Source organism: Pelodiscus sinensis, chromosome 18 (genome assembly GCF_052426305.1).
Source record: "Pelodiscus sinensis isolate ZL-2025 chromosome 18, ASM5242630v1, whole genome shotgun sequence".
NCBI lineage: Eukaryota > Metazoa > Chordata > Testudines > Trionychidae > Pelodiscus > Pelodiscus sinensis.
Window position 1 is genome coordinate 3,633,800 of NC_143069.1, and position 68,432 is coordinate 3,702,231.

General features: G+C 65.8%; 2 protein-coding genes across 4 annotated transcripts; both read right to left on the reverse strand.

Annotated features, from left to right (window-relative positions):
* Positions 1 to 692: 692 nt before the first annotated feature.
* GPR4 (G protein-coupled receptor 4) lies at positions 693 to 3,965 on the reverse strand. The gene has a single exon (XM_075915245.2). The coding sequence runs from the start codon at positions 3,963 to 3,965 to the stop codon at positions 2,868 to 2,870; it is 1,098 nt and encodes a 365-aa protein (XP_075771360.1). The 3' UTR covers positions 693 to 2,867.
* Positions 3,966 to 25,907: 21,942 nt separating this feature from the next.
* On the reverse strand, positions 25,908 to 60,055 carry EML2 (EMAP like 2). 3 transcript variants are annotated; one of them, XM_075915106.2, is made up of 22 exons: positions 59,928 to 60,055; positions 53,090 to 53,272; positions 52,347 to 52,479; positions 50,534 to 50,647; positions 46,109 to 46,137; positions 45,734 to 45,863; positions 44,482 to 44,631; positions 44,128 to 44,197; positions 43,747 to 43,857; positions 42,487 to 42,582; positions 42,277 to 42,411; positions 35,865 to 35,964; positions 33,264 to 33,418; positions 31,529 to 31,654; positions 29,657 to 29,788; positions 29,479 to 29,546; positions 29,008 to 29,096; positions 28,427 to 28,524; positions 27,993 to 28,080; positions 27,787 to 27,882; positions 27,194 to 27,324; positions 25,908 to 26,560 (listed from the first exon to the last, which is right to left on the reverse strand). In XM_075915106.2, exons 1-22 carry the CDS (start codon positions 59,992 to 59,994, stop codon positions 26,435 to 26,437), a joined length of 2,427 nt encoding a protein of 808 aa, XP_075771221.2. In that variant the 5' UTR covers positions 59,995 to 60,055; the 3' UTR covers positions 25,908 to 26,434. The 3 variants fall into 3 exon arrangements, with proteins under 3 accessions (XP_075771221.2, XP_089626044.1, XP_075771222.2); XM_089769918.1 differs by lacking the exon at positions 50,534 to 50,647 and having other exon boundaries at positions 59,928 to 60,054; XM_075915107.2 differs by lacking the exons at positions 50,534 to 50,647; positions 52,347 to 52,479; positions 53,090 to 53,272; positions 59,928 to 60,055 and adding an exon at positions 47,636 to 47,765.
* Between the last annotated feature and the right edge of the window lie 8,377 nt (positions 60,056 to 68,432).

A 68,432-nucleotide genomic window follows, 5' to 3' on the forward strand; every position in this document is an offset into this window, starting at 1 on the left:
GGGGCCTCGCTGGTTGGGCGCCTCCTGCTGGCATCTGGAGAGCAGCGTGGGGCCCAGCGTAGCCAGGCCAGGGTTCCCGGTTTTCCTCCCATTGCCAGGCTGCCTCCGAAATCAGGAGAGTCGGACACCGTTTCAAGGGGGGGGCTCTTTATTCTCCCTGCGGGGACTGGGCCCCCCAACCTTACGCGGCTTCTCCCCCAAGCTGGGCCAAGCTGATGCCAGCGCATTCCCCTGCTGGGCCCTGCCCGGCGCCAGCGCGAGGTTCCCACGTCCACTGCCAACGTGGGCTTGGCGCTGGCTGGGGCGATGGGGAGACGCCAGCGCAAGGCGCCAAGTAGCTGCATTCTCCAGTGCGGCTAGAGCAGCGGGGTGGGGGGCAGGTAGAAACCTGCCCTTGGCTTTGTCTCAGATTGCCCTCCGGCCATGGGGGTCCCAGGAGCACCAACCCCAAACATGGGCACTGCCCAGCCTCTGAGACACACAGCCTGGCTCTGGAGAGCTCCCCAGTGGATGGACACGGGAGAGACTTGCTCCGCATGTTGGGCAGAGCCAGGCATGGGACCCAGGTGTCCTGGCTCCCCAGCGCAGCGAGGAGCCCGGTTTAGGTAGGTTGGAGACGTGCCTGAGTCTGCCCAGGGGGATTCTGTGCCCAGTGAATGCCAAGGTCCACAGGCTGACCTTCCGCTGTGCCGTTTTGGTGGCAGCGGTGGGATCCCTGGGACAGCCTGGGGGATCGTAATGACCCACCTTAGCACCCAGCCAGCTAAACCCGGAAGGGATTCGGCGACGCTTGGGGCTGGCGCCCTTCGCGTTGGTTTCTTTATGACGGAGGAAGAGTCGGAAAGAGTTCAATTAAAACACGGCTTTGTTCACCCCTCCCCCCACTGTCTGCGTCTGGCAGGGCCACATTAGCAGCTTGATTGCTCCCTTTGGGGGCAGGGGCTATTGGATCCAGGGCACGTCTGGGCCCTGACCCCAACATGGAGGGCCCCGCTCCTTCAGTGGGGCCCTGCCAGCCTCCCCCTTTCCCCCCGGAAATAAATACCATTCTTTAACTGTCAGGCCAAGGGTACTGCCTGGCACGGGACAGCCCCATCGGCGGGGATGGGTGCCCGCTGGTCCCCACGCTGTAGCCTGCAGCCTCGTCTTGCTATTGGTCCCATGTGGCCACCGTCCATCACCTAGTCTGCATGCCCGCTCTGGACAAGGCCCACCCCCCACCTAGGCACGCCTTCAGCCGGCTGCAGTAGTAGGCTCTTTTCCCCCGTGGACCAGGGGGCTCATCTCCTTCCCCCAGCCGCTGTGGCTGAAGACAGCAGAGGTCACCCGAGGTCCTGTTGGGCAGGTCCATGGTGGCGCCACCGGCTCTGGCAGGCTTGGCCCTGGCGGGCAGTCCACGAGGCGCTGGCTCCGGGTGGCACCCTGGGCAGTTTCCCTGGCCCGTGGGTTTGGGAGCTCGGCCTGGCCACGGCGACGCTGTGCCGGGGGCGTTGGGCCACAGGGAGCCCCAGCCCCGACCTCCAGAGCAGGGGGAGGGGAATCGGGCCAGGGTGGGACACTAGGAACATCCGGAGTAGAGCCGGGCACTGCCCAGATGCTGTGCCTGGTATTGAGCCATGCTAGAGCAGTCTGGGCAGGGGTGGGGCTGGCATAGGGGGACAGCACCTCTGTGCGCCTCCCTGGCCCTCCACAGCCGATCACATCCTCCATCCCCGAACACACCCCCTGTCCCTAGTCACACCCTCGAGCCCTCCCCAGTTACACCCCTGTCCCCAGTCGCACTCTCCAGCCCATCCCAGTCACACCCTGTGTCCCCAGTCGCACCTTCCACCTCAGTCACACCCTCTGTCCCCAATCACACCCTCCAGCGCTCCCCAGTCACACCCTCTGTCCCCAATCACACCCTCCAGCCCTCCCCAGTCACACCCTGTGTCCCCAGTTGCACCTTCCACCTCAGTCACACCCTCTGTCCCCAATCACACCCTCCAGCACTCCCCAGTCACACCCCTGTCCCCAGTCACACCCTCTGTCCCCAATCACACCTTCCAGCGCTCCCCAGTCACACCCTCTGTCCCCAGTCACACCCTCCAGCCCTCCCCAGTCACACCCTGTGTCCCCAGTCGCACCTTCCACCTCAGTCACACCCTCTGTCCCCAATCACACCCTCCAGCACTCCCCAGTCACACCCCTGTCCCCAGTCACACCCTCTGTCCCCAATCACACCCTCCAGCGCTCCCCAGTCACACCCTCTGTCCCCAATCACACCCTCCAGCCCTCCCCAGTCACACCCTGTGTCCCCAGTCGCACCTTCCACCTCAGTCACACCCTCTGTCCCCAATCACACCCTCCAGCACTCCCCAGTCACACCCCTGTCCCCAGTCACACCCTCTGTCCCCAATCACACCTTCCAGCGCTCCCCAGTCACACCCTCTGTCCCCAGTCACACCCTCCAGCCCTCCCCAGTCACACCCTCTGTCCCCAGTCACACCTCTTCATCCCTTCTCAGCCTGTTACCCTCCTTCATCTATCCAGTGGCTCTGTCCAACCATCCTTCACAGCCCCGCTCAATCCAGGCCCAGAGCCCCCGTCCCTCCCTCCATGCCCACACACCCCCCTGCCTCTATCAGTCTGTCTGCTCCCACCCAGACATCCGCCCCCGCCCATCCCTCCGTCGCTCCGCCTGGGATCCAGCCGCATTACGGCCATTCCCCCTCCTCCCGTGTCTGCGGGACCCAGGGGTCCGTCCGTCCTGGCCCAGCCCCCTGCCCCGCGGCCCCTAGGGCCTCTCTGGGCACGCCCCCGCAACGCCCGGCCCACTGGCCGTCCTTCAGCCGACGGGCGCCGTATTTACACCTCGGGGTGGCGGCTCACTGGTTGCAAGTCAAGATCTTCATCTGCAGCCCCTCGTCGGGCGGGCCCGGGGGCAGCGGGGGCCGGGGGGCCCCAGGGAGCCGGCTGAAGCTGCTCTTCTTGGAGGAGAGGGGGGTGTCCAGGCTGAGCGAGGCGCTGGCCATCTCCTGGGGCTTGGCGCTGGCGAGGAAGCGCCGCAGGCTGGCCAGGGCCTTGGCCACGTCGCCGCGGGCCCCCTCGTTGACGAAGCAGTACAGGATGGGGTCGGCCACGCAGTTGAGGCTGGTGAAGGCCAGCGAGGTGTGGTAGGCCGCGAAGACCCTCTCCTCGAAGCTGCAGTCGCAGGGCCGGCGGAGGTAGGCGGCGCTGCGGGACAGCAGGATGAGGTGGTAGGGGGCGAAGCAGACGAGGAGGATGGCAATGAGGCTCAGGGCCAGGCGCTTGATCTTGGCCTTCTCCTGCCGCTCGGTGGAGACGTTGCCGCGCACGGCCCGCAGGATGCCCTGGTAGCAGAAGAGCATGAGCGTCCAGGGGACGAGGAAACCGAGGAAGACGCGGGAGAGGTTCAGCCAGGCCACCCAGCTCTCCATGGGGTACTTCTCGAAGCAGAAGGTGTGGTTGTAGCGGTCGTGGAAGAGCTCGTCGTGGAAGAGCGGCGCCGAGTTGACCCCGATCTCGATGGCCCAGACCACGGCGCTCACCGCCACGGCCGTCTTGACCCGGCGGACCTGGGCGAAGCGCAGCGGGTAGGCCACGGCCAGGTAGCGGTCCACGGAGATGCAGCACAGGAAGGCAATGCTGATGTAGATGTTGGTGTAGAAGACGAAGCCGAAGAGCTTGCAGGACTCCTGCCCGTGGACCCAGTTGTCGTGGTGCAGGAAGTAGTCGACCCACATGGGCAGCGTGGCGATGTACAGCAGGTCGGCCACCGAGAGGTTGAGCAGGTAGATACCCAGCTCGTTGTGCTGCCGGACCTGCAGGTAGGCGGCCCACAGGGCCAGGCCGTTGGTGGGCAGCCCCAGGGCGATGACCGTGATGTAGAGCGTGGGGGGGAAGAGGTGGTCGATCTTGGAATCCACGTGGCAGCTGAGTAGGGTGGCGTTGCACAGCCGCATCGCCACGGGGCCCCGGGCGGGCCGCTCACCGCGAGGGCTGTCGGCGGGAGCACAGAGCCGAGTGGGACGTCTCGCGGGGCTCCCCGGGGCAGGGTGTCCATAGCCCCCGGCTGGGCCCTGGCGTGGGGCCCCCTCAGCCCAGCCCCATCCGGCCTCCGCGGAGAAGCAGCTCCCGGGCTCGGCTGGGATGACAGTGGGGGGCAGGGAGCCTGGGACGCAGCCCCTGGGGAAGGAGAAGAGCGCGTTAGGAGCACTCGCCTCACAAGGCCCCTCACCCAACCCCCCTGCCCAGTCCCCACCGGCCCCCCCACCTCTTCCCCTTGCAGCACCCCAGCCAGCTTCCCGGGCTCCCCACAGCCCCCCATCACTCCCTGCCTCATAGCAGCGGCCCACCTCCCCCCTCATGTGGCCCTCCAGCCCCTCACCCCTGCCAGTGACCCCCCCGCTAACCCCAGATCCTCACCAGCTGTGGGAGATAGGGGCAGGCTGTCTGGTGCCCCATGCCCCAGGGTCCCGGCCCTACCAGCCTCCTTGTGCATGGGGGAGCACACCCTGTCCCTGCTCTGGAAAATGCTCCACCCTTTAATAACAGACCGGCGCAGAGCCCAGCGCTTCAGAGACCCTACAATAACAGACCGGCGCAGAGCCCAGTGCTTCAGAGACCCTACAATAACAGACCGGTGCAGAGCCCAGCGCTTCAGAGACCCTACAATAACAGACCGGTGCAGAGCCCAGCGCTTCAGAGACCCTACAATAACAGACCGGTGCAGAGCCCAGCGCTTCAGAGACCCTACAATAACAGACCTGCACAGAGCCCAGCGCTTCAGAGACCCTACAATAACAGACCGGCACAGAGCCCAGCGCTTCAGAGACCCTACAATAACAGACTGGCGCAGAGCCCAGCGCTCACGAGAGACCCTACAATAACAAAGGACAGAGGAGGGCTACTGGCAGACAGCTTTCCAGGACTCAGAGGGGGGAGTCCAGGACACCAGACCCTGGGTTCTCCACCCCCACCCAGAAGGACTGTGCTGTAAGTTCCCGATGACGGGGTCCGCCCTGCGCTGTGTTCCTGACCCCTGAGCCCTCCTGTGGTGCCTTGTGGGGGTCAGTGCTGACTGCAGAGTGGGGTGCAGGCCCGGGGGGGGGGGGGTTGCGGCTTCCCCGGCTGTCCCAGCTTGCCCTGAGAAGAGCCGCGGCCCCAGAGCCCTCCTCGAGCCTGTCCCAGACGGCGACTCCTGAGAGCCGCGACCACGACAGACTGGCAGGGAGCCCGCAGGTCCCGGGAGACCCCAGGGACAGAGCCGTGCCCCGGCCTCAGGGTCGCTCCCCGCTCGGCGGCGCGAGGCCTCCCGGGTTTATTTACACAGCCAGGCCGTGGCAGGAATGCCGGGGGCGCTGCGTCCCGCCTGGCCGGGGGCCCATTCGCACAGCCCCGGGCAGGCTGGGAGCGAGCACGGCAGGGCGGTCCCATGGGTCGGCGTGACCCAGTTCGCAGGCGGGGAGGCCGTCCTGCCGCCAGCCCTAGGGCCTCTGGGAGCGGGACCTGCTGGCCGGTAGCCCTGGCTCGGTGCCCGGGCGCCCATGGGACAGGCTGCCGCATGGCACTGGCAGGTCTGGGCCCATCCCTGGCCTGCTGCCGTGGGGCCCAAGGTGGGGGTCAGTCAGGGGGCATCCTGGGAGCCATGGAGGGGAAACTGAGGCACGGAGGGGAAAGCTGGGACAGCTCTGGGAGTGCTGGGGCCGAGCCCAGTGCAGACGCCTGCCCCCGCCGGCCGTGGCATCCGTCCTTCGTGGCCTGGTAGTTGATCACCTGGCTGGGGTTGGGGGGGGGCCTCAGCCAGATCCCCGTAAGCCAGCCTCCCTCCATTCCCCAGATGGCCTCCCTCCAGCCCCCCTAAATCCCCAGCCTGTCCCCCCCACCAGCCAGTCCCTCTGTCCCACAGCTGGGCCCCCTGTGCCCCTGCCAGCCCCATTGCCCATATCCTGGGCCCCCGCCCCCACTGCCCATCAGGCAACCTCTCCCCACTCCCCAGCTGGGCCCCCTCTGCCCCTGCCAGCCCCACTGTCCACTAGCCAGTCCTCCTGCCCCACTGCTGGGCCACTTCTGCCCCTGAAAATCTCCACCTCCCTCCAGCCAGGCCCCCTGCCCCACCAGACCCCCCTGCCATTCTGAGCCCCCTTCCTGCCAGATCCCCACTGGCCCCTCTCACTCAGCATCCCCCAGCCATTCCCCCCAACCTCCTCCACCAGCCAGCGTCCTCCCCCCCAGCTCTCCCCTCCGAGGTGGGGTGCCAGTCAGGCACAGCTCGTGCTGCTGGAGGAAACCAGGAGCTACAGGTCACAGGCACAAGAATGATCCAGGTGCAGTGTGGGGCTGCCCTCCGGATGGCTCCCCTCCCCGGGCAGCCCCTCCACTGGAACTACATTGCACTCTGGGTGGGGGGCACCGTGCCAGGCAGTGGCACCAGTGGGAAGCCAGGAGCCACGTCCTCACCGTGCATCCAAGAGATGGGACAGTGCCCGGGCAGAGTCAAGGCTGAGGTGGAGGCCAAAGGATCAGAGATGAGGGAGGTCAGGGTGGGGGCAAAGGGGCAGAGTTAAGGGTGGGATGGAGAGGGGAGAAGGGGTAGTTAAGATTGCCTGGGAAAGGTGCCGAGGGGCAGAATTAAAGGTGGGGCCAGGGTGGCGAAGAGGCACCGTTAAGGTTGGTTGGGGCAGTGTTAAGGCTGCCAAGAGTCCCGCAGGAAGGCTCCAAAGCCCTGCCCCAGATCTGCTCAGAATCAAGGCAAGAGAAGCAGATTATGGAGAGAAAGTGAATCCCACCCCCCCATATGGGGTGGGACCAGGGGCAACAGCTGGGGGCTGAGCTGGGGGGGAATGGCTGGCAGCCAGGCCAGGAGAGGCAACGGGTGGGGCAGGAAGGTGGTGGGTGATGGGGGGCCGGAGCTGGCTGGAAGCACAAGGGCTGGGAGGCATTGGCCATGGGTTCAAGAGCACGGGCCAGCCAGAGGCCGGGCATGAGGGCAGAGGGCTGGCAGGGGGTGATGGCTACGGGCCAGGAGGCCGGACTGGCTGAAGGCCAAGCAGCATGGGAGGAGCCGCGGCGCCTGCTGGGCCAGCAGCAACGACAGGTGAGCGAGACCTTTCCAGGCCGTTAATCCCTTAATCCCCTCGGCCCGTCCAGCCGGCCCCGGAACTCCCCTGCCGGGCGCCAAAGGGCAAAGGCAGCGGAGCCGGGTGACCGAGCGAGTCGAGAGGCCAGAGTCCAGTGCAGCCCTGAAGGACCCGGCCACAGCACCAGCATGGGGCCCGATCCCACCACTGCCCTGGGCCCGATCCCGCCACTGCCCCGGGCCCGATCCCCCAGAGCCTTGCGCCCCTGCAGGCACTGGCTACGGGCGGCTCCTGGGGTGGATAACAGCCCACTACTGCTGGCGGCGCCTCCGTGCCTGGTTTTATCCCCGCCAGGGGTTGGCGCAGTACTGGCATGGCATGGCTCCTCTGGTGGGGCTGAGGGCAAAGTGCTCGGATTGGGGGGCATCTGTGCTGGGGAGAGACAGGAAAAAGCCAATGGGGCTGGCTTGGCTGATTCTCTCCCCATAGCAGAATAGCCAGGGCAGGTGCAGTCCCTGCCCCCCTCCCCCATCCCAGTCTTCCCCTCCCCCCACTTCCCTGGGCGACGGATGATTTATTTGCATCACACTTCATGCCAGGTGAGACGGCGCCCTCTCTACACGGCTGCGCCTTTGATCCTGGTTAATGGCTGTGGGGCTGGGCAGCGAGGCCTTTGCTTGCCAGCCCCCGGTTCAGGGCCCTGTGGGAGGGAGCGTAGGCTGGTATCTTGACCAGGCTGTGTCCATGGGGATCTCAGAGCACCCACAGGTAGGCAGGGGGCAGCACCCTTCACCCCTCCCCCCATCACAGATGGGCAAACTGAGGCAGGGACTGGCCGGAAGGGACCTGGAGAAACCAAGTGGGGGAACAGAGTTGGGCTGGACTCCAGGAGGCGCGGGTCCCAAATTCCTGCTGTGTGAACCAAGTGGCGGGGGGGTTGAAAGTGAGGGGCTAGCGCAGGCGGCCTGGGAGCCAGGACTCCTGGGTTCTAGTCCCATCTCGGGGAGGGGGAGGGGAATTGGGGCCCAGCCAAGCTGCCGGGCAGATTCCACAAAACCACTGAAGTTACTGAAACAAAAGAACGTGCGTCAGCCCCGTCACCGGCTGCAGCAGCTCGTCCCCTGACTCCATTAGTAACAAGGTTCCTGGAGTGGCCAGACCCCCACCAAAGAGGTGCAGCCCCCCAGCAAGGGATGGGGCAGCTCCCTGTGGGAGACCCCTGCCCCTGCTGGGCTCAGCCTGGGGCCCGGGCGTGTAGGGAAATCAGGTGCTTTGCATGGGACTGGGCTGCCACCGGCAGGAATGGCACATTTGTATCCACAGCCCGTGTGCCAACAGGCTCTGGGGATGGGCAGCGGAGCTCCAGCTGCAGGCTGCCAGAGAGGTGAGGGGGTCTGGGCACAGGGGCACTGAAGAAGGTATCCCACAATGCACCTGGCCCACCGCCACGCAAGGGGACGAGGGAATAGCCCACAATGCACCTGGCCCACCACCACGCGAGTGGACGAGGGAATAGCCCACAATGCACCTGGCCCACCGCCACGCGAGGGGACGAGGGAATAGCCCACAATGCACCTGGCCCACCACCACGCGAGGGGACGAGGGAATAGCCCACAATGCACCTGGCCCAGTGCCACGCGAGGGGACGAGGGAATAGCCCACAATGCACCTGGCCCACCCCCACACGAGGGGACGAGGGAATAGCCCACAATGCACCTGGCCCACCGTCACGCGAGGGGACGAGGGAATAGCCCACAATGCACCTGGCCCACCACCACGCGAGGGGACGAGGGAATAGCCCACAATGCACCTGGCCCAGTGCCACGCGAGGGGACGAGGGAATAGCCCACAATGCACCTGGCCCACCACCACGCAAGGGGACGAGGGAATAGCCCACAATGCACCTGGCCCACCCCCACGCGAGGGGACGAGGGAATAGCCCACAATGCACCTGGCCCCACGCAAGGGGACGAGGGAATAGCCCACAATGCACCTGGCCCGCCCCAGGCACTCAGCTCCTAGGCCGTGGATGGACCACAGCCAAACTGGGCGGAGTCACAGGCCACCGGGGCCCATAGGAACAAAGGGGGATCCCGAGGGGTTTAGGCCTGGCCAATGGGGTGGGAGGCCGCAGGTTGGGGGGCACAGGGTTGGGGGTTTCTGGACAATCTGGCAGAGTGGGAGGGGGCACAGAGCTGGGGGTTCTGGCTGCCCCCCTATCCATGGGGGGAGGGGAATCCAGCTGCTGCTGACAGAATTCCAGTCCCCCCCCAGCGTTTTTAGACACTTTGGCTAAGTCTCCACAGCTTCCTTCTTCCGCAAAAGCCTATGCAAATGAAGTGCAGATTAGCATATTGCCACACGTCATTTGCATAATTAATTAGGAGCCATTCTTGCACAAAAAGGTGCCATCTCCACAGTACCTTTTTGCACAAAATCCTCTTGCGCAAAAACGGCTCCTAATTAATTATGCAAATGAAGCGCGGCAATATGCTAATCCTCACTTCATTTGCATAGGCTTTTGCTGAAGAGGGAAGCTGTGGAGACGTAGCCTTTCAGACTTTCCAGGAATCGGGCCACATTTCGGTTTCTCCCCAGCCAGACCCCCTCCCCCAGCTCCCCTGACCCCCGCCCCACCCTGACCCTCTTGCCAATGGTAGGAGGGAGGTGGCTGAGCCCTGGGGGACACTGGGGGGGGGGGTGTGGCTGGCTCTGTCCCCTCTGTCCAGGGCTGGTGGCCCTGGGCTGGCTTAGCCAGGAAGCTGCCAAAGGGCAGAGGCCGCTGGGTTCCCAGGCTGACCCCCACAACAGGAGTGGGTGGGGGCAAAGGGGAAGCCCCCAGGAATTTTGCCCCAGAGATAGTTGGATGGATTCCAACCTCCCAGCCCAGGGGAAAGGGACTTAAACTTTATGGGACGTGGTTAGGAGCCTTCGGGATGGAACCCAGGAGTCCTGGCTCCCTGCCCGCCCTGCTCTGACCACTAGGCCCCGCTCCCCTCCCCGAACCCCGTGGAGCGAGTTGCGCTGGCGGACGAGGCTGGAGCACGGTTGTATTAATGATGCTGTGGCTGAGCCTCGTTACTGTGTAACCAGCTGGCAAGCGGCGCCGGGCCTGGGGAAGGGGGGTTGGGGCCTGCCGGACACCTGGGGCCCGGCCCTCGTCACCATGGGCCCCATCTCCCCCACGGGATCCAGGCAGCGGTGGGCCTGCTCCCCCCAGAGAGAGCGGGGGGACGCTGGGGGCACCACCAGAGCAGGGGGTTCATGTCCCCAGCCCCCCTCACCCCCGCAGGTCTCAGCACCCTGAGAGTGGGGCCCGGACGGAGCCATCGCCCCCCGCCCCCCCTTCCGTGCTCAGGGAGCCGCTGTCTGCCCATTACCAGCCACAATGACGTTAGCCCAGCCCGGGCCCCGCTGCCCACCTGCCGCCCAGGCCGCCGGGCCTTGAGGGAGAGACGCTCCCTGCCCAGGACGTGCCCCCTGCCCCCCCTGCAGTGCCCCTGCCCAGCTCCCTCCCCACCCCACAGCCACCCCCCTGCCCAGCCCCCTCCCGCCACCTGCACCCCCTGCCCAGCTCCCACCCCACCCCACAGCCACCCCCTGCCCAGCCCCCTCCCGCCACCTGCACCCTCTGACCAGCTCCCACCCCACCCCACAGCCACCCCCCTGCCCAGCCCCCTGCCCCCCCTGCAGTGCCCCTGCCCAGCCCCCACCCCACCCCACAGCCACCCCCCTGCCCAGCCCCCTCCCGCCACCTGCACCCCCTGCCCAGCCCCCACCCCACCCCACAGCCACCCCCCTGCCCAGCCCCCTCCCGCCACCTGCACCCTCTGACCAGCTCCCACCCCACCCCACAGCCACCCCCCTGCCCAGCCCCCTCCCGCCACCTGCACCCCCTGCCCAGCTCCCACCCCACCCCACAGCCACCCCCCTGCCCAGCCCCCTGCCCCCCCTGCAGTGCCCCTGCCCAGCCCCCACCCCACCCCACAGCCACCCCCCTGCCCAGCCCCCTCCCGCCACCTGCACCCCCTGCCCAGCTCCCACCCCACCCCACAGCCACCCCCCTGCCCAGCTCCCTCCTGCCACCTGCACCCCCTGCCCAGCTCCCACCCCACCCCACAGCCACCCCCCTGCCCAGCCCCCTCCCGCCACCTGCACCCCCTGCCCAGCTCCCACCCCAACCCCCAGCTACCCCCCTGCCCAGCCCCCTCCTGCCACCTGCACCCCCTGCCCAACCCCCTCCCGCCACCTGCACCCCCTGCCCAGCTCCCACCCCACCCCACAGCCACCCCACTGCCCAGCCCCCTCCCGCCACCTGCACCCCCTGCCCAGCTCCCACCCCACCCCACAGCCACCCCCCTGCCCAGCCCCCTCCTGCCACCTGCACCCCCTGCCCAGCTCTCACCCCAACCCCCAGCCACCCACGGCCCAGCCCCCTCCTGCCACCTGCACCCTCTGCCCAGCTCCCACCCCACCCCACAGCCAACCCCCTGCCCAGCCCCCTCCTGCCACCTGCACTCCCTGCCCAGCTCCCACCCCACCCCACAGCCACCCCCCTGCCCAGCCCCCTTCTGCCACCTGCACCCCCTGCCCAGCTCCCACCCCACCCCACAGCCACCTCACTGCCCAGCCCCCTCCCGCCACCTGCACCCCCTGCCCAGCTCCCACCCCACCCCCAGCCACCCACTGCCCAGCCCCTCCACACCCACCACATAGCCACCCCTGCCCAGCCCCCTCCTCCATCCCTTACCCAGTCCCTGCCCCGATCCCGCTTCTCATCCCCCAACCAACACTCCCCGCTCCTCGCCACTAGCCAGCCAGACCCCCTCCCCCGGGCATGCCAGGGCTGCAGCGTGTCCCCTGGGGGCTCTTGCCTGACCTTGGGAAGGGAGGGCAAAGCCAGAGCTCTGTGGGGAGGGGGGAGGCAGAACATCACCCCGCGACAGGCACAAACGTGGCCTCCATTAGCTTCCGAGCCCCCCCGGGGATGAGGATTGGGGCCCCCACAGCCCCTCACGCCAGAAAGCACAAGCAGCCCCAGGCAAGGAGGGGTTAACACAGCCCCCCCAGCTGGTGCACTCCCGGCAGCCTGTGCTTGCAGCCCAATTCAATTACCCCGGAGTGGGGCTATTTATAACCCGGAGCCTTGCGCTCGCCCGTCTGCGGGGCCGGATGTGCCGGGGGCGCAGCCCAGCTGGGCCCTGGCGGCCACGCAGTGGCACTGGGACAGAGGCATGCCTTGGCGTACGGGCAGGGAGCCCCCGGCTATGCCAGCCCTGGCCTCTCCCAGCAGGGGGCGCTGTGGGGAGCAGGGCAGAAGCTGGCTGTGGGGGGAGCCCCCAGCTACTCCAGCCCTGGCCTCTCCCAGCAGGGGGCGCTGTGGGGAGCAGGGCAGAAGCTGGCTGTGGGGGGAGCCCTTGGCTACACCAGCCCTGGCCTCTCCCAGCAGGGGGCGCTGTGGGGAGCAGGGCAGGAGCTGGCTGTGGGGGGAGCCCCTGGCTACACCAGCCCTGGCCTCTCCCAGCAGGGGGCGCTGTGGGGAGCAGGGCAGAAGCTGGCTGTGGGGGGAGCCCTTGGCTACACCAGCCCTGGCCTCTCCCAGCAGGGGGCGCTGTGGGGAGCAGGGCAGGGGCACTGGCTATGGGGAGAGCTCCCGGCTACGCCAGCCCTGTCCTCTTCCAGCAGGGGGCGCTGTGGGGGGCAGGGCAGGGCAGTGGCTATGGGGGAGCCCCTGGCTACACCAGACCTGGCCTCTCCCAGCAGGGGGCGCTGTGGGGAGTAGGGCAGGAGCTGGCTGTGGGGGGAGCCCCTGGCTACACCAGCCCTGGCCTCTCCCAGCAGGGGGCGCTGTGGGGGGCAGGGCAGGGCACTGGCTGTGGGGGAAGCCCCCGGCTACGCCAGGCCCTGCATGAAGCCATTATGAGGGACTCGGGGAATCACTTTCCAGAAGCCGGGAGGCAAGACACGAAGGAGGATGGGGCACAGATCAGCCCCAGCTTCACCCCTCCCCAGGGGTGCCCCTCAGTCCCAACCCGCAGCCCCCTGCCATGCAGCCCTACCCACCTGCTGCCCACACAATGGGGCCTCCTGCTGCGGGCGCATGGGGCTGCCCTGGAATAACCATGTGGAGGGTAGGGGTGAGTCTGGCCCCGACGGGCGCCCCATGGCTGCAGCCTCTGCTCCCGGCCCTGCCCCAGCTCTGCCAGCAGGGAGCGACGATGGGCATTGGGGATGCTCTAGGAATGGTTCTAGTGGCCGGTACACAGCTACCCCACAATGCCCCGGGGCCCATGCTGCTACCCATGAGTATCCCATAATGCCTTGGGGCAGGGCTATTGTCTCTCCCCACAGCTACCCCACAATGCCCTGGGGCCCATGCTGCTACCCATGAGTATCCCATAATGCCTTGGGGCAGGGCTATTGTCTCTCCCCACAGCTACCCCACAATGCCCCGGGGCCCATGCTGCTACCCATGAGTATCCCATAATGCCTTGGGGCAGGGCTATTGTCTCTCCCCACAGCTACCCCACAATGCCCTGGGGCCCATGCTGCTGCCCATAAGTATCCCATAATGCCTTGGGGCAGGGCTATTGTCTCTCCCCACAGCTACCCCACAATGCCCCGGGGCCCATGCTGCTACCCATGAGTATCCCATAATGCCTTGGGGCAGGGCTATTGTCTCTCCCCACAGCTACCCCACAATGCCCCGGGGCCCATGGCTATCTCACAAGCAGGGCCGTCCTTAGGTGGGGAGCAGGGTCCAGGACCAGCTTCACCCCGATCCCACTCCCCCCCCTGCTCCGCCCTCTCCCTCTTTCCCTTCCCCCGAGTTACACGAGCCGGGGGATTATCGAGGGGGCCTGGCATGGGGCAGGAGCAGGGGTCAGGCCCCGCCGCCCTCACTGCAGCGACAGGAGTGACGCGACCCCGCTGGGAGATGGGGGGCCCTCCCGTCCTTTGGATGGTGGGGGCAGCTGTCAAAGAGCGAGGCCTGAGGTGGCCACCCCAAACCATCCTACCTACAATGCCCTGGGGCCTGTGCAAAATCTAGCTTCCCCGGGGCAGGGGCAGGGGCAGGGGCAGGTGGGGCGGGGTCCCGCCAGGCGGGGGAGCCGTGGGGCTGGCAGCAAGGCCCCTTGGCGGATGCCAGGGCTCCGAACTCTGGCCGCTCAGAGGCAGCTGGCACCGCAGGGGTTAATTCCCCCCCGGGGGCTGAGCTATTGGGAACAAGTCAGGAAATTGTCCATGCCCCCCCAATGGGGATGAAGGGCTGAGACCAGCCAGGCCTGCCACAAACTGTGCCCCGTTGTCATCCCAGCCTTTGGGTGGCCCACCCCAGTTCTGATGGGTACAGGAGCGAGGTGGCGGGGGTGGGGGGGGTGGGGGAGGGGACAGGTGCTGCTTCAGGAGAGCCACCGGGTGAGATGGGGGACTGGGGGTCAAAGCCCAGGGACCAGGGTCAGGGCCTCAGGTGGGACACAGCTTAGCCGAGGGTTCCCACCTGGGTCCTGTTCCCAGCCGTGTCAGCTGTCCGGCTCAGCCCTGCCCCCGCAGCTCGGTGCCTCAGTTTCCCTCAGAGACCTCAATGCTCCTTCCTGGTTGGAAGGCGCTGGGCCAGCGGTGGGAAGAGCGAGGTCTGGTGGCAGGATCCCTGTGGGCTGCAAAGCAGCTTGGGAAATCGGGCAGGGCCCCAGGACAAGGGGCCGTGTCCAGCCCCCCGTGCCCGTCTCCTATCCATGAGGCTGGATGCCTAAGGGCCCAGCTGCTCCCATCACCCACACGGGGCCCCTCTCTGGGCAGCGTCCGGCAGGACAGGGACTTGGGCAGGGCTGGGCCCCCGTTCGCTGGCAGCACAGACGGCCCAGAGCTCACGACTCCAGCCCGGGCACCCCCCCCCCCCCCAGCTGGAGTCTTCTCCTGGCCTGGCGCACAGACCGGAGCCCGACATTCCTGCCTGCCCCCAGCGCCTGCCCTGCTCCCTCACCTACCGCTGCATCCCCAGGCGAAGGCGGCATGGCTTTGATTCCCCCCCCTTGCTGGTCCAGCCCCACCTGCCGCCTGCGCCCAGCTCTGGGGTGGGCTCCCAAAATACACTTTTCCTTTCCCGTGTCCAAGGTCACCCGGTGGGGGTCTCCTGCTGGGAGCCCCAGCCCAGGTCTCCGTGCCCCACTTTGCGCGGTGACCCAGCGTCGGGAGCTGCCCATGGCTCCCAGGTTCCTGCCCCACGGCCCCTGGTCTGCCCTGCAGAGCTGAGTGGAGCTACAAGCCGCATCCCCCCTGTCCACACCCATCCCCCTCACCCCACCCGCCGGGGGCCAGGCCGGTGCCGGAGGAGCCCAGCTGCTCCGAGCGCCAGGAGGGCCACTCCCCCCGATGCGGGGCTAGCTCCGGAGGGCAGCGAGTGCCAAGAATGCCCTGCAGGGAGCACTCCTGGCCCCACGCCGCAGGGCTTCGGAAGCGCGACTCCGGTGCCAGGCTCCCAGCCAAGCCTGGCACACGGGCCGGGATCCAGTGCACTGGAAGTTCCCTGCCTGGGGCTTGATGAAACAACTGACCTTTTGCTACAGCCCCCGTGCCCACCGGCATCCTCGCCAGCCCTGCCAGTGCCCCCCAACCCGCGGCACCACGCCGGCCCTGCCCTGCCAGTGCCCCCCAACCCGCGGCACCACGCCGGCCCTGCCCTGCCAGTGCCCCTCACGCCCCACCCGTGGCTCCATGCCGGCCCTGCCCTGCCAGTGCCCCCCAACCCGCGGCACCACGCCGGCCCTGCCCTGCCAGTGCCCCTCACGCCCCACCCACGGCACCACGCCAGCTCTCCATCCTGGGTTCCCCTCCCCTCACATCTCTGCTGGTGCTCCTCACTCCCAGCCCCTAAGCAGGGGTACTTGCTGGCCTTGCCCAAACAGATGCGCAAACCCAAGACTCCCCCTGCCCCAGGAATGCCCCCCCCCCCCAGCCCCGAAGCGGTGCAACCCCGAGGTACCTTCCAGCCCAGCCCCCACCCCAGCCCTGATTTAACCCTTCGGCTCCCAATCCCAGCCCGGGGGGAGCAGCCCAGACATCAGCAGCACTTGGCCAGCAGGGGGTGATGAGCCCAACTCCCCCCCCCCCCCAACCTTTGGCTTGCCAGGTCCTGGGAGGGGTTGATGTGGCCAGGACTGAGCCATGGGGCGACCCCCAGAGCCTGGAGGAGGACGCAGCCGGGCCCCACTGACTCCCTTCCCCAAGTGGGGAGCCCTGGCCCTGGGCGGGGGGAGAGATGGACTGATGGGAGGTGGGGCAGGAGAGAGAAGGAAGCATAGGAGCATCATATGGGGTAGGGGTACCCTGGGGGAGGAGGATCTCCTGGTGGGGGGAGGACATGGAGTGGGAAGAGAGCAAGGGGCAGCCTGGGGCACGTTCTCCTCCCAGGACAATTACCCAACTCTGCCCCCCCCGGCTCTGCCCCCCGCTGGGCACCAGCTGTCCCTGCATGCTCCAGGGCGCTCATCTCCCCTGGACCCCCAAGCCCAATGTCTTGGCACCCCTTCTACTCCCGCCCCTGCCCAGGAACCCCAGCCGCCCTTGTGCCCCACACCTGGGCACCTACAGCCCCCTGCTACAGCCCCACACCTGGGGACCTACAGCCCTACACCTAGGTACCCCCACCCTGAGCCCACACCTGGGCACCTACAGCCCCCTGCTACAGCCCCACACCTGGGCACCTACAGCTCCCTGCCACAGCCCCACACCTGGGGACCTACAGCCCTACACCTAGGTACCCCCACCCTGAGCCCACACCTGGGCACCTACAGCCCCCTGCCACAGCCCCACACCTGGGGACCTACAGCCCTACACCTAGGTACCCCCACCCTGAGCCCACACCTGGGCACCTACAGCCCCCTGCCACAGCCCCACACCTGGGGACCTACAGCCCTACACCTAGGTACCCCCATCCTGAGCCCACACCTGGGCACCTACAGCCCCCTGCTACAGCCCCACACCTGGGGACCTACAGCCCTACACCTAGGTACCCCCACACTGAGCCCCACACCTGGGCACCTACAGCCCCCTGCCACAGCCCCACGCCTGGGGACCTACGGCCCTACACCTAGGTACCCCCACCCTGAGCCCCACACCTGGGCACCTACAGCCCCCTGCCACAGCCCCACGCCTGGGGACCTACAGCCTTACACCTAGGTACCCCCACCCTGAGCCCCACACCTACAGCCCCCAGCCACAGCCCCACACCTGGGGACCTACAGCCCTACACCTAGGTACCCCCACCCTGAGCCCCACACCTGGGCACCTACAGCCCCCTGCCACAGCCCCACACCTGGGGACCTACAGCCCTACACCTAGGTACCCCCACCCTGAGCCCCACACCGGGGCACCCCAGCCCCATGCACCACCAGCACCCCTATGCCAGTGGCCCGGGCCTGTGCCCCCCACCCTGGCACCCCCAGCCCCAGAGCGGGTCTCACCGTGCAGGGCTCCGGGACAGGGGTCACCGGGGGGCGAGGTGCAGCGCGCAGGGTCCGGAGCTTCTCGCTGGGGCGTCCCCGCCGGGTGCCATGAGGTCCCGGGTCCCGGCCCAGCCGCTCGCCCTGCGCGGGTCGCTCCCGGGGCAGCGTCCAGAGGCACCGACTCAGCGCGACTGACACACCCGGGGAGGGAGCCGCAGACACAGCCCGGCCCCGCCGGCGGGTTAACCCCTCCCCTGCCGGACCCCCTCCTCTCCCGCCGGCGGGTTAACCCCTCCCCTGCCGGACCCCCCCCCTCCCGCCGGCGGGTTAACCCCTCCCCTGCCGGACCCCCCCCTCTCCCGCCGGCGGGTTAACCCCTCCCCTGCCGGACCCCCCCCCCCCACCCCGCCGGCGGGTTAACCCCTCCCCTGCCGGACCCCCCCCTCTCCCGCCGGCGGGTTAACCCCTCCCCTGCCGGACCCCCCCCCCCACCCCGCCGGCGGGTTACCCCTCCCCTGCCGGACCCCCCCCCACCCCGCCGGCGGGTTAACCCCTCCCCTGCCGGACCCCCCCCCACCCCGCCGGCGGGTTAACCCCTCCCCTGCCGGACCCCCCCCCCCACCCCGCCGGCGGGTTAACCCCTCCCCTGCCGGACCCCCCCCTCACCCCGCCGGCGGGTTAACCCCTCCCCTGCCGGACCCCCCCCCCACCCCGCCGGCGGGTTAACCCCTCCCCTGCCGGACCCCCCCCACCCCGCCGGCGGGTTAACCCCTCCCCTGCCGGACCCCCCCCCACCCCGCCGGCGGGTTACCCCCTCCCCTGCCGGACCCCCCCCCACCCCGCCGGCGGGTTAACCCCTCCCCTGCCGGACCCCCCCCCTCACCCCGCCGGCGGGTTACCCCCTCCCCTGCCGGACCCCCCCATACCCCGCCGGCTGGTTACCCCCTCCCCTGCCGGACCCCCCCCCCCCCACCCCGCCGGCGGGTTAACCCCTCCCCTGCCGGACCCCCCCCCTCCCGCCGGCGGGTTAACCCCTCCCCTGCCGGACCCCCCTCTCCCGCCGGCGGGTTAACCCCTCCCCTGCCGGACCCCCCCCCCCTCTCCCGCCGGCGGGTTACCCCTCCCCTGCCGGACCCCCCCCTCACTCCGCCGGCGGGTTAACCCCTCCCCTGCCGGACCCCCCCCCTCTCCCGCCGGCGGGTTATCCCTCCCCTGCCGGACCCCCCCTCTCCCGCCGGCGGGTTATCCCTCCCCTGCCGGACCCCCCCCTCACCCCGCCGGCGGGTTACCCCTCCCCTGCCGGACCCCCCCTCTCCCGCCGGCGGGTTAACCCCTCCCCTGCCGGACCCCCCTCTCCCGCCGGCGGGTTATCCCTCCCCTGCCGGACCCCCCCCTCACCCCGCCGGCGGGTTAACTCCTCCCCTGCCGGACCCCCCCCTCACCCCGCCGGCGGGTTAACCCCTCCCCTGCCGGACCCCCCCCCCCCGCCAGTGCCCCCTGCCAAACCCGCCCCCCCGCCCCAGAGTTAACCTCTCCCCTGCCGAACCGCCCCACCGGCGGGTTAACTCCTCCCTTGCTGGACCCACCCCCGGCGGATTAATCCCCGCGCTACCGAGCTCCCCAGGAAGTGAGCTGACTCAGTAGCATCCGCCCCCACCATGGACAGCGTGAACCCACCCCCCCCCCGCAGCGCCTCCCCCCGTGCATCGGTTTAGCCCTGTCAGCACTAGCCTGGCTGGCAAACACTGTTAATCCCTCCAGCGCCAGCCCTGCCCCCGAGGTAAACCCCCGCTCCTGCCGGACCAACCCGCCTCGCAGCCAGCCCGCGCTGCCCTGGCCTCGGACAGGCTATGCCCTGCTGTGCCAGCCTCCCCGTAGTCCTTTAACCATGCAGCTCAAGTTAGAGCGGTTTACACCCGTCAGTCTGGGACACCCACAAGAGTTGTAAAAGAGCTGGCCGAGGCGCCTGCCAGCTCTTTGGTGGGGACTCGGACCCCCGGGGGAGACAGGGGAGGCTGAAAGGGAGCAAATGCTGTGCCCTGTATTGAAAAAGGCAAACGGGGTGACTCGGCCAATGATTGGTTTGTCTGCCGGACACTGATCCCAGACAAGATAAAGGAGCAAGTAAAGAATGACAGGAGGGTGATGTAATTAATAGCAATCCACACAGACAAGGGATCTTGCCTAGCTCATCTGATACCCTTTAAAAAAAAACCAAGCTCCCTAGTTGGACTAATGAAGGGAAGAGGGTGAATCAGAGCATGTCCGTAGACGTCAGTAAGGCCGTTGGCTTGGCACCGCATGACGGTTTGAGCCCAACACTTGAGCAATATAACATGTGGCCCATGTGGATCAAACTCGGGCTGCCCGGCAGGTATCTGAATGTGCCAGGAGACAGGGGATCCTCTCTGTGCCGGGGTGGGTTGGTGTGGGAGGAGGCTGCTGGTTCGGCCCTACTCAGTCGAATGTTTTCATCCTGGAGGGAAAGAGGAAGTGGTCGGTGGGACCGCTGGCAGACGGTCCAAAGATCGGGGCAGGGGGAAAATCATGAGGCCGGGTCACGGATACAGAGCAAGCCGGATCCCTTGGTAAACAGGGCTTGAGCAAAGAGCAGGTAGTTAAATTCGTGCGGGGAAATACACATGCCTACACCCAGGGGCAGACGGGCGGCCAGACCTCCAGGGCGGGGGACTCTACCTTGGGAAGTGGTGACTCTGCAAATGATGGGGGGGGGAAGGGGGGAACAGGAAATCCCAGTGTGACACAAGAGCCAAAAGGGCTAAGGCAGGAGTGGGGGTCCTCAGGCCGGGGGCCCAGATGTGGCCCCCGGCTTGCTTGGATCCGGCCCCCGAGGCTGAGGGCTCCCCCCCAGCACCAGGGAGCCTGCGCTGGTGATCCAGCCCCCCTACCGCCTCACCATGGGGCTGGAGCACACAAAATCTACTAGCCCCGTCCCCAGTGGCTCTGGTGCGGGAGGGGGACGTGGGAAGTGTCTTTCTCGTTCTCCGTCCGGGCCACGCCAGTGAGGGTTGGTTGGTTTTTCAGCTTCTCGCTGTGTGCGGCCCCGGACTGATTTCTCTGTGGGTCAGAGGCCCCCGACCCAAACAAACTTCCTGCTCCTGGGCGAAGGTGATCCCGGGATGGATTAACAGGGAACATAGGTGCGGGAACCAGAGGGCGGGGCTGCAATACCCCCAGGCTCCCGGCCTAGCCTCTGGGGTCCCAGCTGGAGCCCCACACACCCAGGAAGCTCTGCTGTCAGCCCCACACCCAGGGTCCCGGCTGCTGGCCCTGCGCTGGGGCTTTGCTCCCGGGCTCAGCTGGGGGTGGACGGGGCCACGTTCCCGCCCCACAGACGGGGGCCTCGAGTGGGAGGTGGGAGGGGATTTCACTCTGTGCTGGGCTCCGAGGCGGCCGCCGCTGGGGTCCCGCGTCCAGCTCCGGTGCCCTCAGTTCGAGGTGGGGGGTTGATAAACTGTCACGGGGACCGAGAAGTCCTGGGAAAAGTCCTGGAAAAGCTGACGGGGAGCAAGACCACAAGGGCTCCGGCTGTTAGTGGAGCAGAAAGAAGACAATGGGGGGGACTGGTCTGCTGTCGGGGGGGGGGAACCCCTGGGCTGGGCAGCCCTGATCCCAGCCAGCTGCTGGACAGAAGGGGGGGCGCGGGTATCCAGGAGGGGGATGGACCGTGGGGAGCAGTTCCCGGGCTGGCGAGCTGGGCCCTGCTTCCTACAGGGATGGACTTGGGGCCTGTGTCCTCAAGGAGCTCTGGGACCCCCCCCCCCTTGGGCCTTGGCATCTGTCCCACCCAGGGAGTTAACCCTCGCAGCGCCAATGCCACCCCCGGGTTCCACCCCCCTCAGCTCCAGGCATGGGGGGGGAGGGATTGGGCTCCCCGCCCCCCCCACCCAGCCAAGGGATTAACCCTCCCTCTGCAGGGCTCTCAGGATTAACCCCTTCGGTGCGAGGCCATGAGGAGCAGCCTGCCCCCTCAGCCCTGCTACGGTCCCCTCCCCCCGCGCTAGCCCCTCAGCCCCAGGGGGGATCCCTGGCCCCGCCCAGTTAACCCTGATGCTGCCAGAGCCCCTCCGGGAGGGAACAGTTACTGACTCTCTCCCCTCCCCCCACTGCTCAGCTGATGGCTCTGCCTACCATGCCCCCCCCACTGAACATGAGGGGTTCTCTGGCACCCGAATACCCCCACGGGGATGGGGGGAGGTAGGTTAAACGGGGGGTGGGGGACAGTCACTCAGAAACATGGCTGCCATTGGGGGGGCTGTTCCCTCTTCTCAGCCAAGGAACCCCCAGAGCTGAGGGGACAGCAAGGAACCCCCCCAACACACTCCCCATCCCATGTGCTAGGAGCTGCCCCTCCAGAGAGTCAGCGAGAGCCAGGGAGAACCCAGGAGTCCTGGCTTCTGGACACCCCTCCTCTCCCAAAGCCAAGGAGCCGGGGCTGCCTGCTCTAACCACTAGACCCCACGCCCCTCCAAGAGCCAGGGGCAGAACTCAGAAGTCTGAGCTCCCCACCCTAACCACTAGGCTCCATGCCCCTCCAAGCCACAGGGACAGAGCACAGGAGTCCGGGCTCCCAGCCCTGCCTGCGCTAACCACTAGGACCCACCCTCTGCCAGGAGCTGTGGCTGAGTGCAGGTGTTATGCCATACACACACACACACACACACACCCACACACATACACACACACACACACACACACACCCCTCTGCCAGGAATTGTGGCTGAGTGCAGGTGTTATGTCATACACAAACACACACACACACCCTGCCAGGAGGTGTGGCTGAGTGCAGGTGTTATGTCACACACAAACACACACACAAACCCTGCCAGGAGGTGTGGCTGAGTGCAGGTGTTATGTCACACACAAACACACACACACACCCTGCCAGGAGGTGTGGCCGAGTGCAGGTGTTGTCACACACACACACACACACACACACACACACACACACACACACACACACCCTGCCAGGAGGTGTGGCCGAGTGCAGGTGTTGTCACACACAAACACACACACACACACACACACACACACACACACACACACACACACCCACACACCCCCCCCCTGCCAGGAGGTGTGGCTGAGTGCAGGCGTTATGCCACACACACACACACACACACATACACACGCACCCCCTCCCCCCCCGCAGATGAGTCTCTTGTGGCTCAAGTCCAGTGGCCATTCAGACTGAACTTGAGTGACGAGTCGGGCTGGACAGAACCCCAAACCCAGAGCCCCTTGGCTGGAGCGCCCCGTTTTTAAACTTGCGGGATCCCACTGGAGTCGGTGGGTTTTTGCAGGGTCTTGCTGCAGTCCGTGGGCGTTTCCTGCAGGCCCTTGTGACGTTTACGGGCGGCTTTTCCATCCTTAGCTCTTGCTTGTCGGCTCCCTTTGCTGGGGGGTCTCTGCCTGTCTGGCAACTCTGCTAATTCCGGTCGAGCGTGGCGGACATGAGACACTTCCTGGTTGTCTTCAAGGTTTCCACTTCGTGGCCACCTCGGTCACACATCTCCTTAACTGCGCCCCCTTCCTCCCCGCCCACCCAACCCGGCCCAGAGACTGTTGGGTTACACTGCGCGGCCGAGTGTTCCAGACAGGCTGCCGTTTCCCCAAGGGCTACAGCGTTCCCAAAGGACACCCCTGAGTTTGCTCTGCAGCCTAGGCCCAGCTAACGTGCAATGGAAACGAGACGCAAGGCCCTACAGCCAACGGCCAGGGTTCGCACAAAGCCAGGACTCAGGCCGATCATCACACCCCAGCATGGAAATACTCCATCGTGGCGACACCAGCCCTGCATTCCTCACTGGCCAGCACGACAGAAACGCATCCGCCCCCCGGCCCATCAGACCCCCAGCGCTCAGCAGTGCAGCCAGCAACTCGGAGGTGCGGGGGGGGGGGGGGGGGGTTGGTCTGGAGTTGGGAGAACCAGCCTTTGGCATATGGAGGATTCATTTCCTCCAGCTCACAACGTAGCTATAAACAACCGTCCGGCAACAATGAGCGACTCTTCCCGGCCCGGAAGTGACAAAGGGGCAAAGAACAGGCCTTCCTGGAAGCCACGGAGGGCTGCCGAGTCTGGCCACCGATGCAGCCAGGGACGTGCTGCCCGCACCCTCACCTCTGACCCAGGGCAGTGCTGGGGTGCCGGGATGCGGGTGGAGTGCAGCTAAGCAGGGGGCACTTGGCTGCAAGGAGCAGGGTGGAGACTCAGCAGGGGACGCCCGGCTGCAGGATGGAGACCCAGCAGGGGGTGCTGTGGGGCAGCGAGTGGGGTAGGGGCTCAGCAGGGGGTGCTGGGCTACAGGGAGCAGGATGGCGGCCCAGCAGGGGGTGCTGTGGGGCAGAGGCTCAGCAGGGGGTGCTGTGGGGTAGGGAGTGGGGCAGGGGTTCAGCAGAAGGTACTGTGGGGCAGGGGTTCAGCAGGAGGCACTGCGGGGCAGGGGCTCAGCAGGGAGTGCTGGGCTGCAGGGAGTGGGGCAAGGGACCCAGCAGGGGGTGCTGTGGGGCAGGGGCTCAGCAGGAGGCACTGTGGGGCAGGGAGCGGGGCAGGGGACCCAGCAGGGGGCGCTGTGGGGCAGGGGCTCAGCAGAGGGAGCAGGGCAGTGGAATAGGACATGAAGCGTTTCCCCTTTAGGGGGCGCCTGCTGTGATCCCGCCCCAGGGCAGGGGATTGGCTGGCTGGCTCCCCTAGGTGGCAGTGTCCGCCTGGTGGGGAATGGGGGGAACTGCACCCAGGAACCCTGGCAAAGTCTGATCTTGGGCCCCCCCCAGTCTGGCCCCCATCTCCCCAGGGAGAGGATGGCAGGGGCAGCTCCGAGTGCCCCACACACTGGGGTAGGTGCTCCAGCTGCCATGTACTGCAAACAGCAGGGATGGAGGCTTGAGGGGCTGGAGCCGGGCCCCAGAGGGAGGGAAGGGGACGGGGCAGGGCCCTCATTGGCTTTCAGTCCCGGCCACTGGGGGGGCGACATTGCACGGGCCATGTGTCAAATTCAGCCCAATCCCAGCTCGTCCCTGTCCCCCGAGCCCTGCATGCTCCAGCCCCAGGATGGGAGGGCTTTGGCCCCTGCCCAGCTCTCTGCCCCCCCCTCCCGAATCTCTCCTGGGTGGCCGCCCAAGTGCTCAGCTTACAGGGGACACTGGGGTGTGGGCGGAGCCTTGAGGGAAGGGGCGGAGTCGGGGCGGGAGCTGGGGCGGAGCCAGGGGGCACACCCCCCTCCCCAGATCTCATGCCTCAGAACCACGGTCGCATTTCGGCGCCGGTGCTCAGAGCAGCCGGGCTTCACGCTGGGCCCATCACCGGAGTCTCAGGGCAGCGCCGTTGCCCCCAGCCCGGCTGGGTCGGGTCCCGCTGGCCCGGCCCCGTCACTCAGCTGCTCTTGGTCCCCACCTGCCTTCCCCAAATCACCCGGCCCCTCAGCGTGTGGGGTGGTAGGGCAGGAGAGCGCCAAGCCCCTTGGGGGCTGGGGGTACCCAGCAGCGAGCCCCCCGGCAGGCGCAGGCCATGGGGTGACAAAGGTTTGTCACCTCTGGGGGCTGGCTCGGGAACACCCTCCTGCTCCCCCCGGTGCCCGGGCTCAGCCACTAGGGGCAGTGGGGCGCAGCTCAGCAAGCCTGGGGCACCCCCTTCCTCAGAGCAAGGCGGGTTCTGCCCCCCTTGTCACAGTGCCTTGGGTGAGAGCGCAGCAAGGGGGTTCTGTGGGGCTCTGATGGCTGCACAGCGCCCCCTGCTGCCGGCTGCCAGCCCTGCACCCCTCAGGCTGGGAACCCAGGTGTGCTGCCCCCGCTGCGCAATCCCCCCCCAGTCATGTGCCTCTCCCAGGCACTACCAGCCCCTCAGTGCACCCCCCAACGCACGCACCCCACCGGCCCGGGGCTCCTTCCTCCCAACAGTCAGCCCCCCCATCACCCCCAGCTGGCCCCGGGCGCCTTCCCAACGTGTGAGCACAGCCCCCCAGATGCGTTCCCCTTAACACACACACTGACATGGCCCCAAAAGCATGTCCCCCACCACACACCCAGTCAGCTCCTGGGGTGCATCCCCCCCAACACACCCACCCACCCCCACACACACAGCCGGACCCCAGGCACACTGCCCCCAATCCACACACAGCCAGCGCCCAGAAGCACCCCCCTCCAAACACACACACACACACACACACACACACACACACACACACACACACGGTCCCCATGGTGAGCCCACCCACCACCACACACCCAGCCAGCTCCTGAGGTGCATCCCCCCCTCCAGCCCGCCCAGAACAGACACACAACCCCCGGGTGCATCCCCCCACTGCCCTGACACCCGGAGCCGGCCCCGGCGCATCCCCGCCCCCCAGCCAGCCTGGGCCGGTTCAGTGACTTGCCTTTATTGGCCGGGCCGGGCCGGGAACAGCCGGGCGCCCGCTCTTTGGAAATCCCGGTTCATGCTTCGGCCCCCGCCCTTTGCCCCCGGCGCCAGGAGCCGTGGCCATCACCGTGTCCAGTGCAAATACAGTTGGCTGGGGTGGGGGGCCCTGGGGTGAGCCCCGCCTCCCCCCCCGGCCTGGGAAGAGGGGACCCCGCCTCCCTCAGACCCCCCTTGCCTCCAGTTTGCTGGGACTCAGCCCCGAACATTCCCTTGTGGCATCTTGGGGGGACCTGGTGGCCCCGGACACCCCCTCCACCGAGTGCCCTAGCCCCTCCCCCAAGTGCCCTAGCCACTCCCCCGGCCCAGGGCCTGGCTCCGCCCCCGGGGCCTGGCTCCGCCCCAGCCTGTGCAACCTGCCGCGGTTAATAGAGCTCTGGATATAGACTCCGTACATATATAGACCTCTGGAAAATACAGCCCCCCCCCGGTCCCCCTCCCCCTCCGGCCCTGCCCCCCCGGCCTCCTCGGCCCTAGACGAGGCGCCACTGCAGCACGCTGGTGTCGGTGCCGCCGGTGGAGAGCAGCAGGCTGTCGTCGGGCAGGAAGGCAACGTTGGTCACGTGGCTGCTGTGCCCGCCGGCCGCGTGGCTCGGGGCCTGCCGGGGAGAAAGGCGGGTTGGGGCCGGGGCAGCGCAGCACCCCCCGAGCTGGGGCCGAGGGAGGGGCAGGGAACAGCCAGAGGAGACAGCCTGGAGAAGGGCCGAGAGATGGGGGCCATGGGGCTGGCGCAGACTGACGGCTGGTGGGGGGCAATGAGGGGCACGGGGCTGACATGTACCTACAGCTGGTGGGGGGCACCGGAGGCAGCAGGTATGGGGCTGGCACTCACCCATGGCTGGTGTGGGGCACCGGGGCAGGGGGCGTGGGGCTGGCACTCACCCATGGCTGGTGTGGGGCACCGGGGCAGGGGGCGTGGGGCTGGCACTCACCCATGGCTGGTGTGGGGCACCGGGGCAGGGGGCGTGGGGCTGGCACTCACCCATGGCTGGTGTGGGGCACTGGGGCAGGGGGCGTGGGGCTGGCACTCACCCATGGCTGGTGTGGGGTACCGGGGCAGGGGGCGTGGGGCTGGCACTCACCCATGGCTGGCGTGGGGCACCGGGGCAGGGGGCGTGGGGCTGGCACTCACCCATGGCTGGCGTGGGGCACCGGGGCAGGGGGCGTGGGGCTGGCACTCACCCATGGCTGGTGTGGGGCACCGGGGCAGGGGGCGTGGGGCTGGCACTCACCCGCGGCTGGCAGCAGGGGTAGGAGAACAAGTGCACTTTGCCGAAGTCGTCGGCGGACGCCAGGAGCTTTCGGTCGTGGGAGCGGCACACGGCGTTTATGTCCGTCCCGTCCGCGCCCTCCGGCCAGATCCCTGCAGGGCGGGGAGGTCAGGCCGACCAGCACGTGGGTCCGCCCCGATCCCCGACCAGCCCCCACGCCCCCCAGCCCCGCTCCTCGACCGACCCCCCAGCCCCCCAGCCCCACTCCCCGACCAGCCCCCCCGCCCCGCTCCCCGACCGGCCCCCACATGCCCCAGCCCCCCTCCCCGACCAGCCCCCAGCCCCTCCCCACAGCCCCCCCCCCCAGCCCCGCTCCCCGACCGGCCCCCCCCCCAGCCCCACTCCCCGACCAGCTCACAGTCCCTACGTCCCCCCGCCCCCCAGCCCCGCTCCCTGACCAGCCCCCAGCCCTTCCACTCCCCCAGCTTCTATAGGCACCTCAGCTCTGGTCCCCAAAAAGCCCTCACGTGCCATGGGAGCAGCCCCGCCCCCCCGTGCCCATGCACCCAGGCTGTCCCCAGTGGGGCTGGCCCCACAGCGCCCCCCATACTCACCGAAGACCCCGAAGCCCAGCACGCAGCTGGCTGTGGCCCACTCCAGGTTGCGCACGGCCCCGGCGTTGGGGATCTGCCGGCAGGTGGTGGGGTCCCCTGGGGAGGAGGGGGCAGGATGAGCAGGGGAGTCTGCGCCACCCAGCCCGTGGAGGGGCGGCCGCCAGGGTCCCCCCGTTCCGGGCCCCGCACCCCCTGCCCACACTCACAGTAGAGGATCTCGTAGTCCCCGGAGTTGGTGACGAAGCAGCTGCTGTCCACCGCCCAGTCCAGGTGGGTGATGAAACTGGAATGACCCTGGCAAGGGACGGGAGGGGGGAGTTTTTGGGGGGCACAGTGACCGACGGGGGAGGGGGAGGAAGGGGGTGGCAGGGGGGGAAGGTGGGGAAATGGTGGAGGAAGGTGTCGGGGGGGGGGGGGCTGTGACTGACCCAGGACTCTGGGGCTGCCCCACCCAGAGTGTTTTGAGATGCCCCCCCCCGGGAACGCCTCCCCACTGAGCCTTATGGGGCCCCCCGCCCCATTGCGAGGGCTTTGCCGGCCCCAGACTCCCCCCATCCAGAGCGCCCAGTGGGCAGAGCCGGCGCCGCTGGGACCCAGCAGCCAGCGAGGGCCCCTCGCCCCCCGCCCGGCCCCCACCTACCGAGCACTTGCCCAGGCGGCTGTACTTCCTGCCGCCCTCGGAGACGCCGTACACGTACACGAAGTTATCGTGGGAGCCCACGGCCAGGTAGCTGCCGTCTGGGGGCACAGAGGGGGGGCTGGGCTGAGCCGCACGGGCTGCGGGACGTCCCTCCACGGGAGCCGAGGCGCTACCGGAATTGGGGACGCGACGGGCTGGGGATGTGGGGCCCCTGCCCCAGCTCTGCCAGGGCCCCTCGCTCCCCCATTGCAGCCCCCTGCTGCTTCCCCAGCCCTGGGCTCCCCCCTTTGCCAGGGCCCCTCCCGCCCGCAGCCCCTGCCAGCCCGGCCCTGCCCCCCAGCCCTGCCGGTGCCCCTCACTCCAGCCCACAGCCCCTGCCCCCCAGCCCTGCTGGTGCCCCTCCCTCCTGCCCGCAGGCCCTGCCCCCCAGCCCTGCTGGTGCCCCTCACTCCCACCCGCAGCCCCTGCCAGCCCGGCCCTCCCCCCGCCCGCAGCCCCTGCCCCCCAGCCGGTGCCCCTCCCTCCCGCCCGCAGGCCCTGCCAGCCCGGCTCGAGATGCTCCCCGCGGCCCCGGCACCTACCTGGCGAGAAGCTGACGACGGAGATGGGCTCGCTGCCGTCCGTGTGGATTGTGACCAGGTCCCGCGTCTCCGTGTCCAGCACCAGCCACCTGGCGGGGGGCAGGACGGGACGGTGCTCCAGGGCCCCTGCACCGCAGCTGGCCGATACCCGCCCCGCCAGCAACCCTCCCTCCGGGGGCCTGGGATCCTGGCAGGGCGGAGGGCTCCGGGGCACGTCCGGCAGTCGGGGCCCAGACGTGGCAGCCCAGGGCGAGCCGTGTGTGTGTGGGGGGGGGGGGGGGGGGGGGTCATTACGGTGCCGGATCCTCGGCCAGGCTTGAGCTGCACCTGGCTTTGCCAGGCAGGGCAGGTGTGCAGGGAGCTGTCACTGCCATGGGTCCGCCAGTAGGGGGCAGTGCCCTTCCCCTCCCCGCAGGAGCGAGGCTCCGTCCCCCCTGCCCGCCCCCTACCCCACCCCTGCCCGCCCCCTACCTTCCGGTCACCGTGCCCACGGCCAGCACCGAGCCGTCGGGATGGAAGCCAGCCGAGCGGGCTGCGTCCTGGGGGCAAAGAGAGGGGGGGTTGCGTCAGGCCCAGGGGGGGTTGCGTCAGGCCCAGGGCTGCAGGGTGCACGCCCCGCCCCCGCCCTGCCGGACCCCCCCACGCTCACCTCGATGGCTTTGCTCCACAGTGGCTGGTGGGTGGCCACGCTCCACAGATGAACCTGCCGGTCCTGGCCGCAGGTCAGGAACTGGTCCAGGCTGGGGTGCGTGGCCAAGCCCCAGAGCTCCTCCGTGTGACCCTGGGGAGAGAAGGGCCGGCTCGGTGAGCAGCAGGCCCAACCGGGCCCCCCTCGGCCTCAGCAAGGGGGGCAATCCCACGATTAGAGCCACGGATAGCTCCTCGGAGTCCTGGCCCACACACCTCCTCTGCTTTAACCACTAGGCCCTGCTCTCCTCCCAGCGCTGGGGATAGAACCCAGGTATCCTGGCGCCCAACCCCCAAACCAGGATGCCTGTGTTTGCTATGTGCCCGCCCCCCATCCCAAGCCCCTCCCGAACCCTCCCCCAGATGACTGCCAAGCACAGGCTAGGAAGGGACCTCCAAGGGCCATCTACTCCAGTCCCCGGCTCTCAAGGCGGGACGATGTCATACACCTCCCGGAGCGGGCGAGTTTTGTCCAACCTGGCCGTAAAAATCACCACTGGAGAGGCTACAACTTTTTCCAATTCTTAACCCCCCTGGCAGGCAGGAAGTTCTCCCGAATGTCCAACCTCAACCTCCCTGGCTGCAATTTAAGCCCCTTGCGTCTTGTCTCCCTCCTCCTCGTCACGGCCTTTTCGAGACTTGCAAACCGCTCGCCTGGCCCCTCCGTCGGCTCCTTTCCAGACTGAACAAGCCCCGTTCCTCCAGCCTGCCCTCCCGGCTCCTAGGCCGTGTCGTCATTCCTGTTGCTCTTCTCTGGACAACTCCTCCCTGGCTCCCCACACTCCAGCGAATGTCGCCCGGACTCCCGTTGGCTTTTGTGGCCACCGTGTCACGCCGCTGACTCACGTTTCGCACGCGATCCCCTCCGGGTCCAGACACAGGCGGTGGGTGAGCTCTGGAGGCCCGTGGGGCCCCGGCTCTACCAACATCTGGGCTCATGTTTTCGGAGAATAGACTGGGGCAAACACCCCAGGACCTGTGCTTTGTGGGACCCGCGCTTCAGAGGGAGTTGGGGTCCAGGGTGGCCTGGGATGTTAGGGGGCAGCCTGCCTCATCCTCACTCCACCCTTCCCCCCACATCCCTGTCCCGCCTTTGGGGGATATCAGGGGATATCCAGGATATCAAGTGGCAGTGGGGGAGGGCTAGGTTGGATATTAGGAAAAACTCTTTCTCTAGGCGGGTGGGGAAGCGCTGGGACGGGTTCCCTAGGGAGGGGGTGGAATCTCCATCCATAGGGGTTTTGAAGTCCCAGTTGGACACAGCCCTGGCTGGGATGACTGAGTCGGGGTGGGTCCTGCTTTGGGCTGGAGGCTGGAGTCGGTGACCCCTGAGATCTCTGCCCACCCTAGGATTCGATGATTTCGGCTTTGAGGCCCTCGGGGGGGATAAGCCAGGGCCCAGGCCCAGCTGGTGTAAGGAGCCAGGCCCAGCTGGGCGGGTAGCTCCGCCCGGCTCTAGACACCCGGATCGGAGGCGGAAGAACGGTCCCGGCCCGCTCTGCACCCGTGTCACAGGGACCCTGGTGTGGTGAGCCTAGGCAGACATGGGGGGGGAGGGGGGGCGCTAACTGGGGGAGGGGGGGCGCTAAACTGGTCCAAGTGTGGGAACAAAGGGCCGAGGAGGAGCCAGCCAGGAACAGGAACAAAGGGCCACGTGGAGGGGGCCACGGCCACTTGGCCGGGCTCTGGGCTCCCCCCCATGGGCCAGGATGGAGCCGTCTCCTGACTACGCTGGGGCCAGGCACCCCATCACCCGCCCCGCATGGAGCGTCCCTGCAGGGCCTGCCTCAGTGGGTGTCCCTGAGTGGAGGGGGACCAGCAGGGGGGCAGGTACCTGCACCAGGGAGGAGAAGCCGGTGGCCAGGGAGCCCTGCAGCACCGAGTTGCGGGTCGTTCCCACAAAGAGGGTGTCGCCTTTGCCTTCTGCGATGGTGCGCACCGGCCCGAAGCTCTCCGGGACCTGGGGGAGGCAGGAGCAGAGACACGGGCACAGCTGGGGAGAGAAGCCAGGAGTCCAGGCTCCCAGCCCCCTGCTCTAACCACTAGACCCCACTCCCCTCCCAGCGCTGGGCAGAGAACCCAGAAGTCCAGGCTCCCAGTCCCCTGCTCTAACCACTAGACCCCACTCCCCTCCCAGCTCTGGGCAGAGAACCCAGAAGTCCAGACTCCCAGCCCGCTGCTCTAACCACTAGACCCCACTCCCCTCCCAGCTCTGGGCAGAGAACCCAGAAGTCCAGACTCCCAGTCCGCTGCTCTAACCACTAGACCCCACTCCCCTCCCAGCTCTGGGCAGAGAACCCAGAAGTCCAGACTCCCAGTCCGCTGCTCTAACCACTAGACCCCACTCCCCTCCCAGCTCTGGGCAGAGAACCCAGAAGTCCAGACTCCCAGTCCGCTGCTCTAACCACTAGACCCCACTCCCCTCCCAGCTCTGGGCAGAGAACCCAGAAGTCCAGACTCCCAGTGCGCTGCTCTAACCACTAGACCCCACTCCCCTCCCAGCTCTGGGCAGAGAACCCAGAAGTCCGGACTCCCAGTCCGTTGCTCTAACCACTAGCCACCACTCCCTCCTAGCATTGGGGAGAACCCAAAAGTCCAGGAATCTGCCCATCCCCCCTGCAGACCCTGGCCACAGGACCACTACCCCCCATTCAGGGCTCTGGGAGGCAGAAGGGGACATGGTAGCTGCTCCCCCCACTGAGCCCCCATCACTGGGGATTAAGATCCCAGTTAATCCCGATGAAATGGGGGCAGGCGGGGGCTGTGGCCAGGTTGGAGCCCCCCCCCCCGGCTGCTGGAGTGGCCCTGCCCGTGGTGCAGCTGAAACTCCCCCCCCGCCCCCCCCCCCCGTTTGCTGCAATGGCCCTGCCCACCACGTGGCTGGAGCCCCCCCCCCGGCTGCTGGAGTGGCCCTGCCCGTGGTGCAGCTGAAACTCCCCCACCGCCCCCCCCCCCCGTTTGCTGCAATGGCCCTGCCCACCACGTGGCTGGAGCTCCCCCCCCCGGCTGCTGGAGTGGCCCTGCCCGTGGTGCAGCTGAAACTCCCCCCCCGCCCCCCCCCCCCCGTTTGCTGCAATGGCCCTGCCCACCACGTGGCTGGAGCTCCCCCCCCCGGCTGCTGGAGTGGCCCTGCCCGTGGTGCAGCTGAAACTCCCCCACCGCCCCCCCCCCGTTTGCTGCAATGGCCCTGCCCACCACGTGGCTGGAGCTCCCCCCCCCGGCTGCTGGAGTGGCCCTGCCCGTGGTGCAGCTGAAACTCCCCCCCCGCCCCCCCCCCGTTTGCTGCAATGGCCCTGCCCACCACGTGGCTGGAGCCCCCCCCCCGGCTGCTGGAGTGGCCCTGCCCGTGGTGCAGCTGAAACTCCCCCACCGCCCCCCCCCCCCCCGTTTGCTGCAATGGCCCTGCCCACCACGTGGCTGGAGCCCCCCCCCCGGCTGCTGGAGTGGCCCTGCCCGTGGTGCAGCTGAAACTCCGCCACCGCCCCCCCCCCATTTGCTGCAATGGCCCTGCCCACCACGTGGCTGGAGCCCCCCCCCAGGCTGCGGCCCCGCCCATCCCTCCCCCTCACCTCGTTTTCCTGCAGCTTCTGGTAGTCGCGCCCCCAGAGCACCACCCTCCGGTCCTTGCCGCCGCCCGAGACCACGGTGCCGTTGTGCAGCACGCACAGGCTGAAGACGCCCCCCTCGTGGGCCCCCGGCACCGCCTGGCTGATCCGGTTGCCTCCTGCCGGGACGGGCGCAGGCTCAGAGCCCCCACTGGCCCCCCACCCCCGCCATTCCAGAGGCTCTTCCCAGGAGGGCGTCCCCCCCTCCCCTCCGGAATCCTGCCCCCCAACTTTTGAATCTCACGAACCCAACACCCCTGCCCCACCCCCCGCTCACATCATCCCCCTCCCCGACCCCAACCCCTTTCAGCAGGCTGGGGCACAGGGTGGGTGGTGGAGGGGGGCGCTGGGTGGGGCTGGGGCTGAGGGGTTTGGCGTGCGGCGGGGGGCTCCGGGCGCAGGTCAAGGTGTGACGTTGCGGGGGGGGGGGCTGTCTGCTTTGGAACCCGGCGCTCCCACCCGGCCGGGCTGCGACGTGTGATCCCCACTGTGACGGCCCTGCACCCCCGTCCGCAGCCAGACGTGGCCACCCGCCGGCCGGAGAACAGAAGGTTTTCTTGGTTCGCAGAGACACGGCCTGGCTGAGGGTCCATGCGGGCAGGAACCTTAGCCCTCTTGGGGGGAGGGGCTTCACCCCCTTCCTGGGCCTAAAAATATCCTCCCTTCCCCCAGCCCAGACAGCTCAACGCCCGGCCCTACCCCCCAGCCTGGGGACAGTCCCCGCCTGCCTTCCTTTGTCTCTCCCTCTGGGAGCTGGGCTCTTATCTGCTTAGGCTGGGACCTAGGTGTCTGGGCCGATCCACATGTGGGGACAACGGGTTACAAAGCAGAGGGTACGTACCCCCACTGTGTCATACAAGGGGTTCGGAGCGCGGGAGGGTCCCGTGTGGGGCTGAGGCTGAGAGGTTCGGAGTGCGGGAGGGGGCTCTGAGCTGAGGCCGAGGGGTTCGGAGCGCGGGAGGGGGCTCTGGGCTGAGGCCGAGGGATTCAGAGCGCGGGAGGGGGCTCCGTGTGAGGCTGAGGCCGAGAGGTTTGGAGCGCGGGAGGGGCTCTGAGCTGAGGCCGAGGGGTTCGGAGCGCGGGAGAGGGCCCGTGTGGGGCTGAGGCCAAGGGGTTCGGAGCGCGGGAGGGGCTCTGAGCTGAGGCCGAGGGGTTCGGAGTGCGGGAGAGGGCCCGTGTGGGGCTGAGGCCAAGGGGTTCGGAGCGCGGGAGGGGCTCTGAGCTGAGGCCGAGGGGTTCGGAGCGCGGGAGGGGCTCTGGGCTGAGGCTGAGGGGTTCAGAGCGCGGGAGGGGCTCTGGGCTGAGGCCGAGGGGTTCGGAGCGCGGGAGGGGCTCTGGGCTGAGGCTGAGGGGTTCGGAGCGCGGGAGGGGCTCTGGGCTGAGGCTGAGGGGTTCGGAGCGCGGGAGGGGCTCTGAGCTGAGGCCGAGGGGTTCAGAGCGCGGGAGGGGGCTCCGTGTGGGGCTGAGGCCGAGGGGTTCAGAGCGCGGGAGGGGCTCTGGGCTGAGGCCGAGGGGTTCGGAGCGCGGGAGGGGCTCTGGGCTGAGGCTGAGGGGTTCGGAGCGCGGGAGGGGGCTCTGGGCTGAGGCCGAGGGGTTCGGAGCGCGGGAGGGGCTCTGGGCTGAGGCTGAGGGGTTCGGAGCGTGGGAGGGGCTCTGGGCTGAGGCCGAGGGGTTCGGAGCGCGGGAGGGGCTCTGGGCTGAGGCCGAGGGGTTCGGAGCGCGGGAGGGGGGCTCTGGGCTGAGGCCGAGGGGTTCGGAGCGCGGGAGGGGGCTCTGGGCTGAGGCCGAGGGGTTCGGAGCGCGGGAGGGGCTCTGGGCTGAGGCCGAGGGGTTCGGAGCGTGGGAGGGGGCTCTGGGCTGAGGCCGAGGGGTTCGGAGCGCGGGAGGGGGCTCTGGGCTGAGGCCGAGGGGTTCGGAGCGCGGGAGGGGCTCTGGGCTGAGGCCGAGGGGTTCGGAGCGTGGGAGGGGCTCTGGGCTGAGGCTGAGGGGTTCAGAGCGCGGGAGGGGCTCTGGGCTGAGGCCGAGGGGTTCGGAGCGTGGGAGGGGGCTCTGGGCTGAGGCCGAGGGGTTCGGAGCATGGGAGGGGCTCTGGGCTGAGGCCGAGGGGTTCGGAGCGCGGGAGGGGGCTCTGGGCTGAGGCCGAGGGGTTCGGAGCGTGGGAGGGGCTCTGGGCTGAGGCTGAGGGGTTCAGAGCGCGGGAGGGGGCTCTGGGCTGAGGCCGAGGGGTTCAGAGCGTGGGAGGGGGCTCGAGGTGCAGGGCCCCGGCGGCACTTACTGCCGCTCCCAGGAAGCGGCCGCAGGTCCCTGCAGGCCCTAGGCACAGGGGCGGCCAGGGAGGCTCCGGGCTACGCCCTTGTGCCCGCAGGCGCCGCTCCTGGAGCTCCCATTGGTTGCGGTGACCGGCCAATGGGAGCTGCAGTGCCAGCAGCGGGTTCCAGGAGCTGCACGGAGCCAGGGCAGGCAGGAGCCAGCCTGAGTCAAAAATCAGCCCCCTGGCAATCCAGTCCCCAGACAGCCCCCTTTCTGGGGCAGCTCCCCTCCCTGGGGCCCCCTCCCGGCACTGACCTTTGCCCCAGACGTAGAGGTTGCCGCTGGAGTCGCCGGTGAGCACGTCCCCATTCTCGGTGAAGGCCACGCACAGCACGTACTTGGGCTTCTCGTGTTTCTGGGGGAGAAGGAACAGGCAGGTCACCCCCCCGGAACCAGCCGCTGCAGGCTCCTGGAACGCCCGGGAAGGAGGCAGAACTGACCCACCCGGCCCCTGGTCTGCACTCCAGGTCTGAAGCACTGTATCTGCCCCAGCATGCACTGGGGCAGCCGCTCAGGAGAAAGTCCTACGCCGCCTGGTGGAGTAGCGGAGCCCCCCCCCGCCCCGTAGCTCGGCTTAGTGTTGCTACCGGTGGTGCACATTCACACCTGCCTCGGTGCAGATCAATTATTCCGCACACGGACGGCAAAGATTACAGGGAACATCAGCCTGGCCTAGGGATGTTAAGTAGCGATTCATTTGCTAGTCGAGTAGTCGATGGAATTTCCATCGACTAGTCGTTAGGGAAAGGCAGGGACCGTGCTCACTTCCGGGTCTCAGCACAACCCCTCCCCCCCACAGACTGTGCTCTTAAAGGGACAGAGAGGAGTCAGTGCGCAAATATGCTGGCTCAGTCTCTGGTCCCCCACGGGGGCTCAGGACAACCCCCCCCCCCCCCCGACTCCCTGCTGCCAGTCTGGTGTGTTTCTCTCAGCACAAGCCCCCTTTTAAAGGGATCTGTCTCTTTAAAAATGCAGAGTGGCAGCGGGAATGGGGGGGGGGGGTTACCAAGCTGCCCACTAACCCCCAGCTTGACCCTTCTAGCCAGGGGCTGTGCCGAAACAGCCTGGCCCTGTGACACCCGGAATGAACGGCCCAAGTCCTGCTTCTTGCTTCATCCACGACACTGTTCCACCCTACAGGGCCAACTTATCCATGAGACACAGTAGACACAGTGTCCAGGGCCCACGATACTTTTAGGGGCCCACGAAAATGTTTCCATTTCTTTTAAAATCGGGCGAAAAAAATGAACTTTTAGGATCGAAGAAAATGTTTTAATTTTTTTCCTCACATCAGGAAAAAAAGGAAACTTTTAGGGCCCACAAAAATCTATGAAATTTTGCCTAAAACAGAAAAAAAATAAAATGTTGATGTGTTTAAAGTTCTATCAAAAATAATTTTTAATTTTTTTTATGGAAGGGGCCCATGAAGGCAAAAGTGCCTAGGGCCCACGAAAGTCATAATGCGGCCCTGCATGCCTACTGTGTGCGGCGTGAAGACACGTCCTCTTGTGTGTTCTAAACCTGCTGCCTGTTCATTTCAATTTGGTGACCTCCCCCGCAAGTTCTCGTGCTAATCGGACAGTAACTTTTCTTTAGTCACTTGAGAGCGCGAACGCCCATCGCAAACGCCCATCGCGAACGCCCATCGCAAACGCCCATCGCAAACGCCCATCGCGAACGCCCATCACAAACGCCCAGCGCGAACGCCCAGTGCGAACGCCCAGCGCGAACGCCCAGCGCGAACGCCCAGCGCGAACGCCCAGCGCGAACGCCCAGCGCGAACGCCCAGCGCGAACGCCCAGCGCGAACGCCCATCGCGAACGCCCATCGCAAACGCCCAGCGCGAACGCCCATCGCGAACGCCCATCGCGAACGCCCAGCACGAACGCCCATCGCAAACGCCCAGCGCGAACGCCCAGATGGTCAAGAAGAAGTGAGGAACGTGAAGACAACCAGGGCGTATCCAACATGCCCAACGCTAGAAACAAATTAGCAAAACGGACAAACCCTAGAGACGGCAGCCGCTCCCAAAGGTGAGAAGACGAACAAGAGAGGACGAAGAGAAACCTGACAATGGCCATCAAAGGAGAACGGGCGGGAACCGGGAACCCCCCCCAAGATTTACACCATGGAAGGATGAACAATTCCAGCACGATGCTGAAAAACCCACAGACTCAAGTAACAATGCCAGGAGGGCGAAGCACTGGAATAAATTGCCTAGGGAGGCTGTGGAGTCTCCATCACTGGAGATATTGAAGAGCAGGTTGGACAGACGCCTGTCAGGGACAGACGGGGCTGGACTCGATGGCCTGGCGAGGTCCCTTTCGGCTCTCGGACTCTGTAGAGGCGGTCTTTGCAGAAAGATGAAACAGGGAAGAACGTAACGGCTCCAACGGGGAAGACATGAGCGGAGTTAATATTAAATTCAGCGTTGCAGGCTAAAGATGCAACACGCCTTCTGCAGGGTCCCTCCCCAGCGGGTGCGAGGATGCGGATGCACCCTGACCAGGAGTCTGGACCGATGCACAAGCTGCCCGGTGCACTTTAACAGGATGAAGGTACAAGGAGGCGTCTAAGCACAACAGATATTTCTAAGAGCAATCAACAGATATTTGAAGAGGGGTCCACAGTTCTATCAGCTGCCCATATGATGAATCTGTCCCATTTAAAGCCATAACGTCTCCTAGTCGACGGCTTTCCAGCAGTGATGGGAATTCACTGGTCCTCAGCGGAACATCACTTTTCTGGGCCCCTCCAAGTCGGACGCCCTGGCTGTTGGATGCATGATTCAAGTGGATGCATGATTTTGGATGCCCAGGCGGCAGCAAGCGAAATAATCCAGGTGGAATCCTGTGTTCTTCTCTCTAAAACTTTGGGAATTGGGAGGGGTGGAGTGGGGGGGGAGATGCAACACGAGACCTTTCAGAGGTTAGCCTATTTAAAGAGGCCATCGTCTCATGGGCGAAAGGTCCTGAAACTGGAGGGATGCGCGGGGAAGGCTGCACGGAGGAAGTGACTGGAATCGTCCCTGGCTGCAGCTCATGCCATTTGTCCCAGGGGACGGCTGTCCATGCGCTGTCCAAATTGGACAGACGGACTCCAAAACTGTCGAGGGGACCTTCAGGCATTGCTTTGAGGTACTCAGCCAACACATCGACGCTGCGTCTTCTTGCTCAATAAGGAAGATGTGGCTGTGGCATGCTTGGTTCTCCAGCTGGGTTTGGGGAATTTCTTTCTGATTTGGTTCTGCAAAGACATTTCCGACTGAAAGTACGGCTGTCTCCTCTGCCTGGGGGAAGACGACGACGGTGGGACAAAGACGACGGTGGGACAGTTACCTGTGATGTCTGCCCATGAGAGGAGACATTCTTCTATAAGGAGGTAAAAGTCCGAGGGATCTGCCTGGAGATTGAGTCTCTCACTTTTTTCAACGAGTTGTCCCATAGCACCTTAAGGCACGGCTACACAGCAGGGCTAATGCCAAATTAAGTAACGTCTGTTGTGTAGCTGAAGTCGAAAGAGCTTAACTCGGCTTTTGGCACTGTCTCTACAGCAGGAAGTCTGAGTTAGAGGGTTTTTCCTCCTTGTGAAATAAGGGTTACAGGAGTCGGAGGAAGAAATCCTCCAGCTCGACATTATTTCGAAATAAAGGCGTGTTGTGTAGACGCGCCTTATATTATTTCGGAATAACGCTGCTGTGTAGACATACCCTTAGAGTGTGTCTAGACTACAGGGTTTTGTCAACACAAGTGGACTTTTGTCAACAAAACTATCCCTGCGTCTACACTGCCGCCGAGTTCTGTCGACATAACGTTTTGTCGACGGCGGTAAACCCCATTCGATGAGGAAGAACGCCTTTTACCGACAGAGTTCTGGCGACAGAAGGCGTTATTGCATATACACTGTCCTTTGCATCTACACTCTCATGTCAACAAAGCGGCTTGCTTTGTCTACAGAACTGGCTGTCGTCTAGATGCTCTTTGTCGGCAGAAGCTTTGTCGACAGTATCTGTCAACAAAGCCTCTCCTGACAAAAGCCTGTCGTTTAGATGTATCTTTAGAGACTAAAATATATAGAACTACCATGAGTTTTCATGGGAAAAAACCCACTTCCTCAGATGAGCAGAGACTCAGAGAGGAAGTGGGTTTTGTCCCCGAAAAGCTCGTGATACAATGCAGGTATTTTTGGTAGCCTCTAAGATGCCACAGGACTTCTTGTTTTTTAAAGGATACAGACCAACACAGCGACCCCTCGGAGTCCGTCTCTCCGGTGTCTCATTCATTTTTGGCCTAAACAGGCTCTCCCCTGCCAAAGGCGAGTCCTCCGGTTTAGATCTCAGATCACACGGGACCGAAGCTGAACGTAACCAAGGATGCCTTCATAGAGCCGATGACCCCACGATCGAGCCCCCGAGGAGCACATCTGGCCTCTTTCTTCTGGGGCAGGACGGAGATTCTGAGACGCTCCGTGGATCCGCAGGTGGCTTGTCCAGCCCTGGGCCACCGTGGAACATACGAGGGTAAAGCCGGATCCACGGAGAAGCTGGAATCCCAGCCTGGCTCCGAAGTCAAGCCCCATCCGAACGGCTTCTTGGATCTGGACATGGCCGGGGCTGGTTCCAGGCTCCTGTTCTTAACCTCAGAGTGGGCGGGAGCCAAGGTTTTAGCGACCGAGGCCCCTTGTGACGGAAAAGCCTACAGGCACGAGCAACGGGCTGGCGGAAGATTTCCACCCGAGCATTCTGGGTGCCAGATGTGGACGCTGGAAGAGGGGAAGCCCATGGGATAAGAGGGACTTTTCTTGAGACCCTACCGCTTCACAGTGGCTTCTGCCACGACCCTGAATCGTTCTGATTTACCTGCCAGACCGGCCTCGAGCTAAGTCACTGAACCGAATGCCTGACTGCCACCGGGAGTGGGGGAGTCCCCAGGCCCTAAACCCCATCTGCAGCCAGATGTGATTCTCAGCCGGCAGAAAGAATAGAAGGTTTATTGGTTCACAGGGAAACGGTAGCACAGACTTGTTACAGGAACCAGGAGCAGCCAGTACAATCCATCTTGGGGAAAGGGGAGCCCAGGACTCTGGGCCCCTGTCCGGCCCCCCAGGGAAACTGAGGCACACACACATACACTGAGTTACTATAGAACAGCCCAGGACAGCAGACACACGTACAACACAGCAAAGCGACCAGTGAATACAAAACCAGAGGGTACATCTAGATTGCATCCCTCTATCGGCAGAGGGATGGAGATGAGGCAGGTCAACATTGCAAATGAGGCAGAGGTTTAAATATCCCGTGCCTCATTTGCATAAAAATGGCTGCCACGTTTTGCCGACTCAATGCTTTGTCGGCAAAAAGCGGCAGCCTAGAGGGGGATCCGTCCAAGGAGGCAGACGGGATCTGTCGACAAAGGCTTTCTTTCTCGACAGAGCCCCCTCTAGACGGCTGCTTTTGGCCGACAAAGTGCCAAGTCGGCAAAACGCGGATCACAGTGACTACGGCTAATTCCTACCCACGCGCCAGCCACCGTCAGGTGCGTTACTCCTGATGGAGGCAGGCAGGTCACGTCTCAACTCAGCGGCGACTGGAACGGCAGCAGGGGCAGCGGTGCCAGTGCCCACCGACGGCCAGCCCCCCCCAGGGCGCTCAAGCACTCAACCTGCCCCACCCAGCCCCCGGCAAACACCCCCCAGCCTGGGACCAGAGACCTATCTGCCCCACCCAGCCCCTGGCAAACACCCTCCAGCCTGGGACCAGAGATCTGCCCCACCCAGCCCCTGGCAAACACCCCCCAGCCTGGGACCAGAGACCTACCTGCCCCACCCAGCCCCTGGCAAACACCCTCCAGCCTGGGACCAGAGATCTGACCCATCCAGCCCCCCGCAAACACCCCCCAGCCTGGGACCAGAGACCTACCTGCCCCACCCAGCCCCTGGCAAACACCCTCCAGCCTGGGACCAGAGATCTGCCCCACCCAGCCCCTGGCAAACACCCCCCAGCCTGGGACCAGAGACTTACCTGCCCCACCCAGCCCCCAACAAACACCCCCCAGCCTGGGACCAGAGACCTACCTGCCCCATCCAGCCCCCCGCAAACACCCCCCAGCCTGGGACCAGAGACCTACCTGCCCCACCCAGCCCCCGGCAAACACCCTCCAGCCTGGGACCAGAGACCTGCCCCACCCAGCCCCCCGGCAAACACCCCCCAGCCTGGGACCAGAGACCTGCCCCACCCAGCCCCCCCACCTGCCCCAACACCCCCCAGCCTGGGACCAGAGACCTGTCCCACCCAGCCCCCCGGCAAACACCCCCCAGCCTGGGACCAGAGACCTGCCCCACCCAGCCCCCGGCAAACACCCCCCAGCCTGGGACCAGAGACCTGCCCCACCCAGCCCCCCGGCAAACACCCCCCAGCCTGGGACCAGAGACCTGCCCCACCCAGCCCCCCGGCAAACACCCCCCAGCCTGGGACCAAGACCTCCAAGTCCCCATGGCCAGGCACTTGACCCCTCCCCCAACCCCCATTCCTGGGGCATAGGCCACAGTACCCCCCACCCTCCAACCTGGAGGGCACAGGCCTGAATGGCTGGACCCTAAAGGAGGGCAAAGGCCTCCCGACTCCCTGCAGCGCAGCCCTAGTGCCCCCCATCCCAGCTCTGCCCCCCACCTCGAAGATGCCCTGCCGCTTGCTCAGGGTGCCCTTGTCCAGGCTCCAGAAGTAGATGTGCGACTTCCCGCAGGTGATGAGCAGGGCCGGCTCCGTGGGGTGGAAGGTGGCGGCCAGGACCGACTCGTTGGAGCACTGCGGGGGAGGGAGAGCGTGAAGGGGTGGCGGCGGGGTTGGGGGGGGGCATAACGGGGCGGGGGGGGGGGTTACCTTGACGTCAGCAATCTTCTGCTCCTTCTGCCAGTCCCACACGGACAGCACGTGCTCGTTGGAGTCGTCCACGGCGCACAGCAGCCCCCCGCCGTTCTGGGGAGAGGAGTGGGGCTCAGAGGGGGCACCCCCCATTGTACGGAGGGGAGTGGGGCTCACAGGGGGGCACCCCCTATTGTACGGAGGGGAGTGGGGCTCAGAGGGGGGCACCCCCCATTGTACAGAGGGGAGTGGGGCTCAGAGGAGGCACCCCCATTGTACAGAGGGGAGTGGGGCTCACAGGGGGGCACCCCCCACTGTAAAGAGGGGAGTGGGGCTCAGGGGGTCACCCCCATTGTATGGAGGGGACTGGGGCTCAGAGAGGGGCACCCCCCATTATACAGAGGGGAGTGGGGCTCACAGGGGGGCACCCCCCATTGTACAGAGGGGAGTGGGGCTCAGGGGGGCACCCCCATTGTATGGAGGGGACTGGGGCTCAGAGAGGGGCACCCCCCATTATACAGAGGGGAGTGGGGCTCACAGGGGGGGACCCCCCACTGTACAGAGGGGAGTGGGGCTCAGGGGGGCACCCCCATTATACAGAGGGGAGTGGGGCACACTGGGGGACACCCCCCATTGTACAGATGTCCCCAGCTGCTGACACCATCTACTGACCTGCCCCCTGTGCACACCGCCCCACCACAGGCCCCCCTCAGCACTGGCCCCCCACTCACCAGCCTTTCCCCCATTTTCCTGGCCCATCACTCCCAGTACCCCAACCCTCTCCCCTGCCAGGGTGGGGGCAGTACAGTTGGGACATTAGCTCCTTGCCCCTCCTTCGAAGGCGGGGGAAGGGCTGGATCACTGGGGCGGGGGAATCCCCCCCATTGCACTGCACGGCGATCACTCCTTGTGTCCCACTGGGACCCCGAAGCCAGGAGACTCCCCCAGGGAAGGGCCCAGTGCCAGCTGCCCTCCACCCCACAGCTGAGAGGCAGAAGAGAGCCCCTCCAGCCCTCCTTCTTGCATCCCAGAATGCCCCAGCCCCTCGCTTCACCTTGCACCCCAGAACCTCCGGCCCCCTAAATCCTCTAGCACACGCACCCCAAGGTGGGGAAGGGTGGTGAGGGGCCCAAAGGGTTGGGGGCTCCAAGGGGGCAGAGCTGAGGTGCAGGTGCACGGCTGAGGTGACGGCGCAGCAGGAGGGCAGATAACAGGAAAGGGGGCGGAGCCGGGGGAGGGAACGGGCCGGGAGGGCGGAGCTAAGGGCCCGTGGCTTACCGACTTGGAGAATCCCACGCAGCTCACGGCTCGGTCGAAGGCCCCCAGGCCCAGCACGTGCAGCGTGTTCAGGCTGACCGAGTCCCAGACCCGCACGTGGGGCAGCAGCGGCTGCAGGAGAAGCCAGGGTGGGGGGACCCCATCAGCCAGGCCTAGCCCTGCCCTCCGCTCAGCGGGGGTGGGACTAAATACCCCCAGCAGCCACTGGCAGGGCCCCTGGATCAACCCTTCCCCCCTCCAGCCCCCCTCCCCCCAGACAGCCTGGGGTTTCCCCCTTTGCCACTGACACCCCCCAGACCCACCCCCAGGGCTGGCATTTCCTGCCCCCCCCCAGCCCGCCATAGAGCCCTGCAGGCCCAAGGGGCCCCCCCATCTCCTCACCTTGCCTTCCTTGGATGTCCCAGCCACCTGCCCCGTTGCTATGGTTACCATGTCGGGGTGCACGGCCAGGCTAGGGGAGAGAGGGGCAAGTTCAGGCCCCACATTTGGGGGCAAGGCAAGCCGGGGGGGGGGCGGGTTTGAAGCCCAGCTCTCCCCTTTCCCCTTCACTTGCCATCCCTGGGGGGGGGGGGGGGGGGGAGACAGGAATGGGACCTTTCCCCTCTAGGGGGCGCTGGCTCCCATGCAGGGCAGACCCATGTGCTGCTGTATCCACCCTGAGACATGCCCCCCCACACCCGGGGGGGCGCTGGGCATCTCCACGGTCCGGCTCGCCATGCCCCCCGCCCCCCTCACCACTTGATGTCGTCATTGTGGCCCAGGTAGTGCCGCTGGCGCTGCTCCTCCACGCTGTACAGCACGGCCACGGCCGCCACGAAATACACGATCTCCCCCGTGGGCAGCAGGAAGAGGTTGGCCCGGCAGTCGCGGCCCCGGTACCCGTAGCTGGGGGCGACGGGTCAAGGAAAAGAGGGCAAGGCGGCTCCCCGTTCCCACCCAGTGCCCCAGGGATCACTGGTCTGCTGCCAGTAACCCTGCAGCCCCAACTCTAGGAGAGGTGGAAACTGAGGCACCAAGGGATGTAACCTGCCCCCTTCCCAGTCACTTAGGGGTCCTGGCTCCCAGCCAATGCGCCAGACCCCACACCCCTCCCAGAGCTGGGGAGAGAACCCAGGAGTCCTGGCTCCCAGCCCCCCCCCCCCCCGCTCTAACCACTAAACTCCACTCCCTTCCCAGAGCTGGGAAGAAAATCTGGAGTCCTAGCTCCCAGTCCTGCTCTAACCACTAGAACCCACTCCCCTCCCAGAGCTGGGGAGAGAACCCAGTCCCCCTCCCCCCCCTCGCTCTAACCACTAGACCCCACTCCCCTCCCAGAGCTGGGGAGAGAACCCAGTTCCCCTCCCCCCCTCGCTCTAACCACTAGACTCCACTCCCCTCCCAGAGCTGGGGAGAGAACCCAGTCCTCCTCCCCCCCTCGCTCTAACCACTAGACCCCACTCCCCTCCCAGAGCTGGGGAGAGAACCCAGTCCCCCTCCCCCCCTCGCTCTAACCACTAGACCCCACTCCCCTCCCAGAGCTGGGGAGAGAACCCAGTCCCCCTCCCCCCTCGCTCTAACCACTAGACCCCACTCCCCTCCCAGAGCTGGGGAGAGAACCCAGTCCCCCTCCCCCCTCGCTCTAACCACTAGACCCCATTCCCCTCCCAGAGCTGGGGAAGAGAACCAGGTGTCCTGGCTGCCAGTCAGGTGCCAGTTCTTAAGCCATTTGCCGCCCAGGGCTATCTGGCAGGCACCACAAAGCCCAGGGCCCCTGGTTATACTGGTGTAACTGGTCCAACCTCTCTGTGTAAACAAGGCTCTAGGGATGAAAAATCTTTTGCTCACACGTTTCTCATTTCAGAGGCAGGCAGCCCTAGGGCCCGCCCAGCCGCCCGCCAGGCTGGGGGGCAGGGCAGAGCCAGCCAGGCTGGGGGGCAGGGCAGAGCCAGCCAGGCTGGGGGGGCGGGGGCACCGTCAGACCCCAGCTGAGCTCGGGGCTCCTGGATACACCCAGTCCAGCTTCAGCTTCTTGGGCGGCAGCTCCAGTTTGGTGTCCAGGCTGTAGGTGGCCACCAGGGCGTCGGGGACGTACATGGGGACGGGGCGGCCCCGTAGGTACATCTTGACGTAGCCATCCTCTGTGCAGGGACAGGGTTCAGGGGGTGGGGGTCGGGAGCCCCTGCCCCCCCCATGTCCCCCCGCGGCACCCCAGGCCTCAGATCCACCTCCCCTGTGCCCCGCAACCAGTTCCCACCACCCCACAGAATCAAGGGCTCTCGCCCCCCAACCTGCCCCCCTCCCAGCTGCCCCCCAACTCCCCCCCTCCCACCTCGCTCTGCCCAGGCTTTACCCAATGGGTCATGGGGCGGGGGCATCTACTCACCAGCGCTAAAGGTGGCCTCCTTGGGTTTGCTGCAGGTGAGAGACAGAGAGATTACGGGCCTCCCCCACCAGCAGGGAGCAGCGTCCCTGTCCCCGGCCTGAGCCATGTCCTCTGCACTTGGGGCCAGCCGAGCTGGGGCTCAGGGGACCCCGAAACACAGCTCATTCCCTGGGCCACCTCCCCGCGGCCTCTGGGAGCCAAGGTGAGTGTGTGTGGGGAGGCCCTCGTGCTATGGGACTTGGCTAGCCTGTCCCAGAGGTCCCCCCCCCCGCAGACCCCTGCCCCCCCTTCTTCCGTCACATGCCCATCCCCCCAGGGGCCAGGATGGAAACTCCCAGCGGGGAAGGGGTTAAGGCTCCGAGCAGAGGGCGGCTCCCGCTCCCTGCCCATCTGCCGCTTTTATCTCCACCCCACACAGGGTGCCACAGTTGGGGCCGGCGCCAGGCCTCCATGCACCAGCCTGCCCCTCCCCCACGCAGCCCCACAATCCCTCCCCACTGCACCAGCCTGCCCCTCCCCCACGCAGCCCCACAATCCCTCCCCACTGCACCAGCCTGCCCCTCCCCCCCACAATCCCTCCCCACTGCACCAGCCTGTCCCTCCCCCCCCCGCAGCCCCACAATCCCTCCCCACTGCACCAGCCTGCCCCTCCCCCACGCAGCCCCACAATCCCTCCCCACTGCACCAGCCTGCCCCTCCCCCCCACGCAGCCCCACAATCCCTCCCCACTGCACCAGCCTGCCCCTCCCCCACGCAGCCCCACAATCCCTCCCCACTGCACCAGCCTGCCCCTCCCCCACGCAGCCCCACAATCCCTCCCCACTGCACCAGCCTGCCCCTCCCCCACGCAGCCCCACAATCCCTCCCCACTGCACCAGCCTGCCCCTCCCCCCCACGCAGCCCCACAATCCCTCCCCACTGCACCAGCCTGCCCCTCCCCCACGCAGCCCCACAATCCCTCCCCACTGCACCAGCCTGCCCCTCCCCCCACGCAGCCCCACAATCCCTCCCCACTGCACCAGCCTGCTCTTCCCCCAATTCCTCCCCACTGCACCAGCCTGCACCTCCCCCCCACCCAGCCCCACAATCCCTCCCCACTGCACCAGCCTGCTCTTCCCCCAATTCCTCCCCACTGCACCAGCCTGCACCTCCCTCCCACCCAGCCCCACAATTCCTCCCCACTGAACCAGCCTGCCCCCCCCCCCGCAGCCCCACAATCCCTCCCCACTGCACCAGCCTGCCCCATTGTCCCTCTTCTCCCCCCCCCCTCCGAGCCTGACTGTGCCAAGCAACCCCAAGGCTCCAGCCTGCCCCTCCCCCAGTCACTAGTCTATCCCCATCCCCCTGCACCGGCCTGCCCCGCAGCCCCCCCCCCCCCCCCCCCCGCCCCACCTGCTGCGCCAGCCTGCCCCACTTCCCCTGGGCCCCTGCCCCACCCCGACCCCGGCAGTCTCAGGCAAGGCGCACTGGGGCCCGCCCCGCTGCAACCGGATCCGACCCAGGAAGCGGGGTGGGGCGGGGGGTTACCTGGGGCTGGCCGCAGCCCCTGCCCTCCGCATGGTGCCTGCTGCGCTGCGCTGGGGTCCCGGGCTGAGGGCGGAGCTGTGGGGCCGGGCAAGGCGCTTCCCGGACGGGCCGAGTCCGGCTCCACCCCCGGCTGGCAGGGAAGCCGCGGCCCGATCCCTCCCCCCGGCCGGCTCCGCGGGCGGGGCGAGCCCCGAAGACCCTGCCCCCCCCCCCAGGTCCCGGGTCTCCCTCCGCGCCAGAACCCCGAGTCCTTCCCCTTCACCCCCAGCCCCCGGGCCCCAAGTCACCCCGCCCCTCGGGCCTGGCCCCGCACCGCACCTGGACCCCGAGTCGCCCCCAGTGCCAGACCCCCCCCCCGGAAGCCAGCCCCAGCCTCAGCGCTGGTCCCCCACATCCTGAGTCATGCCCAGTTTTCGGACCCCTGCTCCCCGTGTCACCCCAGCCCTACCAGGCCCCCCCAGAGCCCGATCCCCGCACTCCCAGTCACCCCCAGTGACCCCCCAGAGCCCGATCCCCACACTCCCAGTCACCCCCAGTGACCCCCCAGAGCCCGATCCCCGCACTCCCAGTCACCCCCAGTGACCCCCCAGAGCCCGATCCCCGCACTCCCAGTCACCCCACAGTGACCCCCCAGAGCCCCATCCCCACACTCCCAGTCACCCCCAGCGACCCCCCAGAGCCCGATCCCCGCACTCCCAGTCACCCCCAGTGACCCCCCAGAGCCCCATCCCCACACTCCCAGTCACCCCCAGCGACCCCCCAGAGCCCCATCCCCACACTCCCAGTCACCCCCAGCGACCCCCCAGAGCCCGATCCCCGCACTCCCAGTCACCCCCAGCGACCCCCCAGAGCCCGATCCCCGCACTCCCAGTCACCCCCAGCGACCCCCCAGAGCCCGATCCCCGCACTCCCAGTCACCCCCAGCAACCCCCCAGAGCCCCATCCCCGCACTCCCAGTCACCCCCAGCGACCCCCCAGAGCCCGATCCCCGCACTCCCAGTCACCCCCAGCGACCCCCCAGAGCCCGATCCCCGCACTCCCAGTCACCCCCAGCGACCCCCCAGAGCCCGATCCCTGCACTCCCAGTCACCCCCAGCGACCCCCCAGAGCCCGATCCCCGCACTCCCAGTCACCCCCAGCGACCCCCCAGAGCCCGATCCCCGCACTCCCAGTCACCCCCAGCGACCCCCCAGAGCCCGATCCCCGCACTCCCAGTCACCCCACAGGACCCCCCAGAGCCCGATCCCCGCACTCCCAGTCACCCCCAGTGACCCCCCAGAGCCCCATCCCCACACTCCCAGTCACCCCCAGCGACCCCCCAGAGCCCCATCCCCACACTCCCAGTCACCCCCAGCGACCCCCCAGAGCCCGATCCCCGCACTCCCAGTCACCCCCAGCGACCCCCCAGAGCCCGATCCCTGCACTCCCAGTCACCCCACAGTGACCCCCCAGAGCCCGATCCCTGCACTCCCAGTCACCCCCAGCGACCCCCCAGAGCCCGATCCCCACACTCCCAGTCACCCCCAGCGACCCCCCAGAGCCCGATCCCCGCACTCCCAGTCACCCCCAGCGACCCCCCAGAGCCCGATCCCCGCACTCCCAGTCACCCCACAGTGACCCCCCAGAGCCTGATCCCTGCACTCCCAGTCACCCCCAGCGACCCCCCAGAGCCCCATCCCCACACTCCAGGTCACCCCACAGTGGGCCAGAGTCACTCCCAACTACCCCCACACTCCCGGTCACCCCAGAGCCAGCCCCCCCAGTGCTGGCCAGAGTCACCCCCAGATACGTACGGATCCCCACACACAAGGTCACCCCAGTGCTGGCCTGAGTCACCCTGGCATTAGCTCTCTAGTGCCAGCTCTCTGCTCCCCAGGGAATCCTGAGCCTCTTCCAGAGGTGCCCAGCACCAGCCCCTGCCCCCCAAGTTTCTCAGCCTCCCATTGCCATGCCCCTCCCACAGTGCCAGGCCCCCCTCCCAGAGTCACCCCCAGACCCATAGCACCAACCCTGGAGTGCCCCCCCTCCCTGTCGCTCCTGTAGGGCCAGGCCCCCCACCACCCAGGGTCAGGCCCCCAAGTCACCCCCAAACTGGCTCCAACCCCCTGATCTTTGCATCACACCTCCCAGAAACCCTCTTGTGCCAACCCCCCCCCCCGCCACGTCCTCCCCAGACACTTCCAGTGCTGATCTCCCTGGGGCCTCAGCCTTAAGCTGCCCCATGGCTGGGCCCCCAACCCACTGAACACCCCTCAGCCCAGCCCAGCCCACCCTCCAGCCCCCTGGGTCTCTCCTCTGACCAGTCCCAGCATTGCTGGACAGCATGGGTGCCCCACGGTGACCAGCTGGCTGCCTGTCCTGCCCAGCACCCCTTCCACCTGCACCGGTGGGGGGGGGCTCAGGTCCCCGGGGGGCGAGGGCGCGTCACGCTGCCGGCTGGACTGAGCCACCCACTTGCCCTTGGACCCCTTGCAGGGATGGGGATGGGGATGGGGATGGGAGGGGAGGGCCAGGGGGCCTATGGGTGGAGGGGAGGGAGGGAGGGAGGGAGGGAGGGAGGGGCGGGGGGGGGGCTGTCTCAAAGGGCTGGATGTCTGGGCATCCAGGGCTGTTGTAGCCAATGCAGCATGTCTCGGCGCCCTCTAGTGGCTCCAATCCTCTATGGCCATGCTGAGACCGGATCCTGCAGCTCCGGCAGCAGAGCCTCCTCCCAACACATCCGGAGGTGGCAGGTTCGGTCCCCCAGACGGTCTGTTGCCCCATGGCAGCATCTTGGCGCGAGTGCACCCCTGCTGAGAGCAAGGAAGCTGCCGGGCTGGCTGCGTAGCAGGGTTCAGCGCAGGAGCCGGTTGAGCGGGGCGGGGGTGCAGGAGGAAGGGTGGGGTCTGAGACACGTACCCTTCGCGCTTCCCGCTGCAGGAGCTGCTGGACGAGGTGGTGCGGCTCCTCTGCTCTCTGAAACTGTCGCGTCTGAGCGCGGCCGGCCGCTCCAGGGAGGGGCACCTGGGCCCGCTGCAGGAGAGACAGCATGAGCCAGCCGGAAGGGGGCCAGCCAGGGCGTGGGGGTAGCCAGCTGGACAGTGCAGGGCTGAGCGCACAAGAAGCACGGGGAGGAGGGAGCAAGGGGAAGTGGATTTGTGAGGGGGAGGCCGCTGGGAGTGAGTAGGGCAGGACCCCTTGGTTGGGGGGCTGCGCAGAGGGCCAGGCTGGGTTTGCCTGGGTATTTCATTTCTTGGTGCACCCCCAGCCCCATTACAGATGTGAACGTGTCGCCCCCAGACAGGTTCTGTTGTGAGGCCCCCCCTCCCCCCCGCAGTGGGGTGCAGCAGCGGAGCAGGCGGCGTGAGGCAGGACGTGAGCTAGCAGCGGCCGGCACCGGGGGCGTGCGACGGAAGCCATGCCGCAGCAACGCGGGGCCCCGGGCACACGGTGCGCAAGCACATCAGCGTTGACAGACGGAGATCCCCCCCCCCCCCGCAGCTACACACGACCACCACACCACACAGCAACCTGCCCCCAACACGGACCGGACAGACAGCCCCAGTGCCCCAGCAGATACACACCCGCCAGGCCCCCCAGGCATGGTATTGGCACAGACCCCACCTCTGTGCCAGCTACACCCAGCATCCCACACCCTGATCCACGCTCAGCACGCCCTGCCTCGTCCTCAGGCTCTGCAGCCTGGCGCTGCCTGCTCGAGTAGAGATCCCCAGCACACAGACTGGCCCCGGCTGCCACCCCCTCACAGTGCCGGGGGACGGGTAGCGGGGACAACCCTGGAAACACTGGCCCTGGCCTCTCTGCGTCCTCCAGCTCTCTGGGAGCAGGGCAGGTGGATACCTGCTGGGGTTGGCGCCCCCTGCTGGCTGCAGCGCTGCTCTCGGGATGCCAGGGTGCCAGGAGCTGCTGGGGGCAGTTCTAGGGTGGCTAGTGGCTGGGCCGGCCCCACTGCTGCCACTCGCAGGGAAGCGACGTGGGATAGGTCGGGAGGGGCAGGCGACCTGCGGATGGCACCGTCCCACCACAGCTATTGGATGCTCCCAGCGTCCAGGCCCCAGGAGCTACGCTGCAGCCTCTGGCCCCGCCCACGAGGTTGTGTTGCAGCCCCAGGCCCCGCCCACGAGGCGGTGCTGCCATCACTTAGCCCTGCCCCATGTTGTACTGCAGCCCTGTAGCCCCACCCACTAGACCATACTGCAATCTCTTCTGCTGTAGCTCAGGCTGAAGTGCAAGCCCCTAACTCTGCCCCCAGGCCATACTGCTGCCCCTATCCCTGCCCCCAGATGGTACTGCCCCCCTTAGCCCCGCCCCCAGACCATATTGCCTCCCTAAGCCCCGCCCCAGACCGTATTGCCGCCCTAAGCCCCGCCCCAGACCGTATTGCAGCCCTAAGCCCCGCCCCAGACTGTATTGCAGCCCTAAGCCCTGCCCCAGACTGTATTGCTGCCTTAAGCCCCGCCCCCAGACCGTATTGCTGCTCTAAGCCCCGCCCCCCAGGCTGTACTGCCACCTTTAGCCCCGCCCCCAAGCCATACCCAGTCTCTGGGGCTGTAGGCAGCTCCTCTCCCCAAGGGCCAGGCCCCATGCAGCCGCGACACGGAAGATTCCTTGCCCCTCCCAGCGTCCCAAAAGGCCTCCCAGCCCAGGAGAGGAACGTGACCCCTGCCGTAGCCACCGGCCTGCGTCTCAGGCCCCACCCCCCAGCGCCTACCTCCTGGCGGCGCCGTGGGCCGGCTCTCTCTTGGGGGACGACGGGGAGGTGGAGTAGCCCCCGGGTCTCTTCTGCGGGAGGATCCCGTTGCTGAGGGTGGGCTTGGAGGGCAGCCCCTTGAGCAGCTGGCAGACTGCGGGGGTGGGGAGAGAGGGAGGAGGAGTCGCTGCTCAGAGCCGCAGCCCCCCAGCGGCTGGGGAGTTCTTCCCAGTCTGGGGGGGGAGGGGCGGGTCTCCCCAGGAGGCGGCTCGGCTCCCTGCTGGTGATGGGCTCCCCACAACCCCCATGCCCCTCAGTCCCAGGGCGCTGGCTCCGTGCCCCATGGTGGGGAGCAAGGGCGGGACAAGTGCTTCCTTCCTTCCAGAGCAGGTGGGGTCACAGCTGGGCCCTGGGATCCTGGGGGGGGGGGAGTGCCCAGATGTGGATCTCAGAGTTGGGGGGCTCCATGGAGCTCAGCCCTTCCCCCCACGGCTCAAGGCTCCTGCCCGGGGCACGAGGCCAACCTGGCTTTGGGGGTGGCTCCTTTCGGAGCTGCTGATAGGGAAGGAGGCGGGTGGCTGCCACGTGGGGGGGTGGGCACTGGACCGGCTCAGGACCCTGCCTGGGGGGGGTTGCCCCCCTCTTGCTGGGAGCAGGTGCAGATGGTGCTGAGCGGAGGTTCAGCCGAAAGGGGACGGGGGAGGGGCGAGCACCCGGGGTGTGGGCTGAGCAGCCCCGGGGGAGGAGCCCGGCAGCCCGGGTACCTTTCGCCGGCCCCTTCCTCTGCAGGCTGAGTCCGTTCTCTTCACAGGCGCTCAGGCGGCGCAGCACGTCGGCCAGAGCCGCCTTCAGCACCTGGATCTCGTCCTCCTGCAGCTGCAGCCGCTGCTCCAGGTACGAGATGCGGTCGTCCACCTCCATCCCGCTGATGCCCGACAGGTTATCATCTGGGGGGGGGCAAGCGGAGGGACTGGTGAGCCGTGGGGATCCGGGCCCCTCCCGCTGCCCCCAACGAAGGGCGCAGCCCCAGATCCCTACCCCCCATACCATCATCACCAGTGACCTAGAAGTGGGGGAGGGGTGAGACGAGCAGCTGGCTCAGAGCTGGGACCCAGGAGTCCAGGAGAGACAGGCCACCCCGCACCCCAGCCTGTCGCACGGTTCTGGGTGCAAGGGAGCTGCCAGTCTGGCATCTCTGAGGCCAGCTCCTCATATTCTACGCACTGCCCACCTGTAGCACCTGAGACCCCGCCCCCCCATCCTCCCCAGCATTCCCTCCTGTACGGCCAAGACAGCCGAGAGGCTAGCCAGGGTCGTAGTAGGCAAAGCTGGGGACCGAGCCCCGAATTCAGCAGGCCAACGTCTCTGCGGCTTTGCCTTAGCGGTGCTGTCTCTAACCACTAGGCCCCACTCCCTCCCCAGAGCTGGGGACAGAGCCCCGGAGTCCTGACTTCAAGCCTTCCTGCCTCTACACTTCTGAACCCCATTCCCCTCCCGGAGCCAGGCAGAGAACACAGGAGTCCTGAATCCCAGACTCTCTGTTCTAACCACTAGACCCCACTGCCTCCCTAGAGCAGTGGCTAGAACCCAGGAGTCCGGCCTCCCAGACAGCCCTGCTCTGGCAGCTGGCCTATACTCTGCCCCCACTGCCAGAAACCAGGGCCACCCCGAGGGGGGCATGGGGTCTGGAGGCCCAGACACAGGGCAACCTCCCACATCACAAGCCCCACCCCTTCCCCAAGCCCCGCCCCCTGCCTCTCTGGGAGGATGCCCCCTGCAGGCCCCCAAAGTGCGAAGGCTGGGGTGGCCGCCCTGAACCATCCTATGGCTCTGCCAGGGCAGAAGGCAGCAACTCAGGGCTGAGGAGGGATTGTCAGGGCAAGGCTCCTCCAGCCGCACATTTCTGAGTCTGTCCTGCCCCAGGGCATGGGGCAGAGGAGCTAATGGCCGGTCCCAGCATAGACGGGCACCAGACACCCTCCCCCATAGCTCTGCTGTCACAGCCCATCAACGGGCACAGCCGGATCCCAGCTGCCCCCATGGGTGCAGCAGTGTCAGCACCCCCTGATGGCTCGAGGTGAGCATGCGACAGTCCCAGCAGGAAGAGCTGGAAGCTGCGCCAGGCCGGGTGAGGCCTGGGACACCAGCACGCCTGGGGAGAGAGGGAGATGGGGGTCGGTGCTGCAGAGGGGTGCGGGGAGCCCCCCTGATGACCACGGACATTGCAGGGTTGGACAGACAGACCCGGAGGGCTGGGCAGCACACAAAGCGCACTGAGAAAGCAGGAGACGGGGCTCAGCCCAGAGGAAGGCACCTATTTCCTTAGCTCAGACGCTCGGTTCTCAGTCAGAATTTCAGATCTGTGTGAGGGAAACACCTACTCCCCAGTCCTGCCCCTGCCTGCAAAGGGGATGTTGCACCCTGTAGCAGCCTCGGCTCCAGGCTGCAGAGAGCCTGGAATGACAGTTCAATGTGTGTTAACTCTGAACCCTACTGACGACAGGCGAGCGGTTGCCAATAGCGATTTCACTACAGACGCTCGTGTCTACTAGCGGGTTCGGCAGTGCGGGATGCACTGGGAGATAGAGGGGTGAGGCCCCTGGCAGCTGTTACCGGTGGCTGGATGAGCAATTCATCTCCTCCCCATCCCAAAGCTTTAAGTCCCCTCCACCTGGCCCCAAATGGGGAGAGACAGAGGAGTTGCCTCCCCTCTTGCTGCCCCATGGATCCCAGCCCTGTCCTCGGAACCAAAAACCCTGACTGGCACCATCTGTGGGGCATCCAAGTCAGATCTAGCCCCCCCACTGCGGAGTGACTGGGCCCCCTGCCCTTCCCAGGGGCTGATCCCCAGCGAGATCCTCCTGCTGGCAGGGAAGAATGGGCCCCTGTCCCGCTGCCAGGGGCTATGTCAGCATTACCGGCTATACTGCCTCGGTTTCCCTTTCTAAGTATGAGCCCGTGGGCTTTACATCCCCCTCCCCAGCTGAGCTGGGCCAGGGTCATCCACTGACTCCCTCATTCTGCATGTGCCAGGACCCATCAAAGGAAAGCAGCTGGAGTCAGCCCTTCCCCCTGGAGCACCTGGTCCAATGGGGGGGGGGGGCAGATGCCCTGTGTCCCTCCCCCACCTGGCACAGGGCCAGAACTAACCACTACACCTGCCCGAACCTTGCTGCTCAGCCAAGGCTGTGCTGGCCCTGCCCCACATGGGGGACCCAGGCCTAGGGCCCACGGGCCGGGCAGAGAGCAGCCCCACCCTGTCTGGGACCTCTGAGCAGTGAGGGGCCAGATGCTGCAGGATGGGGGGGGGGGGGTAGTAAGCTGAAATTGACCATGCCACCCTGTGCCCAAGTGACATCCCCCCGACCAGCCATGCCCATGAGCAACCCCCCCCTTCGACCTGTCATGTCTGTCCTTGCACAGTGCTCCCCCAACCGACCATGCCTGTCCCCGAGCGACCCCGTCTGCAGTGACACCCCCCCCCCGACCGGCCAAGCCTGTCCCTGAGCGACCCCATCTGCAGTGACCCCCCCCGACCGGCGAAGCCTGTCCCTGAGCGACCCCATCTGCAGTGACCCCCCCGACCGGCGAAGCCTGTCCCTGAGCGACCCCGTCTGCAGTGACCCCCCCCCCGAGCCCCCGGCGGCCAAGCCTGTCCCCGAGCGACCCCGTCTGCAGTGACCCCCCCCCCCGACCGGCCAAGCCTGTCCCCGAGCGACCCCGTCTGCAGTGACCCCCCCCGACCGGCCAAGCCTGTCCCCGAGCGACCCCGTCTGCAGTGACCCCCCCCGACCGGCCAAGCCTGTCCCCGAGCGACCCCGTCTGCAGTGACCCCCCCCCCACCCCCCCCCGTCCCCGGCCCCCCCCCCGACCGGCCAAGCCTGTCCCCGAGCGACCCCGTCTGCAGTGACACCCCCCCCCCGACCGGCCAAGCCTGTCCCCGAGCGACCCCGTCTGCAGTGACCCCCCCCCGACCGGCCAAGCCTGTCCCCGAGCGACCCCGTCTGCAGTGACACCCCCCCCCCCGACCGGCCAAGCCTGTCCCCGAGCGACCCCGTCTGCAGTGACACCCCCTCCCCGACCGGCCAAGCCTGTCCCCAAGCAATGCTCCCCGACCAGCTGTGCTCGTCCCCATGCATCCCTCCCCTCCACTAGCCACGCTCATACACCCGGGTGGGGAACCTTTTTTGGGTTGGGGGCCACTGACCCACAGAAAAATCAGCCAGGGGCTGCACAAAAGTGAGAAGCAACCCCCCCACACCCAACCCCCACTGAGAAGCAGAAAGGCTCTCCCCACATTTCCCTGCACCCCAGCCGAGTCGGTTTTGTGTGCTCCAGCCCCCAACGCTGGAGTGGGGGGAGCCCCGAGCCTTGGGGGCTGGATCCAGGCAAGCCGGGGCCTTAGGTTCCCCACCCCGTCACACACACACACACACACGCTCTGATCTCACACACACACACACACACACACACACACACACACGCTCTGATCTCTCTCTCACACACACACACACACACACACACACGCTCTGATCTCTCTCTCACACACACACACACACACACACACGCTCTGATCTCTCACACACACACACACACACGCTCTGATCTCACACACACACGCTCTGATCTCACACACACACACACACACACGCTCTGATCTCACACACACACACACACACACACACACACACACACACACCCCATCTCTAGGCAATGTCCCTGACTGGCCATTCCCACCCCCAGTAACCCCTGCAGCCAACTTTCCATGCCCATCCCCAAGTGCCCCCTCCCGCACCGGCTGTGCCCGTCCCTAAGCCGCCACCCTCCCCCTCAATCAGGGTCCCAATTCTGGCTTGTCCCCCGGGGTGGGAATATTGCAGGGGCTGCTGGCCTGGCTGACCAGAGAAAACAGACGCTGAGCCCTCCCCAAGCTTGGGCAGCCAGGTTCTCGCGATGCCCCCCTGCAGCGGCTTTGGCCCCTGGCGGTGGCACCCCCAGAGCATGGGGGGCAGATGGGTTAGGACCAATGGTCGTCCCCCCCGCCCCTGCAGCAGCCTGTGCTGGATGGTGGGGGGGGGGGCATTTCCTTCCTGTCTCAGTGGGGAACAGATCTGGGCAATGCAGCCCAAGAAAGCATGGGACAGAGTGGGGGGTCTCTGGTGCCTCCCAGCCTGGCTGCAGGCCAGGCCAGCCCTCTGCAAGGTCAGGCTCTGCAGAACTTTACGGGTACCCCCAGAGCCAGAACCAACCCCTGCTTCCCCGCCCGGCAGTGCCCCCTAGCCACTGCCCCCCACCCTGCTGGACCCTGGCACCCCCCCATCTCCTAGAGATGCTGCCTCCCAGGCCCCCATCCCTGGGAGCTCCCCTGCCGCTCTCTGCAGACCCAGCGGCAGCCCGGTTCTGGCACCCACCTGTCGCGCCGGGGGCCCTGTGCCCGGCCTGCGTGGCCCCCCCCTTGCCCTGCTGCCGGCCTCTGCAGTGGTGGCTCCTCCGTCCCTGCCTCTCTCCTCTGCAATCGTATTTCACTCCTCGGCCCGCCCTCCCTGCAGCAGCCCGGCCGGCGGCCCAATGGCAGCCGCTCACTCCTCTCCGCCTGGCACCGCTCCCTGGGGACCCGCCCGCCCACCACAGAGCTGGGGGGGGCCGCACCGTGGCGCTGCCCCGTGTGGGGACGAGGCGGGGGCCTGGCGCTGCGGGGCAGCCCGGGCAGAGGGGGCAGGAAGCCCAGGGAGGGGCTGGGATGGTGGAGGATGGGGTGGAGGAGATCAGGCGGCAGTGGCACCAGGGGAGAGGGTGCCAGGCACTCCGGGAAGGCGCGGCTGGTTCCCGGCAGCGGGAATGGGGCACAGCTGCCCCGGGCACCGGAGCTAAAAATGGTCCTGCCTCGCCCCTCTCCTCTTTGCCCCACCCTCAGATTCCCCTTCCTTTTCTCTTGCCCCTGGGGCATCACCCTTGGGGGGCACGGCATGGGAGGAGAGCCCCTCTTCCGCAGCACGAGTCCAGAGGAGGGCCTGGGTGCTCCAGGGATCAGAAGATGCCGGGAGACATCACTAAGGATTTTGCCCCAGGATCCTCAAAACATTCCAGCTCCTTGTGCCCACCGCTCCCCTCGCTCACAGGCCCCTTCTGCACATCCCACCCTGCCCTGTCATGAGGGGGGCTGTTAAACAGCTTCTGCGCCCCACCCCAGAAACAGCGCCCTCCCAGGTGCCCTTCCTCCCCCCCCCCTCCATGCAGGCAGCTGCAGCTCAGTGCCCACCCCCCTGCCACACCTTCGAGGAGGCTGCATCTCAACCCTGGCGGGGGGAGTCCCTGAATAAACAGTCCCATGCTCCACCCCAGAGGTGGCTGCATCTCCATGCCAAGCGGAGGATCCCCTGAGCAAGGGCTTTGCAATGATGTAAGCTGGAAAAAGTCCCACATGGGCGGAGGGACTGTACTACGCTGCTCACAGTGGCATCTGGGGAGGGGCCAGGTGGCACATGCTCCACCCTGTGCTTTGCCCGCCAGGCGTACAAATGGGCAGGATTCCTGGGATCCCAGGAACCGGCTCTGGGGGGGAACCAGGGAATCTAGTGGATGGCCGGCCCTGCCCAGCATCGACTCTTTCCCGGCAGCACCTGACGGGCGGGCACGGAGGGGACCGCGCCAACGCGCCAGGGCCAGATGGGTCGTCCAGGCTGCTTGGACGCGGGCCCCGTGTCCTGCCGGGGAAAGGGACCGCTGCGATCTGCAGAGCTGTGGGCAGAGACTGGCAAAGGGCCTCGCCCACGGAGTTTGGTGACTCCTGGCTGAGCCCCCCGAGATGTGGGGCTGGGCTGCCACAGCAGGGGGGCTGTGGGTGGGGAGAGAGAGGCACCAGCAGGGCAGCCCCTGTCTCCTGCCCCCGCTCTTTGCCCACGGCTGCAGCCAGCCCGAGGGCGAATCCTGCCCAAGTGCCTTTCGGTCTCCTCGTACCCGTGAGCCTGCCTGCTCCACGACCCCACATGACCCCAGGCGCAGGGGGACACCGGCCCCCCAGAGCACCTGGCTGTGCTATGCGGGCCAGCCACAGGGCCCCGGGTGTGGCTGCTGGAGCGAGAGGGGGCAGCCCCAGGCACAGCTGGGGAGGGGATGCGGGGGGGGGGGGAACAGCCCTGGGCACGGCTGGGGAGGGGATGCAGGGGGCAACCAAGCCAACGGCTGGGGGGAGATGCAGGGGGAGCCCCGGGCACGGCTGGGGGGAGGGGGGGCCCCGGGGGGGGGGGGGGCAGCCCTGGGCACGGCTGGGGAGGGGATGCAGGGGGCAACCAAGCCAACGGCTGGGGGGAGATGCAGGGGGGCAGCCCCGGACACGGCTGGGGGGAGATGCAGGGGGCAGCCCCGGGCACGGCTGGGTGGAGATGCAGGGGGAGCCCCGGGCACGGCTGGGGGGAGATGCAGGGGGGCAGCCCCGGACACGGCTGGGGGGAGATGCAGGGGGAGCCCCGGACACGGCTGGGGGGAGATGCAGGGGAAGCCCCGGACACGACTGGAGGGATCCGGGGGGGCAGCCCCGGGCACGGCTGGAGGGATCCGGGGGGGGGGGGGGGGGCAGCCCGGTCACGGATCGCGCTAACTCACCGGTGCAGAATTGGAGCAACGTGGCCGTGTCGTAAAGACCCGGGCAGCCCGGAGCCCGCTCGGCCATGCCCGCTCCCGGCCCGGCCCGGCCCCGCCGGCCGCTGCCCCCCGCCCCGCCCCGCGCCTCCCTCCCTCGCGGTCCCTCCCTGCCTCCCGTTCCCATGGCAACCGCCTCTCGCCTGCATCATCTCGGCCGCGCAGGAGAGACATCGCAGAGAGCCCCGCCCCCTAAGCCCCTCTGCGGCCCGCCCCCACCCCCACCCCCGCAGCCCGCCCTACCCCTCCTCTGACCCCGCCCCCTTATGCCCCTCTTTAGCCAGCTTCCCCCGCAGCTCCCTTGCCCCCCCTCAGGCCTCCTCCCCTTACCTGCCACTGCGCTCCCGCCCCGCCCCACACCTGACACTGTGCCCCCGCCCTCATCAGCCCCGCCCTCTGCCCCCCCTTTAGCCCCTGCGCTGTGCCCCCTCCGGACTCTCGGCCCCCCTTAACCTCCCAGCTGAGCGCCCCCCCCCCATCACAGTCCCGCAGGGCGGCTCAGATTTCCCCTCCCCCCTGCCCCTATTCGGGGCTGCCCCAGGGGGCCGGACTGAATTGGAGGGGGAGGGGGCTCAGAGCAGATGCTGATTGGCGGATTTCTCCCCCTTCCCCGGCTCTGAGAATTCAGGGCCGGATGGGAGAGGCAGGGCCGGGGGGGATGCGGGGGGGCGGGAGTGGCCGGAGATGCCTTAGGGACACCCCTCCGGCTGAGTGAGGAATAACTGGAGTCTCCGCCCACCCACCAGGAGCAACTAGGAGGAGGAGCTGCGTGTGTGTGTGGGGGGGGGGGTCTAAGGGGGTGAAGCCAGTGGAGGTGTCAGCTGTCGCCCCGTTTTTGAGTCTTTTCTCTCTCCAGTTCCCTTGCTGGGTTTGGACCCCATTCCCCTGAGCCCCCCGACCCTCCCTCAGCCTCTCCCCTCGGCTCCCCTCAGCCCCCTCCCTTCAATCTCTCCCCTGAATTCCCATGAGCCATTGCACCTCCTCAGCCCCTGCCCCCTGAATCCCCCACTCTGCCCCCGCCCTGCTTCTCTCTGGCCCCACATCCTCAGCCCCACCCGCTGAGCCCCCCTGCAGCCACCCCATAACCCCTACCCTGTGCTGGGTTAAGGAGCATGTCCCTGCCCCCCCGTCTCCCACCAGCTGCCCCCCCTTTCTTAGCTGGGGCGATTTTTTACCCAGGGCAAACCCCTGTATCTTTTTGCCCCACAGGGAAGGAGAGACTGAGGGGAGGGGCCCCTCTCAATGCAGAGCCTAAGCTGGTTCTGTTCTGCCCCCCCCCCCGTCACCTTGTTAGATCCATTGTGTGCCCGAGACCTGGAGGGGGGGTGCACAGAGCCCATTGCAGGCAGCCTGGGAGCACCAGGCCAGCGACACGGGTGCCAGCCGGGGACAGAGGCTACCACAACCAGAGCATTCACTGGCACGGGGGTGGGGGGGGGGCACAGGGGGAGGTGCTGACCAGGCGGAGATTCTTCCCTCTCCCCAGACAGCACCCAGCCCTCTGTCCACAGCGTCCGATTGTCTGTCCTCCCCTGCCCAGTGTCTATCCCGGGGGTGGGCAGTCATTTTTGATGGGGGGCACACCAGGATTTTGGTAAGTGGCTGAGGGCTGCACTTTCCTATGGAGGGGGCACAGGGTCTGGGACAGACACTGGGTGCAGAAGGGAGCTTGGGGTAGGGGACTGGGGTGCAGGAGAGGGTCTGGGAGGGAGTTTGGGTGAAGGAGGGGGGTTGTGACCTGGGGTGTGTATATGTTTGTGTGTCAGAGGCTTCCTGTGGATGTGGAGCAGGAGATGCGGGTGCATAGGGTTGCCAGATGGTTTACCCAAAAATACCAAACCCCTCCCCGCAGAAAAACCACCAGGGGAAAAAAAGGGGGAGACCAAAGTTTCTGAGGAAAAAAAAAAGAAAAAACAGCATTAAAACAGCTTTAAGTGCCTGCAAAATAGGGATAGCAAGAGGGAAGCAGTTGAGCACTAAGACCCAGGGAAGGCTTCAGTTCTTTAGACTTTTTGTGGGTGGCCATTTTGTTTTCTTTATGGAGCCAGAACGGAGCTTCCCTGCAGAACCAGGTAAGCAGGGGGGGGGGCTGGGCCCAGTTGCTGAGTGTGTCATAGGGTTGCCAGGTGTTTGGTACTTTTGCCTCCTGGCAGGGAAAAAAAAATCAGAAGAGACCAGACATTTTAGTGTCCGGTATTTTCTGAATTTTTTACTGGACAGGAGGCAAAAATACCGGACGGTCCAGGTCAATACCAGACACCTGGCAACCCTAGGGTGCAGGGTTGGGGAGGGGGTACGGGTGCAGGAGAGGATTCTGGCCTGGGGAAGGGGTGTGGGAGGAGGTGCAGGGTCTGGGTGCAGGAGGGGAGGGGTGCAGAGGGTCTGGATGGTGACCTGGGGCAGGGAGTTGGGGTGCGGAAGGGGGTGGGATGCCAGGGGCAGGCTCTGGCTGGAAGGCACTTACCTAGGCGGTTCGCAGCCAGCAGCTCAGCCGGACCCTCAGGCATGCTCCCTGCCTGCCACAGCGCTAGGCCGCTCAAAGCCACTGGCTGTTCCATGTGCTGTTCTGCGCCACATGCCAGTGGGAGGTGTGTGTGTGTGTTGAGATTTCACATGCTGCCCCCGCCCCAGCACAATCCTTGCAGCTCCCATTGGCCAATTTCCAGCCAATGGGAGCTGCGACGATTGTGCTGGGAACAGGGGTCCTGTGCAAGGTCTACCCTCCCCGCAAGGGGCACACGGTACCTACAGACACAGGGCCCCAGCAGCTGGTTGCTTGGAGTGGCCAGGAGCTAGGCAGGCTGGGAGCCTGTCTGAGGGTCCCGGCAGGCCATGGGCCGGATCCAAAGGCTCAGCAGACTGCATCTGGCCTGCCCCTGATGGAGGGGAACACTTGTAGTTGGTCAGACCCAGCAGGCCTCAGGGCCGAGCCGATCTGAGGGTCCTATCCGGGGTGGCCAGGGGTCTACCCCAGATTGGGTGCTAGCAGCGGGGGAGGGCAGTGGGGCCCCACTAGAAGGGCCTGTCACAGTGAAAGATGCTGGGAACTCCCTCCCTTGAACTTAACAGGGAGAAAACCCGGGGGTGACTTGGTCCCAGTAACACCAGGAGCGGATCGTTACTCAGGGGCGCTGCAGTTTAGCAGGGGCAGAGCTAACACTGCGTCCCCAGAAACTTTTCATAATCACGCCCTCCCCCCTGTATCTCTGCCTGCACCCCTGCCAACGGTGGGGAATCTACAAATCTACTAGCCCTGGCCCCATTAGGCGCTGGTGTGGGAGGGGAATGTGGACAGAATCTTTCTCCTTCTCAGTCAGGACCCACATCAGTGCGGGTTTGGGGGTTTTTTTGGCTTCTCACTTGTGTGCAGCCCCTGACTGATTTTTTTCCATGGGTCAGCAGCCCCCACCCTGAAATAGTTTCCCCAGCCCCGATGTAAATGACTGTGTTTCCAATGACGTTTTCTTCCCGTTTTCAAAGCTTAAGCACTGATGGAGCTGTGGCAACACAGCCCTGCGCCTCGTTTCTCTGTTTTCGGAGGTTTATGGAGAAACAATCCCATTCCAGGCATCTCCCGTTGTCCTGTCCCAACCAAACCCTCACGTGGCTTTCATGATGGGAAGAGCAAACTCTCTTACAGAGCCTGTATTATACCCCATTTGGGGGTCCCAGATCTTAACGTTTAGGGGGAGTTCTTGATCAAACAGACAGACAAACTCTCTAAAGCCAGTGGTCACCAACCAGTCCATCGGGATCGACTGGTAGATCTTGGAGCCTCTGACAGGTGATCCTGACTGGTTGGCCAAGAGGCTGTCAAGTTAAGCACTTCAGCTGCCTCCCCCCACCCCAGACTGCTCCTGCCCCTTGCCTTGGAGCTGTTCCCCCATCCCCCAGGAGCCTCCTGCTTGCCGTACAGGACAGGGAAGGGGGGGTGCTGATGTCAGGGTGCCCCCCTCCCACCCACAGAAGGGGAGTGAGGGGCACAGGGCTTGGGTTGGAAGGTGTTTGCTGGCTGCTTTTGAGAGTGGTGCAGGGCCAGGGCAGGGGGGAGCCTGCCTTAGCCCCACTGCAGCACCCCCCAGGCGCCACCTGAGGTCAGCAGTGGCCAGCTGGAGCCAGCTCCGATCCCTGTCCCAGTCATGAACACCTTTCTGCACCCCAAGTCCCTGCCCCAGCCCTGAGCCCCCTGGACCCAAACTCCCTTACAGAGCCTGTACCCTGAGCCCCCTCCTGCATCCCAACTCCTTGCCCCAGGCTCAGCTTAGACCCCTCTCAAACTCCAAATGCCTTAGTTCAGGGGTTCTCAAACTTCCTCAACTGCCCTTCCTCCCCCCAACCTCCCCATAAGTTGCTCACCATGCCCCGGGGGGGGGGGGGGTCGGGACCCACAGTTCGAGAAATGCGACCTTAGCCTATGACCAGAGCCTGCGCCCCCAACTCTCTGCCCCGCCTGGAGAAAGGGAGGGCGAATGGGGGAGGAAGGGAGGGGCCAGAGTGTTTGGGAGTGAGGTAAATCCGGGATGACACTTACATTCAAAAAGTGATCTCGTGCTTCGAAAGATTGGCGACCCAGGCACAAAGGTATCTAGTCGCTACACCCCCGGCGGTCGTCTCTTGTTCTACAGGGCCAATGAATCGGAGATGAATCGTGATTCATTTCTTTAAATCAAGTCGATTTGTTCTGAGTGGATCACCTGAGTTAACAGCGATTAAGAGAGACTTCTCGTTCTTAATCATGCAAAGCGAAAAAGCCAACGTGATTCTGGGCGGCAGGAACAGGTGTGTTGTGAGCAAGACACGAGGAGTCTTTCTTCCGCTCTGCTCTGCGCTGGTTAGGCCTCCGTTGGAGGATTGTGGCCAGTTCTGGGCACCGCATTTCAAGAAAGATGGGGAGAAATCGGAGAGGGTCCAGCGAAGAGCAACGAGAATGATGAAAGGTCTAGAGAACATGAGCTATGAGGGAAGGCTGAAAGAATTGGGTTTGTTTAGTTTAGAAAAGAGAAGATTGAGGGGGGAGATGAGAGCGGTTTTCAGGTATCTAAAAGGGTGTCCTAAGGAGGAGGGAGAAAACTTGTTCATCTTGGCCTCTGGGGATAGAACAAGAAGCAAGGGGCTTAAACTGCAGCAAGGGAGGTTTAGGTTGGACATTAGGAAAAAGTTCCTAACTGTCAGGGGGGTCGAACACTGGAATAAATTGCCCAGGGAGGTTGTGGAATCCCCATCTCTGGAGATGCAGCATCGTGCTGCATAGTCCTGACTTTTGTTTCAGCTAGACCAGACTAACACGGCTACATCTCTATTACTATTCTTCCAGTCCTAGTATTCTATGGTGCTATGAGAGTACGCCCGGAGCTGTTCCCGTTGTCCCCCGAGGAGGGCAGCATCCACCCATTAACTTAGCTATCAAAGGGCTGTTCCTCCTCTCTCTACCAGTGGCTAGTTCCCCAGAGGTTATTTCTAGCGGATTTTCTCGGTTTGGCTCCTTATTCCTTTGCGTTGTTCCTTGCTTGCAGGATTGATGCCACTAGTGTATAATTCCGGTGCTCAAGAGACATTGCCTGGGGTACCGGGGATACGTGTCCGTGCAGCGCCCGGCTCTCTGGGCAGGGCCCGGCTCTCGGTCCTGGTGTCACACCCAGTGGTCATTGCACCCAAACCTGGCTCACGGACCCCGCCCCTTTCCCGCCGGTTCCACCCCGCCCCCTGCTGGGCAGATGTTTGCAACATTCTGCTGCTCCCGGCCCACCCGTGAGCTGTCGTGGTGGCTCTGTCCTGGGGGTCTCTGCTGGGCGTGAGAGCCCGGCTCAGGGCAGAGGTGATGGGGCGTCTGGCAGGGGGCCCCGGGGCATGGGCAGAGCGGGCGAGATGTCAGCGGGGATCCCGCCCCACCTAAGACACCTGAGGCGGCAGAGCCCACCCTAGCCCCAGGCCTCCGGTTCGAGAGGCTCCCCGAAACCAAGCGGCGTGGCTGCCTGTCGCGCCCGATCACGATAGCACCTTACTGACACGTGGCCCGGCAGCCCCCCCGTGGACCGGGCCGAAACGGAGCGGGATGGCGCTCAGCGAAAGGGAGAGCAGCTTGGCGGTGGGACCCCTGTGTAAGACCTCCCCCCGTTTGCAGCGACTGCCTGCCCTGTGCAGACTCTGGGGGTCCCCCCCACCCCGCCACTCCCCAGCCTGTGGCTTAGGGGAACGTGGGCTCCTCTGAGGTTAATCCATGTGAGCAAAGAACACCCCTCCTCCGGCCTGTCCATCGACTCCCGGAGCAGACACAGGAAGGGGGGAGGTCACCCCCAGGCTCAGACGAGCTAGCCCCTAGCTCAGGGCTCCCAGGTACGGACACCCTCCTGGAGCAGGGGTACCCTGATGTTCAGCCGCATGACCATGGAACCTGGGCCCTCCCGAGCACCCCACTGGTTAGACACGTCCCTCTGGGTGTGGGGGGGTGGGCAGCGCTGCTCACTAGTTAACCCCTTCCGGGGCAACGTGGCACCACAACCAGGGACACCCAGCCACGGGATTTCTGAACCTCGGCTCTCACAAGAGCATCACAGCTCTGGGGAAAGCAGCAACCTCAGGAACGCAGTCCCCACCGTATCCGCACGCCGGAGGGGAACGCAGATGGGTAGGGCCCCGTGGCGAGTAGATTTCAGCCAGTCGCCCCGTTCACCGGCGGTTCGTGCATGCGGCGTTCGGGGTCTTACGCGTGCGCAGTGCGGGGCTGGCAAGTGGTTTTCGCCGCAATCGTTGCGCCCTGCAAATGAGGCTAAGCGTGGAATATCGCCGAGCCTCATTTGCATGCCTAATGAGCCGCCATTTTTGCAGACAAGGCTCTTGCGCCAGAAGGAGCTGTCTACACTGCCCCTTCTTGAGCAACAAAACCCCTCTTGCGCAAAGCCGTTATGCCGATTATTTTCAGGAGCCTAATCCGAACTATCTAGCCCATGCCGCGTGTAGCCGCGCGGCACGGGGTTCGCACTAGCCGGCTTTTAAAAATGGCGGCGCCGGCTTTATGCTAATGAAGCCCGGGAAATTCAAATCCCGGGCTTCATTAGCAAGTTCGGTATGCATACATTACCCCGCTAGTTCGAACTAGCGGGGTAGTGTAGACATACCCTCTGACTTTGTTATTGGAAGAAAAAATATATAATTATCAATATTTGATTTGAGATTTACAAAATAGCAGAGAACAAAACGTATAATTGTAAATGCTTCATTTGACATTTAAATAGCATGAATTAAAAACAGACCATTTATTTCATAACTATAAACGTGATTTTAATTTTATATATTGCATAATTTAAAAATAAACTGTTTAACAGAGTGTATAAGGGCTGGGGATAGCAAGTGATGGACAGGAGACTAGAGAGGGCAGGGCTTCAAGGAAGGGGCGGGGCGGTAGATCTTCGCCTGTTCTGAGACTTAAAAAGTGATCTTGGGTGTAAAAAGGTTGGAGACCACTGGGTTACAAAAAGCTGGTAGAGAAGGTTGTAGAGAAGGTGTTGTAAGCAAGACTCGTGAAGTCATTCTGCCGCTCTGCTCTGCACTAGTTAGGCCTCAGCTGGAGTACTGTGTCCAGTTCTGGGCGCCACATTTCAAGAAAGGTGTGGAGAAATTGGAAAGGGTGCAGAGAGGAGCGACAAGAATGATTAAAGGTTTGGAGAACATGACCTATGAAGCCAGGCTTCATGAACTGGGCTTGTTTAGTTTGGAAAAAAGAGGATGGGGGGGGGACATGATAGCAGTTTTCAAATATCTAAAAGGGTGTTACAAGGAGGAAGGAGAAAATTTGTTCCTCTTGGTTTCTGAGGACAGGACAAGGAGTAATGGGCTTAAAGTGCAGCAGGGGAGGTTTAGATTGGACATTGGGAAAAAATTCCTAACTGTCAGGGTGGTCAAATATTGGAATAAATTGCCAAGGGAGGTGGTGGAATCTCCCTCTCTGGAGATATTTAAGAACAGGTTAGATAGACATCTGTCAGGGATGGTGTAGACGGAGCTTGGTCCTGCCTTGAGGGCGGGGGGCTGGACTCGATGACCTCTCGAGGTCCCTTCCAGTCCTATTATTCTATGATTCTAAGGTGCAAATTGTTCTTAAGACCCCACTGGTTGGTTGGTTAAGTCAGGAGGCTGTGGAAGGTCGTGTGCTAGCCAGGTAAGGTCTGATGGCTCCCAAACTTGTAAATGAAGTTAAGTTCCAACCCTTCCCTGTGTATTTGGCTGGTGGAATTGGCCTGAAACAACACAATAACTTGGAGATCCATGAATGAGTGCTCAGGCAGGTTAAAGTGTTCTTCAAATGGGGAGGGGGGGGTTGAGGCTGTGCCCGATCCACCCTCCCTGTGCTCTGGACCAGGGAGGCGGCTTGGCTCCAGTGGGGGGGCGGCCCCTTGGCAGAAGGGGCGTGGCTTCACCCACTGCCCATGCCCCCACCTCCTTGTGTCCCCGGCTTGCGGTTCCCGTGCCCAA

What these genes read in the sequence shown, in the direction of transcription:
- GPR4 (XM_075915245.2), bottom strand. Translation starts at nt 3,965, where the DNA reads ATGCGGCTGTGCAACGCCACCCTACTCAGCTGCCACGTGGATTCCAAG.
- EML2 (XM_075915106.2), bottom strand. Translation starts at nt 59,994, where the DNA reads ATGGCCGAGCGGGCTCCGGGCTGCCCGGGTCTTTACGACACGGCCACG. An exon ending in AAGCTGAAGCTGGACTGGGT is followed by an intron (nt 44,632 to 45,733) that starts GTATCCAGGAGC and finishes CGTCGCCCCCAG; the next exon opens with CTACGGGTACCGGGGCCGCG. An exon ending in GCGTGGGATTCTCCAAGTCG is followed by an intron (nt 42,583 to 43,746) that starts GTAAGCCACGGG and finishes TCCTCTCCCCAG; the next exon opens with AACGGCGGGGGGCTGCTGTG.